Raw genomic sequence first — 72,089 nt, 5'->3', positions numbered from 1 at the left:
TTATTATTGGTTACTTTATTGCTTTATGCTTGTATCAAAGTATATGAACCATTGCTCTTTCAACAACACACTTATACCTTATTACTATCAACTGGATGATACTGTACAACTAAACTGGTGCAGCTACCCCACAACACACCCCAACTTAAGCAGCTTCATTTTTTGCCTTCAAACTAAGTACAAAAAGAACCTTTTTGCATCTTTTCACAAGCAGTTTAAGTGCTGTACTCAAGCAAACTGCTAGAATTCATCTCTTGTTTCAATGGCTCACATGGAGGTGTGCATTTAAAAACAGCTCCTGTAGCAAAATACTTTACAAAGAAGCTATCACAAGATGTCAAGTGTGTCAAGAATGTAGGGTGGAAAATAATACTCTTATGTTTTGTCCTTGTAGATTTTAACTGAAGAAAAGAATTTTCAACAACTTCAGGTATCAAAACTTGACATTATTTTTCTTTACGTCTCAGCTCTTATTACTTGTGACAAGCACAATTGGCAGACTGAAGCACTCACCTGCTGCGATCACTCAGCAGTCATTAGCAGCTGTGGTTTATATTAGACACTTATGGAGTGATTGCCTTAGTGTTTGTGGCAGTTCAATTAATGGAAATTTTCATTTTCACCTACACCCAAAACATAGATCAGACTGACATGCATTTAAATGTCTGTAAGATGACGGTGTGTGTTGCCAAACTTAATAGGAGGATAATAGCTTTAGTTCTTTCAGTTAAAAAAGTTTTAGACACCAATTGTTAAAAAAAAAAAAAAAAGAAGCAAAATACATGACTTATACATTACTCTGTTTGTATTCTCTCTGTACAGAGTAATAAACATCATGTTGAATTGTGTCTGCATGATGATGATCCATGTGTCAAATACATTTATCTCCCCCTTTCTTTATACCTGGTTTCCATGGTTAAGGTCAGGGTTTAAAGATCAGATCACAAAGTGTACAGAGATACCAAGTGGTTTTTGAACTATTATTTTGAAGTCAGAAATTTACATTAAGGACATCATTATCTTGACTTTCTGTATCCAAAGGCAACTACATGTGGACAGAAACAGGGGAAATGGGGAGGTGGTGATGGATGAGCTAATGCTAAACACTAGTTCACTGATATGGTAAAAGGGTGACTTCATCAAATATTTGAGGTATATCTGATGATCTTTGTTGCTGACAAGTTCACAGTTGATTGAAAGAGCACTGGCAGAACGATACAACTTGAAATACATTGATTTCAGCTCTGCTGATTATGTACTGCATTGCAGGGAAGGTGATGGCCTCCCAAAGGACCAAACCATAAATGAAGAGTACTATGCCAACTTGCTGAGGCAGCTATGAAAGGCTATAAAGACCAAACTCCCAAGAAAACTGACAAAGGAGCTATTGTTTAATCGAGACAATGTCCCAGCACACTAGTCCTTGTTGCAATAGCTGCTGTGTATGACTATAGTTTTGAACTGGTTGGTCACCTCAGTATTCTCCTGCCTTAACACCATCCGACTATCATCTGTTTCTCAACATAAAAAAACATGTGGCTGAGAGCCATGTCACACTGATGATCAGGTCATAGCTGCTGCTGGTGACCATCAGGATGAAAGCGTGTACTTATAGGGGGACCCAAGCACCGTAGCACAGTGGGAGGAGGTGTCTTACCCACAAGGGAGGCTATGCTGGAAAAATAAACCCATGTAGTTTCATTCCATAAAAGGATTATAGTCAGCCTATGAACTTTTATGACCCTAATAGGTATGTTTATATATTTTATTCTATAGACATTAGCTCAAAACGTCTGAATTTAAAGGCAAGCAAGCTCTAAATAAAAATCAAATCCAAACAAGTGGTGCTAGGCAGAAAAAACACCGCCCCTTGCACATATTGTAGCTTATTTTGGCATCGATCCAGCTGATGTCATCATGTCTATGCATGTGTTGATATAAGTATATCAATTGCCTCTATATATGTGTCACGTTTGAAGTAAATTGAAACAAAATTTATGTTTTTATGGACATGCGAAATTTTACCCATTATGACTAAATGGGAGAGGAAAAAAGGTTTTAAAAATTCATTAAAAAATCTGAACTTTGACCTACTTTTCCCAAAATGTAATGACATCTATTCTGGGTCACTGGCAATCTACAAACCCAATTTGGTGTGAATTCACCCTGTAGTTTTGCTGCTACAGACGTGAAATTTCACCCATCATAAGTAAATGGGGGAGAAAAAAAAAGATTTAAAAAATTAATTAAAAAAATCTTAATTTGACCTATTTTTCCCAAAATGTAATGACATCTACTCTGGGTCACTGACAATCTGTAAACTGAATTTGATATGAATTCAACTAATCGTTTTGCTGCAAAAGTGTTAACAAACAAATAAACATGCAAACTGAACCAAAAACAATACCCCTTGCCTCCCCTTTGGGGGGTGGGGTAATAAATTTATGGAGGCACAGATATCTCAGTTTAACACTTGTATTGGTGGATATGATGACCCATGCTGGCAAAATAAGATGATATTTCAATGATGGCAGTGGCTGATGCTCATTTATTGTGTAGCATAATATAATAATACTATGATTTAGGGCTAAATGATTTTAAAACAGTTCAACAGTTAATTTACTTTTATTATCAAGATTTATTTGTTGTCTTTGCACAAATAGAAAGTAACAGACAGCAACAGAAAGTCACAATTAAATCAAATTTTATTTATATATCCCCAAATCATAACAAAAGTTATCTCATGACACTTTACATTTAGAGTGAGTCTAAACAAGACTCTTAGTAAACCAATTCACAGACACACAACAGAAACCCCCAGGAGCAAACACTTGGCAACGGTGGCGAGGAAAAACTTCCTTTTAACAGGCAGAAACCTCGAGCAGACCCTCGCCTCTTGGAGGATGGTCATCTGCTTTGACCACTTGAGGTTAAAGAGAGAGGGAATAATTTACAGAAGCATCAACTGAATAGTTATTACATGGTCCAAATAAAGCAAATGAGATCAGAGTGAATTTTGGAAACAGATTTTTTCAGAGAGAATTTCAGTGAAGGTGTATAGGAGTGATGATTTTTTAATGCCAGCATCTAGTAGCCATCAGTCACTGTGTTGCCAAAAGTAAGGTAATATGTTGTATTTGTACAATACTTTTCTCTCTATTTCAGTGTTAAATTTAAAAAAAAAAAGCACAATAATTTGATTCCTTGTAATAATCAGTCCTGGCAATTCAAGGAAGCTGTTTTTTGTGATTTTGTATTTTGTCCTATTTTAGTCATTTCATGTTGCATGAACACAAAGAAGACAAAAAAAACATGCATTTTCTGGCATTATTTGTATTTGCAGTGAATTTTAATAAGTGAATTTTGCTCCATACTTTTTTGCTGAACTGCTAAAGCTCTGGTTGCATTATTATTATTATTATTATTATTATTATTATTATTATTATTATTATTATTATTATCCCAGCCCAGTTTGCTTCTTTGTTTGTGTCTTTCATTGTTTGTTAACACTCTAGCAGCAAAACTTTTGCTTGAATTCATACCAAATTGGGTTTATAGATTGCCAGTGACCCAGAATAGATGTGGTTACATTTAGGGAAAAGTTGGTCAAAGTTAAAAAAATGTTTATGATTTTTTTAAAAATTTTCTTCTCCCATTTACTTATAATGGGCAGTTTACTTCAAACTTGGCACATTTATAGAGGTAATTGATATGCTCACATCAGCACATGCATAGACATGATGACATCAGCTGGATCGATGCCAAAATAAGCTACAATATGTGCGAGGGGCGGGGTTTGTTGTGCCTGGTACCACTTGTTACTGGGTGTACAATATAACAAAAACATGAACCTTGATGGAACAGCAGTAAAAAGTCCAAAATTCCAAGAGTTACTCATCTTCTGAGGATCCTTTCATACCTACTTGCTTGGTCAGCGTTTGTGGACTTTTCAGTTTGATCAATTCAGATTTGCAGATGTGAAACCTTCCAAGGGAAACGGCATCGACCAAGCAGCCAGTCTTTGGTCCAACTAAAAGAGAAGGTCTTGGTGCTGATACAGACTTTCAAACAAGTCACAGGAAGTTGCATGAGCCTATCGTCATCAGTACAGTTCATTAAAGAACGAGAAAAATAAGCAGAAGATAAAAAAAAAAAAAAGTTCAAATGAACCATGATAGTGCAGTATCAAAGCGAAAGTTGCCAGGCCAAATGTATAGAGTGCAGCACTAAAAATTAATCCTCAGTTTAGACTTTCAGGCATGAGAAGGCCTTTATTCCATACCAATGTCCAGTTCATCTTGTTGTGTACTATGCCATCTCTGACTTTCCTTCAGGGACAGGCCTCCTGGTTTGAACACATATTTTCATGTTGTATCAGGGTCTTAAGTATTCTCATATTTTGGATAGGCTACCATATTACCACAGAGTGCATAGTCAGTGTCCACACACATATAGGCAAGAAGCAGTTTAATCGTTTTTATCAGTCTGCTTTTAATTTTCACCTCGCTGAGCAGATTTTTCCATTTTAAGACATGTTAAGTTACATACAAAGAAAAACCTATCATTCCAGCACAGACACACAAACACAACAAATCTGAATGCTTTCCCAAATACAAGTCAAGGATTCACAAGGAGAAATTGATACATGCTCCCTGACACAACATCCATTGCACACACACACCCACACACCCTCAATAACGAAGTACAGATTCTTGTAGACACAAACAGAGGGAGAGCAGGGGGAGACGCAGAAATGAATAGAAGCACACGCTGACGCTCGTCTCGCACACAGCGTGCCATTGGGGGTTTGATCGCCTCTCTATGTCAAATCAGTGCATTCCTTATTAACGACCGTTTCTTCTCTTCCCCTCCTGTCTTCTTTCTCCTCTTTTTTTCCTCTCTTCTCTTCCTCCCCATCCTTTGCTCTTCCTCTCCTCTACTCTCCCTCCCTCCCACTCCTCTGTCAGAGAGCAGATCTGCCTGAATAATTTCTTCCCCCTGGACCAGCTCTGCTCTTTAATTCATGAGCCAGAGTGCGAGAGAGAGAGAGAGAGAGAGAGAGAGAGAGAGAGAGAGAGAGAGAGAGAGTTTCTGTGTGTGTTTCAAGGAGTGGGATTGCGTTAGAGAACATGTGTGTGTTTGTGTGTCAGCAAGTGAGAGAGAGAGAGAAAAAAGAGTTAGTGACAGCAAGTGTGACACTGTCTGTGAACAAAAATGTACATATAGAAAATGTAACAGTGGCACTTTAAAATCCCTGCATTCTCACGTGTGTGTGTGTATGTGTGTGTGGGTGTGTGTGTGTGTGTGTTTAGGAGTGCATCCCAACATGCTTGCATCCATGCATGCATGTGTGTGATCTTCTTCAGCCACAGAAAATCTATTTTTAACTTGAGGATGAAACTGGCACAGAGGCATGTAAAACCGACTCCTCTGAATGAATCACTTGGTTCCATTCAACATTAAGCTCCTTCCACTTCTGCTCAGATGAATTATTTACTTCTTTGCTTCTCTCGGAATTAATCTTTAAGTGCTTTTTGAGCACTTCCAAATTAATTATTTGGTTTATTTCAGTTGTTCTTAATTGAGCCATTTAGCTGATTGCAAATCTTAACTGAAACACTCAGATCATTAAAAGCAAAACGCATTTAAACCAAACAAAATAGTTTTGAGTTGTGCTGCGCTCATACAAGACATGACTGGACTTCACAAGCAGATAAATCCTGTATTTATTCACAGTCATAATCCCAGTATGTGTGTGTAAATTAATTAGAAAACAAAAGAATATTAAAATACAGACATGCCTGCGAGGCTAAGACAAGCTGTGAATGACAGCAGGTGAAATGCTTTTCTCTATTGTTTTACTGGCAATAACCACAGCCTCAGTCATAGACCTGAAACTGATTTACAGGTTTCATTTCAAGCTGTAATAAATTTGTCTTCAATGTCTGAAATTCATCTGATAATATTTCAGAAACACAGTTTATTAAGTCCTTAAATTGTAACAATTTGCTGAGCAAACGTGACATGACTCTTAACTCAACTGAGCTTTACTGCCAGAAATCATCTGCTGGTAGGCGTGATATATATATATATATATATATATATATATATATATATATATATATATATATATATATATATATATATATATTTTTTTTTTTTTTTTTTTTTTTTTTTTTTTTTTTCCCAAGTAAAGGAGGTCTAATTTTGGAATGAAAGTGTTCATTTTTTAAGAGAAGAAGTCTGATTATCTAGTTTGCAATCTGTGAAAGCAGTTCTGTCAAATCTGGAACATGATCTGAAACAAAGAGAGACATTTTCCCTCAGATTATGTTTTTTCGAGTTATTGCAATGCTTTTTTTTTTTTTTTTTTTTAACTGCACGCTTACTTTGGTAAATCCATCTGCACAAGAGGTGCTCTGTAGTTTTTGGTTCATGATCTTTAACTTTATCTTTTGGCATTAATCATGAAGCAGGGCTGTGCTCAACAGTGAAACAACATATCCATTTTTAATGCAAAGACATTTAGTTCCCTGTCAAAAATCATCTAACCAAGAAGAGACTTTCACAACATGGAGACTTGACTGGTAAGAGGGGATTTCCCCATCCTTTCTTTACATTTATGCAATATTTTTAAGGACATGGATGATTTTCAGACAACCTGCATTATCTACCTTAACTCGCTTGATTACATTTGATTGAAGAAACAAGAAAAAGCACTAAATGTTGTACTTTGAGCCAGATGGAAATTCTCTCTGCAACATTTTGTTTCATCAAACACAACATGACAATCTGGCTTGAATACATGACTTGTGGTTCAAAAAACAAGATTAATACCAAGTGTACCAGTTGTAACATCTCCACCACCTGCTCAGCTTTCATTATGAGTTAATGGAAATTCTGTTACAGCTCCTGGCCTCAGTTTAAAGATGTTTCCTTACATGTGCCACAACAAATGATATACTGGCGAAGCTATATCACTCTCTGGCCTGTGTCAACACCAGGAACCAAACACAGACTGTATTAAAGCAAAGTCACAATGATGCCACAATGTTTAGGACAAGAAGGTTGAGGAGCCAAGACTTTTTGCTTATATTAAACACCACTAGGTTAACACAGTTCACACAGTTCACACCTAATCAGGAAGCAAAATTTGTTCCACACATCGGCAAAAATGTTACTTCCTGTCATCAGTATTTCCATCGTAGTGCAGATGCACTGTAATGACAATAAATATTAACTTTACCTTTAGTTTGAGTAGTTTTGACATGTAAAATTCAATGCATTTTTAATCAAATAACCTTCGTAGTGGGGTCAATATATAATTGAGGGACTTTTAAAGTCCATGGGATATATCTTGCATACACCTTTATTAAAAGTAAAAAAAAAAAAAAAAAAGGTGTTTTTGTGTTCATTATGATCATGTCTTTAAAAATTCCATAATTATTTAATCATTAATCACTTATTAATAAATTATTAATAAATAACTAATAAATTAGTAGATATACTAAAATGTCAACTAAATAACCATCCAAATTTAATAATACCCACCCTCTAATTAGCTAAACAATAATAAAATGAGCTTATTCAAAAATTGTTTTGATTGTGTTCTTTTTATTAAGTTGAAATAATCATGACAGATGTTTCTTTTTTGGAAATACATGAAATTTTACATGGAAAATAACAAATTGTATCTGTGTCTGAGAAATCGCTTTCAACTAAATTACCCATCAAAAAAACGCGTCTCAAGGAATTGTGTTAATTCCAAATCACATGACCTGCTCCACATGTTGTCATTTCCTCCTGAAGAAAAGACTGGCAAGACTCCAAGATATGTTCTTTCTCCTCTTTCTTTGTTATTTAATATAAAGTAGTGTGTAATTCAAGTGTGTATATATTCCATTCTTATGTGAACAGTGTTACTTCAGTATCTTTATAAATAACATTCAATTTCAATTTTACTCATCTGTATATATGATATTTAGAAGAATCTTTCTGTAAACATACCATGTGGTGTTATGGTTTTGTTGATTTTAGGCCTGAAAACAGCAAAAATGTTAACTATATCTGTCAACTATGTTACCCCAAGGGCGCTGCTACCAATTATGGGCCCCATGGAAGCATAATTGTTGTGGACCCTAAACTGACCATCTTCTCACTCTGGTGGACCGGGGTGTGTGTGTGTGTGTGTGTGGTGGTGGGGCAGTCCATAAACAACATCACTTACGATACCGTGAAAACAAAAACAAAACTTAACATTCATAGCTTTCAATGTTCGCCTCCTGACTTCAACACGTCTTACACAGAGGATCTTATGCGAAATTTTCACAACTTCTAATTCCACTGGGCCTCCTCCACTGCTCTATGGGCCCCCCCTCTAACACTGGGCCCCATGAATTTGCCATGTTTATACCCCCCCACCCCCACCCCGCCCCACCCCACTTCCCTTATCAGCACCCCAGTGTTACCCTGTCAAGGTAACTCAAAAAGTCCCTCAAATATATTGACCTGGTGTTGTGAAAAAGTTTTTACCCCCTTCCTGATTTTCTAGATTTTTGCATAACTGTCATATTTAAATCTTTCATATTATCAAATAAATAAATTAGAGAGTTAGACAATGGGGACCTGAGTAAAAAATGCAGTTTTGAAATGGTGATTTTATTTATTAAGGGAGAAAGATAGCTTAACATAGCATAAACTTTGTATGAAAAAGTAATTGCCCCCTGGCAGTAACAACTCCAATCAAGTGTTTACAACTGGTATTGAGTCTTACACATCACTGTTACCCCAAGCTTCTTTACAGAACTGTTTTAATTCAGCTAAATAGGATAGTTTTTGAGCATGAACAGTTTGTTTTAAGTTCAGGCCACAGCGTCTCAATCAGATTTAAGTCTGAACTTTGACTAGGCCATTCCAAAACCTTAATTCAGACATGGACTTGCTGGTGTGTCTCTGATTGTCCCGTTGTGTAACCCACATGCACTTGAGCTTCAGGTCATGAACTGATGGCCAGTCATTCTTCTTCAGGTAGATTATCTGGTAGAAAACAGAATTCACAGTGCAATCAATTACAGCCAGTCATCCATGTCCTGAAGCAGCAAAGCAGCCCCAGACCATCACACTACCACCATCATGTTTAACTGCTGGTACAATGTTCTTTTTATGAAATGCTGTGTTAGTTTTATGTCAGATGTAATGTGATGCACACTTCCAGAAAGTTTAGCTTTTGTCTCATCAGTCAACAGAATATTTTCCCAAAAGTCTTGTGGCTCATTAAGATGTGAGACAAGCCTTTATATGCTTTTTGGACAGCAATGGTTCTGACCTTTTAACTCACTCATGGATACCATTTTTTCCCCCAGTCTCTTTTTTATTTTTCAATCCTGGACCCTCACTTTAACTGTGGCAAGTGAGGCCTGTTGTCCTAGATTCTTTTGTGATTTCCTAGATGAGTAGTCAACATGCTCTTGGTGTAATTTTGGTAGGTTGGCCACTCCTGGGAAGGTTCACCACTGTTCCAAGTTTTCTCCATCTTTCTCATCTGTTGTTGAAGTTCTTTAGGTCATGGAATGATATGTTGCTTTATGAGACCTTGTAGCCTTCTTCACTTTAGCCCCTTCTACATAGCACTTCTGTTATGGGAATATTTTGCCATTATTCCGGAATGACGTCTGTGTAAACAAAATGGTTGGATCATTTGGTCCCACCTCTGTCATGGCTCTGTAACACCTCTAGAAATAGAGTTGAGATAAAGGTGGAATCATGATTCCGGAACACTATGTAAAAGGAACACCTCTCATGTGACATTTGATGACGTATTACATGTGCGACTTTTTAGAATTACACATTTGAAGAACATATACAAACCTAAGCATAATATAATTAGAATGCAATGTTATAACCATGATTTCTATGTTCTGTAATTGGAATGCAATATGTTATAGCTATGATTTCTGTATTTTGCTCATTTGCTCTAAGTTGTGTGATATATTGATATTAGAGACACAAGCTTCAAGGGGTAAAATGGGAAAACACAGACAGAGGGTCACAGGTGTGTTAGCTTGGTTTTTAGGAGTGTGGAATGTGTAGGTTTATGTAAAAAACTGCATTTTTGTTTACTCAGGGTATTATTGTCTAATATTAAAATTCCTTTGATTATCTGAAACATTTAAGTGCAACAAATATACAAAATTGTAAGAAATGCAAAGACATTTAGAAGGGGGCAAATACTTTTCCACAGCACTGTGCTATTTTTTTTTTTGTCAAATCAGTAAGCATAAACATTAGCCTGCATGGTAGCAGCCACAATTATCTATCAAGCTAAGTGCATCTAACATTAGAAGCTAACATTAGCAAGCAAATTAAAATTAGTTAACATCAGCATCAGTGAGGTAAGAGCAGCTAACATTACACAGTGAGCTACATTTGGCTAACATTAGCGATTGCCATCTAAACACATATTACTAGCCAGCAAGCTAACCAAAGCATGCCAGTTTAATTAGACTGAGGGGAAATTACAAAAAAGCTGCAGTTCATTTAAAAAATGTATAAAATTTAACTAATCTTCTCCTTGTCTGTGTAAGTTTTAATTTGTCCAGGTCATTGTTCGTCCTTGGTTGTTTTCTAAGTTCAAGTGGACTGATTTTTGTTCTTGAAAACATTTTGTTTTTCATCCAAGAATGTTTTCAAGAACAAAACCAGTTAAGTTGAACTTCAAAAACAATGAAGGATAATCTTCTCCTTCATTACCATCACTTATAATTACTCTTTGCAAAAGAAAAAAAAACATGTTTATTTATTTAATAGGAAATTATTTAAGTCTTCATTACCTGTAAAACCTATTATAACAGTAATTTAATTAAATCTAAAACTCAATTTATTTTGAATTACTGGTGAGAGTAATAGAGAAAGTGGAGTGGAGAGAGCAGTTTCTCACTTACACAGAATGAATTGGGTTTGCAGTAGGCTAATAACAGCATTAATGTCAACTTTCCATAATGTACCTATAAATACATTGGGTTGCAAAGTTTTGGTGCTTGGCTGGAGTGAGATTTTGAGGCTTAGTCATGCATATGCACACTTAATCATTCATTTCACCATCAAATCCAAATATACACAAAAAGTGTGTAGTTTACACATGTGGAGGAGGCAGGAGAAAGAGCTAAGGTCTGGGATTTAAGGATATAGCCTGACTGCACCACCCTGGGACTTCCCACATGGAAATACAAATTCACAATACTATCACACTGTGTCATACACTAAACCGATAAAGGGTACTATATGTTTATTTTATTCATTTTCAGACATTAGAAAGATCAAATAATGTTGCCTACATTATAGCTTGGTCGACTTTAGCTCCTCTTCTCATTTAAAATTGCATTAGAAGTCAATAGTTTTTCCAGGAGTGATGCTAGTTTTACTTTGTCCTTTTGAAATCTCAGTTCTCTTTTCCAAAGGATTTTATGGGAAATAGAAAACTATGATCCATTCTATGTGGAGCTTTAATTTGATTAACAGCTGGTTCAGTTGTTGACTTTTAGACCCCTTTTCCACCAAACTGGTTCCAGGGTTGGTTCGGAGCCAGTTTGCACCTAACCAAACCAGTTCCAAAGTGGTTCCAAACAGATTCCAGGCAAGCACCAACTTTAAGCTGGGCTAAACTAGGGCCAGACCAATGATGCAACCCCCTGTGTGGGGGTGGGCAGGGGTTACGGACCCAAGCAGGAACAGCAAAAGCTATGAACCACCATTTTTAAAACTACAACCAGTGGGTTTTTAGTTTAGTTTTTAAGAGAAAGTCATAGACGCCAAAAACAAGCAGCAGTGGACAGAGGAGGAGACCCAGTGCTTTCTGGCACTGTGGGCTTCATCCAAAGTCCACGACAAGTTGGAGGTAGCCTCTTGCACAAAGCCGGTGTTCGAAAAAATATAGAGAGATTACTATGACTAGACGGTGGGCCAGCTTCTAAACAAACTAAAGAAGTTAAAGAAGGACTACTGGGACCAGAAAAGACAGCCTGGACGCAGCAGCAGGCTGAAAAGAATCCCACATTTCGACCTGCTGGACTGGGTTTTAGAGGATTTTAGAGGACAGGCCTCTAAAAATCAGACTACCGGTGCACTGAGCTCGGCCACAGCAGCCACAGACTTGCGGCTTTCAATTGTGGACAAGTCCATTGTTCAAACAGTGGCATATGATACTGGTAAGTTTTGTTTCTCAAACACATGGTTAATGGCTCACAAAAAGTTGACGTTAATCAATCAAATTTTATTTATATAATCATAACAAAAGTTATCTCATGACACTTTACATATAGAGCCGGTCGAAACCAGACTCTCTCAGACTTTAGAGATTAAAGCAAGCTACAACTGTTACAGAGGTTAAAATGCTAGCCACTGGTATAATACTAGAACTGTTTTCTCGGTAGGTTCATAAAAGTCAGAACTGAACTAAGTAGTAAACTTAGCCATGTTCCAGTAGACAGAGCTATTGTCCACACTGGGGCGAACATGTCAAATTAAAGCATGGTTTCTTTGCTTTGTTCTTTACAGAGTTGTGACCCATGGATTAGGGGGCAGATTCACACAGCAACAGCACCTTGATTTTTCTTCCCTTTTGTACAGTTTTTAAAGAATTTTTTTTTTTAAATTTGAGGTTGTTGTTTTTTAACCTCAGTGTGAATAAACCCATTTAAAATGCAAAAAGTTCATTTTGTCCGTGTTTTCTTGTGCCTCATATAAACTTGGGTAACAATACTGCTCTGCTGACCTCACTAATTATCTGTTTACGAACTATCCTTGCATTATGTTTCTACGTATGTAATATAGAAACCCAGATATTTATGTTTATCATAAATGCCACAGAGTGAAGGTGCAGGTAAGCACCTGGTGCTTGTTAGGTGCTAGTGCTAGAACCAGTGCTTAACTGGTTCCAATCTGGTGCCTCCAAAGAACCAGTTTGGTTTTCCATAGGCCAAGAGTCAAGCAGAGCCAAGTCAGAACCATGTCATTACATCATCTTAAAACATGATCATGTGACTGAGTCTGGTGCACGAGAAGCAAGTGCTGCTCTTGTGTTTACAAGCCAATATTGCAATGCACAGGCAAAAAACACAAATATACACTCTGTGGCATGTGCCATAAACATAAATATCTGGGTACGTAGAAACAAAATGCAAGGATAGTGTGTGAACAGATAAGTAGTGAGGTCCGCAGGATTCAAATAAACTGAGTGTTTCAGCTGATCTGGGGCTTTCTGGGAGTTTGTTCCAAACATGTGGAGCATAGAAGCTGAATGCAGCTTCTCTGTGTCTGGTTCTGACTCTGGGAACTGACAAAAGACTGGATCTAGATAACCTGAGGTGTCTAGTAGGTTCATACTGGGTCAGGAGGTCACTGATGTATTTTGGTCCTAAACCATTCAGAGCTTTATAGACCAGCAACATAACTTTGAAGTCTATCCTCTGACGGACAGGCAGCCAGTGTAAGGACCTCAGAGTTGGACTAATGTGGTCCGCTTTTTTGGTCTTAGTGAGGACTCTAGCAGCAGAGTTCTGGATGAGCTGCAGATGGCTAATTGAATTTTTAGGAGACCTGTAAAGACGCTGTAACAGTAATCAAGCCAACTGAAGATGAATGCGCAGACTAGTTTTTCCAGGTCCAGCTGAGACATCAGATCTTTTATCCTTGAGATGACAGTAGGCTTATTTTGTGATTGCCTGAAGTTAATGTTTAACATTAGCCCAATTATACTTCCTTACACTTCCTTAGCTCTGGCCAGTTTCGGCCAAATTTAGTCACTAAAAAGATGGTGATAGCTCCTGGCTTCAGTATAGCAGAAAACTAACCTGGTATGACTGTTCAACATCCATATCGTTTATACATAGCTGTGATGGAAAATCAGGTCTCACAAAGCAACATAACATCAGCTTGAACATTTATCAGATCAACAGATAGATAAGCATCATGCACCAAAAATTTGGTAATATGTAACTATAACATGTTTAATTGTTAATGTCTGTTGATGTCAGTTTGTTTTGGTGTGTGAACTGTTTGGGCAGCATGAGAGCATGACACCAGATGTGAAAGCATGTGTCACATGTCAGTCACAAGAGAGGCGATAACCCTGTTATTTGCAGGCTACCTGACAGTGTCATGTCTGCTCCCAGACTGTGTCTGGATTTGTCTGTCTTTTCTGTTTTGTCTGTCATTTCCTGTTTTATTTTTGTTAAGTTTCCCTCATGTGTCATGTCTGGTGTCTTTACTTCCTTTCCCTGATTGCTCCACCTGTGCTGATTACCTGACTCCTCCCTGATTGTCTCCACCTGTGTCCAATTGTCTTCCCGCCCTCTTGTGTATTTAAACCCTGTGTCTTCCCCTGTTTGTTTGTCAGTTTGTGTTTTACAACTTGTTGTGCTCACTCACCAGCGTTTTTGGATCCTGTTAGTCTGTCTGCTGTTTTTGACCCGTTTTTGTCCCTTGACCACTGATTCTGCCTGTGCCTATCCTGCCTGCTCGTCAGCGACCTGGTTCGTGTACCCGACTCTGATTCTGCCTACTCCCTTTGTTACCTCAGCCTCCACCGTTTACCTGCGCTTCGACCATCTGCCTGGATTACTGACCGTGAGTTCTGCCTGTCCCCCATGTACCGTTGCTTGTTTGATTGCTTCCCCGTGTATGACCTGGCTTGTTTTTTGACCACCCTCTGTTTGTCCCTAGTGGGGATTCCGTTGGGGTTTTCCCGGCCCGGCCAAGCCGGTCGTCAGCCGTATCCACCCGCAGCCCAGACGTTTAGCCCCGGACTCAGTGGCATCACAGAATTAATATTATATCTGTGTTGTATAATTTTACCTGTTAAAGTGTTTAATAAAAACACTCAACTTTACTTGTATTTTGTGGTCTTGTTTTGGGTTCAGCCTTTGTAGTTAGCCCATCACAGACAGACCATAACTTGCAATACAGGACTAAACTTAACCTATTGCATCTAAGTTATGCTAAGAGTTTCTGGAATTAAAATAGTAGACTTCATTAAATATTTGCATTAAGAATCCCTTGACACTTCTGTAACACAACAACAATAGACTTGTCAGTTGGGGGAAAAAAATTGATTTGATAAACAAAAGCTTTAAAAGTCCAACTCAGCAGACACTGAAAGTACTCCCCTACCTGTCATTCAAAACAGCCATTCCATTAATTATGCTTAACGTTAGCCTTAACACAGTTTAGACAGGTGGGGTATAAAAAAATCCACTCCCTAAACGGTTGTCAGGTTCTAGGACCACAGGTTTTGGTCATGGATGATAAAGAAAAAAAGTTGTCAGAGCTATTGTAACTACACCCACTTTTTGTGGACCCTCTGTTTTAAATCCGAAAGTATGTGCTATTTATTAACATTTGGGGGGGAGGGGGTTGTAACCAGCAATACCTATAAAATGCTCCTGATCAAGTCATGGTCATAATTTTATAATGGTGAGCAAATACTGCTGATTTTTGGGTATACTAAATAGAATAGTCTTGCATGTCACTGTTTCTAGAGCATCACACTTTTCTGGACTACTTAAAAAAAAAAAAGGGGAAAATTGAGAGTATACCCACTTCTCCAGGGACCACTACACCACTGCTGCAGTTCACTGAACTGTTTAATATAGAACTAGATATTACATTACCATCTTTACCACAAACTCTGTGACTTTCTTGGCTTATAAAATTCTATTTTGAATTTACAAACATTATAGGTGTAAATGGTGACACTGTTCTAATGTTTCACATAAACTGTTTTTCTATGATCATCATTCATATATTATGTTCAACATTACACAGTGAAATGGGGTGGGACTTCTGCTCTTCTATAGTGAGCTAACGCTACATACCAAGTTACTGAAATACTTTAACTTCAGACATTTGCAAAATAATATGTTATTGTCTTGTTAGTGTAGCTCATAACTACATCCAAGCCGCAGCTCTTTTTTTTTTTTTTTTTTTTTTTTTTTAATAAACCAAAGCTTTCCAACTTTCATTGAACCAGACTTTTTAGTGATTCACACTCCCTCACAGCAACAAGGTTCTAGGTGTGAACCTGCCAGGCAGCTTAAGGCCTTTGTGGACCCTGCATGTGCACCCTGTTGCTGTGGGGACTGCTTCAGGATTTCGAGTTCATTCCACAGACACACAGTTGGGCTGAGTGGGAAATCTAAATTGCCCATAGGTGTTAATGGGATCATGAAGGTTTATTTGGCTCTGTTGGCCCAGTAATGGACTGGAAGCTGTCTAGTGTGCGCCACACTTATTGCATGTTGCCTAGACAAAGAATGACGGCTACAGTTAATAAATGTGCACTGTTTATTTTAGGTTCTGCCTGGCACCTTATAAGAAAGCTATACAAATATCGAGTTATAAACATATTACCTTCCTCATTAATGTACCTGTTTTCCCAGTTATCACCTAATATACCTTGTATCTCTATGAGTGCAAGTCATTCTAGCCTTTGTTTTCTCATGGGACAATTATAGTTTGCAGATGGGTTTAACGATAAATTGATGAAATAGAAATTGCCAATAAAAAAGCGTTGCAAGAATGCAATAAAGTATGGCAAGACAAGTACAATCACAAAAACCAACCAAGAGTTTTATGCCTCAAAGACAAACATGAGCTGATAAAAACCCTGCAGGGAGTCAATAGCTGAATACACTGCAATAAAAACGCCCTCCGTCATCAGTGCAGCTGGTGCTTCCACAGAAATGAAGCGGTGGTAGCACTTATGACTGACAGTAATAAGGTTTACAAACAGCGCTATTCAATTGTGAGAGGGAGCCCAGGCATTTTTTGCAGTGAATGAATAACAGGACAGCTAGTTAAAGGACAAATCCTCCTGAATACAGTTTAACATTATTTAAAAATAGCTACCGGGAAATATCTCACATTTCTTGGTCCATCTTTTTTGATTGGTGCTATTTATTCTCTGCGAGTAACTGGAATCAACACATTAATGAGATGTTTCCATTGCAGTTATATGGAGTAAACATGTAAAAAACCATGGAACAAATGAAGCACAAAATCGTTCAGTTATTTTAAACATCAACAGTAAGCTAAACATTCTGTTTCTGTGTCAGTCCCTCAGGATTATCGAGCAAAGCACTCTTTTCTAGACTCCTCATTTTGCACATACTTTCAACCGTCACATGGGGAGAAAGAGATCCACCAAGAGAGGAGGAACACACAACAATCTCTCCACCGACAGTAGCCTCAAGGGACCGGAGTACAATGCAGCTAGCAGACGAGTTGTGTTATCAGTAAAAGGATACGATTCTCCCCTTTTCTTGGATGAAAAAAATATGTTCTTTTGCCGTCAGTATAACTCCTGCTCCTGCTATCTCTTATTATCCCAACATAAAACACAGAGCTAAATGTGACAAATTCACACCTGTTCTCTTGGGGTTGTGAAGTAGATAAGACAAGGTGAAAGAAATGTAAAAAAAAAAAAAAAAAAAAAAAGATAAATAAAGAAGAAAATTACAACCATTTCAGTATTAAACTAGAAAAGCACTTAGAGATCGGAGACCTCCGCCAAGGCAGATCAGTGTCTCCCCCCCAATCACCACCAAAATTTAATCATTTGTTTCTTGTGCCAGTATCAACATTTCCTGAAATTTTCATCCAAATCCGTCCTTAACTTTTTGAGTTATTTTGCACATGGACAGACAGACAGACGAACAGAAAGACAAACCAACACCGGCAAAAACATAACCTCCTTGGCGGAGGTAATAAGTCCTGTGGCCCACTGCGCCAACTGTACATAAGTTCCCAAGAAGTTTTAGCAAATCTAATTGCACAAATTCAATATAGTCTCCATAATTGTGTTTTTATTGGTGTAAAAGCACTTGACAATGAAAGGTTTTGTTGTTAGCTAAAAATGAGCTGATCATATCTACATAGGGAGCGGATCACCTCCATGGAATCAGCCACTACTTTACATTCCAGTCTGTTTTATGGGGTGGCATCCAGCAAACAAGGGACATTATTGTCACCTACTATGATTGACTGGACCAGAGTTAATGTCCCCTCATAAACTCCACAACTGACAACCAAACACTGGCTCCGTTTAGGGCCTGTTGTGTTTTTTTTGCATTTTTGGCAGCCACTAAAGGGGAGGTTGAGGTGAGGGGCTATTTGTTTAAGTTGTAATGTGCAGTTACACCAATGTATGCATCACTAAATGATGAAGATTACAGACTGAACCTTTAAAATAAGGAGCAAAGTCCACAATAAACCAGTGATTCTCAACTAGTCTCACTCTGGGACCTGCATTTTTCCACAGTCATTAAAGCACTGTCATTAATATAATTCAAATCAAGCAAATCTATTTGCTAACAAAACAGGCTAAGACCCATACAATGCTGATGTGAGTGTTAAAAAAATGGAAACTGTTTTGGTTGAAGCAAAACTGGCCTATTCTGGGATTATTTATAAATTTTATATATTTTAGTTGAGGACAAAAAAAACAAAACAGTTTGAACTTGTGTAATATGTAGGTTCTGGTTTAGCCACATGTCAAACAAACAGTAGCAACAGCAAAGTCTGTAGAAAGGTTTATCTTTCCAGTGAGGTACCATACTCAACTTCGTCTTACAGTTCTTTCCTTCTGTTATAAGCTCATATAGTCGGGTATGAGGATAACTATGACCCAAGAAAGTCACAGTTTGTGGAAGAGATAGTAAAGAAACATCTAGTTTGGTGTGAAATACCTAAGTAGACATCTCCCTTCTCATGTCATGATTCATCACCAACACCAAAACAACATTATATCTGGATATCTTTACTGGCGTATCTAAAGGCATGGGAAAAAAAAAAAAAACTATTAAAAGAAGTGAAATCACTAGTCATGTCATGTTAAAGCTGCAGAGATGTCTTCAGAGACTCTGAACAGATGATTGAGGGAGACTGTTACAATGATGTCACCACCACAACATTCGAGTGGGTATTTACATATTTTAATTTGAACAATTTTACAAGAAACTGTAACATCCTTGACTAGTAAACTGACAAATATGTGCGAATGATGGCATAATTGAGGATGACGGTCACTCATCATTGAGTGCAATACTTTTTTTTTTTTTTCAAATTAAGTCTCGATGGGGTGCAACCACAAATGGGAGGACTTTGTCTCTCTCATAACTACACTCCCTAGCCTAACAACATTAACAGTACAAACAGTTCATGATGCATCGGTCATGTAAAAATTTTGTTTAATGCTATAATTGTATTAAGTTATTGAGTGTGTCTTATGCTTCCTTTTTATTGCTCAGTTCTAATCTCTGTGAGAAATGACACTTAAACTAAGTTACATTTCTACTTATGCATAGCAGCCCAGAACTGGATCGCCACAGAGACTGATGAGATCTCAGTGGAGTGCAGTGAAAAAGCTGCTGACGTGATGGGAGAAATGGCTCTTTATGCAGCTGTATGCTCTGTTTGTACCACGAGAGGAGTTTTTTTTTTTTTGTTTTTTTTAATCATTTTCCTTTTGAGCAGGTAAGTTACCTGGGTGGGCCTGGTTGGAAGCAATCTTTGCTGCCCTTTTTCTTTGCCCCTGGTGTTGTGTGGTTCCTTGATGGGCAGCAGCTGACAGCTGATGACCCGCTCAGCGGTCAGCTGTGCAGACAAGGTGCTGCAGTTTGTCCTTGAAAACAGGAGGAGGCCGAGACAGAATGAATTCCAAGATGCTTTGGATTATTACTTCAGAAAAATCCTAACGCGTACAGGTTGTGTGATGTCAGGTTTTCTTTAGATGCCACGAGCACAGATCGACTGATGCTGTGCTAATTAGTGAGGAAATGTTTTCTTTTTATCTGCAGGCACCAATGGATTCAAATGCATTATGTGTGTGTGCGTGTGTTTTTGCGTACATGACATACATGCCCTCTGCAGAAAAGATCGATGTTTATATGAATATGAAGAAGGTGGTTATAGGGAAAATGGTCTTGCGGCAGATATTGTGATTTATTAGACTGCTGCTTCTCACACGCAAAGACAAAAAGGGTATGGAAGTAAGAATACAGAAACACAAAGTGAACGTTAGCTTCAGGCAATATTACCCCCTCTGTTGTTTTAAAATTTAGCCCTTAGCCATGCAGTCAGCAGTTGTGTCAATATAGACTATTGTACACACACACACATGCATCCACCAGGTAACTCAGCTGTGAGGTGGAAGAGCACCACGCACGACAAATGTGTTATAAATAAATATCCCCGCATCAGATGAAATGGAAAAAAGTCAAAACCTTGCAGGCAAACTGTCAGCACAGAGGCTGCTAACACATGGCTTGGAAACACATTGGAAGCCAAAGATCCTGTTACTAGAGTAAATTCATTGTCTCACTGTGGGACTCATTAAAGCACACTACGAGTACTGTCATTATGTGAGTACCCAAACTGAGTAAATGTTGTCCCTTACCCTCGAAAAGCAAAGCTCATTAAAACTCATGAGAGCTCAAAAGGAGCAGGCGTATGTGTGTGTGTGTGTGTGTGTGTGTGTGTGTGTGTGTGTGTGACCCATTTTGGCTCAACTACTGCAATGTAGTTTGCTGTATCACACACACACACACACACGCACACACACACACACGCACACACACACACACACACACACACACATATACACTGAACTTCCCGTCTTAACTGAGCCAGGACATGGAAAAAGGCCACACATGTCAAATGTGCCAAATGAAATTCCATTAGTAACTTAAGTGAAATCTAATTAAATCAAGTTGAATCAGCAGCTGAAGCGGTAAAACCCCTGCTGGTTGGCTCTCTGCCCCACAGTCATGACACAATCTCACGCTTCTGGACACAAGGAGTTTTCGTCTCATTACTGAGCCCCGTTTTCTCATTGAGGCCCTTGATGATGTTGCTTTTCTTCTACTTCTGCCTTCCCCTAATTCCCCACAAAATTACTTAGAGCTCAGTTCAACCAAACCCCATCCAACAGGCAGTAAAGGACACACCAGAGCCAGTGATCTATATTAATAAAGCTGTTAAATGAAGGAAAAATGTTAATAAAACAGTCGTGTCCAGTGGCCAGATGGCGGCAGTTTAACAACCTTTTTTTAATGTCCATGCAAATTAACTGTGAACTACCTATCGAACAGAACTCATTTTGTTCCTCAAGGTTTCCTGATCCTAGCTGAAACAACAATACCGCAACATCAATTTCAGCCTTACAAGATTTTGCATAATATTGAATTTGTACATAGTGTTTGTGTAAACTGCTCTAAAGGCATTGATCCAAATCAGGCCCAGAATGACTGAAACTGCTCTGTGGCTTGTTTGTTTTCATCATTTCTAGCTCCATGTCAGTCTTTTCTATCAAGCATCAGCACAAAATGAGCTATGAAATATGATATCATCTCAGTGCAACTTGAATATTATCTTATGTTAAACTTGATTATTCCTTGACTGACAAAATGTCTTATTTTACGTAATTGTCTCAGTAATGCTGTACTTTTGACTACATTTTTTTCTGAATCCAGCCACTTAAAAAAAGAAAAACAAAATGAATTGAAATGTTTTCAATTTTGAATAAGAGAATAGTTCTTTGCGTTTCAGTCAGTTACTGCTCATGCAGTTACTATCTCCAGCTTATAAAAAATATATATGATTTTCATACATTATTAAAATTATATGTTTCAAGTTTAACTTTAACTTGAAAAATTATATTTTAAGATTAACTCTACACTGCCATTACCACCTCTGTAGTCTCAACTCAACTTGCAGACGTTGCAACACTGACATCTGGCGGTATAAGACTGAAACTAATGAAACTTCACTGTACAAAGTTTGACAAATATACTGTAAATTAAATAAAGAGCTTTTGAAGTAATTATTACACAATCTAACATTTTTTCGTAAACATTTATACCTTTATTTTACCTTCTGAGTTTCTTGTTTTCACAATCAGCCACATACCTTCCATTTACGTGTTACTTATAAAGAAAAACAGGTGTTGTCAACACAACTTAAATACACAGGTAATTTCTTTATTAAATTTGTTAACATGTCATGTGTGAATTGTCAGATTGTTGCTTCATACACATACGAGTGAATTTGAGAATTGATAACTTTTCACCATCTTCTCAAGGCTATGTCGAAGACTAGCTGTACTTGTTCACTTAGCTATGGCAACAACAATTATAGTCTTAATCTCAAAAATATGTCGAGGTTAAGGCCTCTGAAACAGATATGAGGAAAGTGGGGAAACCTTTACAAATAATACAAGAAGAGTCGATGTAAGTCAATCCAACAATAAAGAAATGAGTAGGGTATATTTTATGTGGTACTGTTGAGTGTATTTCCTTTTTGAGAAGGGATACTTGTGCGGTAAAATCGTGGACTACAGTACCCATCACGCACCTGATACGCGATGACGCCATAGGACATCAACAACTCACATGTGGCCTAAAGCGCCGTCGCTGTGCTAGCAACAACTGGGTAATGTGGAGCTGACTTCCCAGCTGAAACACCTTATTAAAACACATTTTACACCGATACACGCGCTTTGAGTACAGCTAAACCTGAGCCAGCATGCCTCCAAAGAAGCCCGCCCCGGTCGCGGGAAATAAAAAAACGCAAGAGAAGAAAAAGGAAAAGATAATTGAGGTAAAAGGAAAAATCGCACGAGTTAGCATGTTGGTTTTAGCCTTAGGTGACCAGATAACGTAACACTGCTGACTGAAGCTAACAGAAGTAAGCTTTAGCTAAAGTTACGTTGCTAGTGTCTATCAAACGTCCACTTCTCTTTGTAGTAAATTGTCTTGTATACAAGCTATATAGTATTGTCTGTAACCTAGTCTGTATGAATATTATTACTTGTTCTGAAGCATCTTATTCATTTTTACCTTATGTAGCTAACGGATGCGGTCAGGGTGCTAGCAGGGCCGGGCCGTCGATCGAATTGGCTACACTTATTATTATAAGAGTGGTGTCCACCCCCAAAACTGTCCATTTTACGAGCTGTGTTATACAACGATCGTAAATCAGCGTTATTTATGGTTACCGGTGTTATCCGTGAGAGAGTAAGCGGGATAAAGGTAGTGTTGTAGCGGGCCCGCATCTGACGGGCCCCGTTGCGTAGACCGGAGTTGAATCTGTTTCTGTTAAGAAGATCGGGAAATTGATCACTTTTAAGATGAATGTACATGTCAATGGGATTTAGAGTACTGTTAATGTCAATTATTATTATTATTATTAATTTAATGTTTATTACATGTCCTTCTTCGGTGTAGCGACACCGACAAGCCGGTGTCGGTGTTAGCCGCCTTTAGCTGTCCTATCATAGACACAGATTGTACTGGAAGCTGTACAATGTGTTATTACTACTGAAGATTCTGGAGAAAGTCAGAGAATATGGGAGCACTTCTAGTGACACCAAGTGCCGCAGCTTACTAAAACTCATTGTGTTGCTTTCGTTAATGTAAGAAGTGGAACGTACTTGTTCTGATTTACAACGCACACAGTTGTTAAGTTGACAAGTTGATTACGAACGTGTGTGACATTTATTACCTGGTGGATTCTGTGTGTTTGTTATTGTTGACAAGTGCTAACACAGAAACCATCAATTATCATCAAATCTATCTTTTAACAAGTTTCCCATTGAGGTCTGTTATGGTCTGCAAAACTGTTACGAATAGCGATATAGAAGACAACGCACACGATCAGTAGGCTGCGAATCCATTAACAGCTTTTAATACCAGCAATAAAACCAATACTTTGGTCACAGTGCTGATTCCCCAACAATTCTTTTATCAATGACATTTTTCAGATGAAGATTAATGTAAAATTGAACAAATTATTTCTCAGCTTATGGTTTTTATACTCTTGAACTAGAGCAGGGTACTAAGTTATATTAAGCTATTTCAAGTTTTTACTTGGGTATGACTGAAGTTTCTTTAGTCATACCTTAGCACTATTGATTGATTTAATTTTTTTTTCTAAAAAATGTAACAATGCATAGTGGCATACTCACAATTGCTTCTTTTTATTAGTTTTTTGTAGTTGCCTATTGATATTATACACATACTATACTTTTATTACTGAAAACTACTTTTGAATCATGTTTTATGTGGAGTTCATGTCCACAGTAGAAAACTCATCAAATGTGGTAAGATCCATGTAAGGGGAAGAAAAAAAAATGAAAGAAAAAAAAAAAATCAACACATCTACTGGAAATCAATCACATTTTCCAGGCATATTAGCCAACCCTATCTCTCACCAGTTTTACAACATAAAAACTGAATTGAGTTCAGCATTGGTTATAAGATATAGGTGTCTACCATCTAATGATGCCATCTAATGTTGATCATTTGAAGTAAGAAATGGATGATGTTAATGTTTTGTTTTTATTCTAGGACAAGACCTTTGGCTTGAAAAACAAAAAGGGGGCCAAACAGCAGAAGTTCATCAAGAATGTTACTCAGCAGGTCAAATATGGACAACAAAGTGCCAGACAGGTTAGCAAACTCTTCTTCTCAGTGTCTTTTTTTCCTTTATTTCTTAGACTGTATCTTTTCAGTCAGGTGTCTTAATGTCTCAGCTTCTCAGTGTACTGAGAATAATTCTGTTGGGTTTCTGTAAATTGGCCGTAGAGTTTGGTTTTGTCCAACTCTATATGTAAAGTATCATGAGATAACTTTTGTTATGATTTGGCCTTTTATAGATCAAAATTGATTGATTGATATTGTATTCCTCTCCTTTTAATACACAGTTTATACACAGTTTCTTGACTGAAATTTATGTGAAATTGCAACAGCGAAGTGAAACTACTTGCTTTGGGTTGCATCACTGTTATGTTTTTTTTTTTTTTTTTTTTTTGTGATTTTTTTAATGTTTTTGTGCAGATTGCCCAGGCCGAGGCAGATAAGACCAGCAAGAAAAATGATAAGAAGAAAGAGATGGACGAACTTAATGAGCTGTTTAAACCTGTAGTCACTGCCCAGAAAGTCAGCAAAGGTAACAGACTCATGCAGATCAGCAAACATAATGTTTTATGTGAGGTCCTTACTGAAGACAGTTCATAAACATCTATTGTTCTGTTGGCATTAAGAGCTTCTTTTTATTTTCATTAAAACATTAACTGTACATAAGGAAGTGAGTTATTTAACCACAGTGCACTATTAGATATTAGGATATTTTGTATATAATTGGCAAATTATTTGTTTATGTTTTTTATGCCAGTTCTTTTCTTGAGCTGATGGGCACTGAATATCCCCCTGAGGATTAATACATTTAATCTGTATCTATATATCCAATGTGGACATTTGTCATTTGTCTGTGACAAATGCAGAAGATTAGATGATGATGACTTGTGGTTATTATTAGTTGCTCTTGTGATGTAAATTCTCCTGAGTGTTAGTTCCATGTTATGTAATCTTGTACTTCTGTGCCACATAAAAACTAGCATAGCATTGCTCTTGTCTGACTCCAGTTTTACCTCCTCCATCTCTCTGAGTATTGAGTAGTTTAATCAAAAGACTAATTGATTATTGACTCTTCTCTCTCTTTCTGTAGGTGTTGACCCAAAGTCGGTGCTGTGTGCATTCTTTAAGCAGGGCCAATGCACAAAGGGCGATAAATGCAAGTTCAGTCATGACCTATCAATGGAGAGGAAATGCGAGAAGAAGAACATGTATGTGGATGAAAGAGACGAAGACCTGGAGAAAGGTCAGTCTGTTATTTAGGTCATGTGCATATTATTGTGTAATAGAGCAGTTCAGTGTCATCTTAACAGTGCTATACAAGCTGAGTTTGAGTACGCTCATGATGAACAACAGTTTAACAAATTGTAATTTCTGTGATATGTATTTACATGGAGTTTGTGTTTTTTTGCTGTTTAGACACTATGGAGAACTGGGACGAGAAGAAACTGGAGGAGGTGGTCAACAAAAAACACGGAGAGGCTGAGAAGAAGAAAGCCAAAACACAAATTGTAAGTCTGTTGATATTAAATTGTAAAAGTAGAGGGGGGTTAAATGAACATTTCATGATTAAATAACTCTTCCGGGCTCATTAGTTGGATATACATGAGTACAAACCAGACCAGGTTGGTCTTTGGGAAGCAGCTGAGTCAGAGAAAGCTAAGATGATGGTGGTTTAAAATGAGGGCAGAGTGAATTGGTATCATGGATCAACTTATCAAGTTATCAAGTAAACTAGACAGGTTGCTGTTGATTTTGACATGTATTTTTTTCCAGCTGAAACTCAAAAACTGTAAATGTTCCTTTATCCTCATTTTGAGCCTAACCACACACACTGCCTAAGCTTCACTGCCTAAACAGACACTGATGAATCATTTATTTATTATTAGTGTAAATATTGAACAGACTGCTCACGAACAGTCACATTCATGTGTCTTATTTAATTAAACTGCAGCCTTTTGTGATTATATGATATTGCAGTGGCTGACAATTAAATTAATCATGCAGCTCTATTTCACATCTGTGAAGGTTTTATTACATTGGTTATATTAATAATGGCCATGTAGCCCCAATTGATAATAAACATGTCAGAGGATGCAGTTTAAGTAAGTGATTTCTTGTGCTAATCTACCTCCTCTACTAAATAAATAAAGGAATAATGAATAATGCAGCAGTAACAGGGTGATACTGGATGTTTTCTCTGTGTGACGTTCCCTAATCTATTCTCTGCAGGTGTGTAAGTATTTCCTGGAGGCCATTGAGAATAATAAGTATGGCTGGTTCTGGGTGTGTCCAGCGGGGGGCGACACATGCATGTACCGGCATGCTCTGCCACCCGGCTTTGTCCTGAAGAAAGACAAGAAGAAGGAAGAGAAAGAGGACGAGGTCTCGCTGGAGGAGCTGATAGAGAATGAGGTCAGGACACATGGAGGGAAACATAGCTTTTCCTTGACTGTAAAAGGATTAATAAAAACAATCTACTGTCAGCTCTATGTGGTGTGGAGGTGAAAAGGAGGGTGAGGAAGGATGCCGTCATTTTGTCAATGATGTGGAAAACATCTTTAATCTGTAGTGTGGCTTTAATATAAGCATGACCATTTCATTTATTTCCAGAAAGAAACTAAATGGCCTCCATGGTGGGATCCTAACTCCCAAAAATAAGTAAAATAAGCATTTCTAACGTCTTGTAATGAATTTGTAGCATCTGAAATTAACTTTCCAATTTGTCGGCCATAAGGACAGGAACTTAGCAGACCTTTTGAGAATGTTTTTTATAGAGCAATTTGTATGCATATTGTCTACAACAGTAGTATTTAATTATTAAACATGCTGAGACAAGGGGGGACAGAATGAAGTGGAGTTTTCTGAAAACAAACAAAACAGCTTGTCAGTGTTGAAATGAATCAGAAATACTGTGGTGCTGTAGTGAAAGAACATGACAGGAATGAATAGTGCATGACTAGTGTGGATTTAAATAAAGGAAAACAAGACACCGATATAAAATGTCCTGATTTAAAAACCCTTCATGGCCATCTGTGAATAGATTTCAGACTTTACAAGGTGCCCCTGTACACAGCGTGCCCCTGTGTGTCAGTCATTCTAACACAGACAGAAAGGATAGAAATAAATCACCACTAAATGACATATAACAAGGAGACAAATTTTTATTCCATCATCATGCTGTATCTACAAACCATTACCCTCAGGTGCAGCAGAAAATCTTCAGGATTTAGTCATCAAACTGATAATCTACCCTCCTTTGGCGTTTGGCAGATGTTAATCTCAGACTACCTACATATTATAGAGTTATTATACTTTATGCTGCCAGTTGGAGACCCGGTAAAAACAGTTGTGTGACCTTAAGTTTGTAGAAGGCAGTTTTATGTGAGAACTAGCAACTGTCAGTGTCAGTTTGTTACAGTAAAACCGATACTGTTGTGGATGAAGAGCATAGACACATTTACATAGTTCTGTCTGAGTATTGTACAAGAATAGAAAAACAATTTGATGGTGTGTTCAGCAAACCAGTTATATATAAGTGAGATGACAGAGGAGGATTTCTGCTGGGCTGTGGAAGAGTTTTAATTCCTCATGTCCTGATGTTTTCTCATCCAGCGTGCAGCTCTGGGCCCAAATGTGACTCGCATCACCCTCGAGACTTTCCTGGCTTGGAAGAAGAGGAAAAGGCAGGAGAAGGTCAGAATGTGATCATTAGCAGTTTTCTGTTTGTCCATCCTTAAGAGTATTTGTTCCATAACTTTAGAGGAAAAATGTGGCCTCATCTGGCCTTAATATGTGTAACTGTCTGCTGCTGAACAGGTGGACAAGGCAAGAGAGGAGATGGAGAAGAAGAAGGCGGACTTCAAGGCTGGAAAATCGCTAGTGGTGAGTTTGGAAAGAACAGTTGTGTATGTTTCTGTGCCTAGTCATTGGACACTGTGTGCCTCTACCCTTTCATAACTCTGATTAAATTAACTTAATCATGGTCTCTGTAGGTGAGCGGCCGCGAGGTGTTCGAGTTCCGTCCAGAGCTGGTTGACGATGACGATGACGAAGCCGATGACACACGATATCAGAATGAGGATGATGATGAATATGAACATGAGGAAGAGGTAGCTATTTGTTTATGAGTTTGAAAGCAACTTGTGGGATGATGATTATGTCCTCCTGTTGTCACATTGCAGGATTTCATACCAGTTTGTGTTGTGCAGTCCTCACATAAAACTAAAGTGTACATCAGAGTAATATCAAATCCATACAATACTTCAACACCCCTCTCAAACATTCTGAACATGCACTGAAAAGCAGCTCCATATGGTAAATTCCTGGTTCCCCCTTCTCTGGCACCAAAATGTTGCATAAAACCAAATTGCAATTAAATATATTCTTAATTTTAGAAAATTATTTTATAGATTACATTAAGAGGTTTTTTTACACAGCAACATAATGTGACTGATGCACAAACTGATTTGAGTGATTGGAAACCCATACCTATGCCTCTCTCTATGCATTACCTGAACCACTGCCTTATGGGACCTTTTTCATTTCAGATTGATGTCACAGAGATCCAGGACATAGATTTATCCCGTTTCGTTCCACAAGAGGTTGACAACACAGGCATTACTGTAGCATCCACAGACCGTTTCGCCTCCAGAAATAAGACTGAGCCAACAGAAACAGGTAAGAACACAGAAAAAAAAAAATTAAATTTCATTTGAGGGAAAAAAGATCTAATTTTGGCAACATGTTAGTTAGGTTAGTTTGGATTGCATACTGAAGAACAAAAGAAACACAGAGTATGCTGACAGACTTAAGAGATGAACCCCCTAATATTTTTATTCAGGGGATGTAAAGCTCACCGACTGTGGAGGAGTGTGTAATGTGTCACTGTAATATTTTATAAACATTCTGTCAGAAAAGGTCTCATTAACACATTTCATTCCACAAATCACACCAGAAATAAATGAGCATCGAGTATATGTTTTCTCCAACATATGTCTGAGCAAGTATGACCCCTGTTAGCATTAATCTGAACAGACAGTAGTGTCTGATTTGGGTCTGAGCTATGGCTTCACATTTTTCTGGCTGACCAGGTTATCCAGTCACCGATTGGTCAGTAACAATTGTATTTTAGTGTTGTTGAAAACACACAAGAGTGGACTGACAGCTGATCAGACTGAAGCAGACTAATGGCCACGCTCCTTTCTGCAGGCATTAGCCACGGAATCTTTCTTGACAGTAATGTGGATGGTATTTTGTGACTTTTTTAATCAGAGACCAGATGCTACTTAGGGATGGTCAGGCAGGATTGTGATGATGAGTCTCAAGTTTCAGGTCAGATGTCCAACTGTACCGAACTAGAACAGACCCGATAGTTTGCCGTTTTACAGGTTTTCATTTAGGCTCCCTGTAGAATACATTTGGTGCTTTTTTGTTTTCTTTGAGTATATAGTAAAAATTTGAGCAGGAGTCAAAAAGTTCTCAAGACAAATGTAATAAAGTTTATCAAAATAACAAAATTATTTTTCTATATAAGCTCTATTACAGTCTAAACACTTTTGCAATATGTGTTTCCATCGGTAGATTACTTTGTAGAATTGCTGGGGCTGTGCGTTGAGCATTTTGACATTATATAACGTGTCTGAGAATGTTTTCACTCTCCCTCGTATATCAGTGGGAAATCATTCAGCAGTCATATGAGTTGCAAGGCTTCCTAAATCATGAGTTTACACTAATTAGATGCATATTGATGGGTATTATGAGAGTACATGTGAAGACTAAGAGTATTGTTTCTGTGATGTAAACAGTTGGGAGTGGTGCTTTTGTTTGAGTGGGTGGGGCCTGTTAAAGCCAATTACATGTGAACTGGAATACATTTTCAACATGCCATCCCTTACAGAAAATGATCCCAAAGAAGCCACTGGCATCTAATCGAGATAATTCCCTGACACAGGAAGAAATTTTACACTGTACACCTACTTGCTCATCTTCTGTTCTGTATAACAGTGAGACATGAATTTCCACTAGTCATCTCTGATTTGGTTTACGTGTTGAACTCCAACGCCAAGTCACTTCCTGCCATGTCTTGTGTTTGTTCATGCCTGCAGAGGAGCAGGTGAACGGAGCATGCGGCGGCACCGAGGCCAACGGACTATCAGGAGCCGAGGGAGGCGGGGAGGAAGGAGGAGGGGAGGACGACGGGGAAGAGGAAGTGCCGGTGGACGAAAACCTGTTCACAGGAGAAGACCTGGAGGAACTCGACGAAGAACTCAACACACTGGTGCTGGAAGATTGAGCGGGGGAGTTGTTTGGGAGATAAGGATGGACGGACTAAATGACAAAGGGATGGACTGACGGATGCATGGAGCTAAACAACAGTTTGATGAATGATTGAAAACAAGATGTTTGAATGATTTTAAATTTCAGAGACTCCAGTAATAAAGCCTGATTGTGTCATGACATCACTGCCCCCCCCCCCTTTTTCTGAATTGCCCCTCACTCCATGTCTCACATCTCCCAGCATCCTTGGCTTTCTGTCTGTCAGCTGTCCACATTTCCACAGCGGGGCAAGTTGGCATCGGGTTCAGCAGGGACAACTCCACATGAATGTTGGTGCATTTACATCAGAAGAGAAACAGGCTGCCGTGGTGGTGCACTTTTTGTTGCTCAGTGAGTTTGCTAGTACAGAAATAAGTTGAAATTAGGCTCTTTAAATGTGTTTCTACTTCAGTTAAAAGTTATGAAATGATTTGCAGACAAGGGCTTCACAATGAAAGCGCTTGAGAAATTTCAGATTATCGAAGGCTGTTGTGCAAATTGTTTCACGTAGTGGGAAATGAACAGAAACGATTCTGTTGTAAGAAACTGAATCTGTTCTGAGCTTCAGTTGCTCTCCTATCAAAGTAAACAGGTGTTAGCACTTTCACTAAGTTCCAGTGGAGATTGCTTCCCCTCAGAAGATCCTTTATTTCATTTAGCTCAAATTAAAGCCGTGATCAGCGTTCTATATGTAGAATCCAGTGTACACTTTGATTGACACGGTCAGGCTGCCCCTTCCACAGTGTTGACATGTTCTGGAGACCTGATTAGTGCTACAATTACAAGGAAACCAAATGATCCCGTTGCCAGCCCAGTATTGTAAATAATGCTCTCATAAGTTGCCTCCTTAAGAAATAAAGAGTACCATACGTCTCCTGTGTGTGTTTGTGAATAACACCAGTTAACTAACACTCAGATTTTAGAGAATCGTGTATTAAGTTGTATGTATGAACATGTATTAATTTGCAGCTGCAATGAACAAAAAAAAATCTAGTTACCTTTCACCATGTAAGTGAAGTTGTGTTGTAAATCTGTCATTATGTCATCCTAGTGCAGTTATTTGAAATTATAGTAATTTAAATCAGAATTTTATTTTAATAGTGCTAAATCCTAACAAAAGTTATCTCATGACACTTTACATATAGAGCTAGTCGAAACCAGACTCGGATGAACAATGGCGAAATTTGTCTATACCCCTGTATTACAGCTGGTGGATGAGACTTAGCACAGTCTGTATTTGCACATGCTTTTCTTTTAGGTGTTCTCAGGTGGACTGGGGGTGTTAAGTACATGTCAGACATGACTTGTTCTGCTGTTTTTATGTACCATATACCAGGAATTCAGTCCGTCTGAGAGTTTTGTCCAACCGATTTCTCGACTATTCACCCGATTCTTTTCAAATTTGGTACATTTTCTTTACTGCCAGGCAGTGGCCATTTCTCAGACTGCAAGGGAAGCCCGGCTTCCCCTAAAATTACGAAAATCAAATGGTTAAATATGTACGGCTGTGTTGACATTTTATTGACTACAGATGTGTTAGAACACGTTCATCTCAAAGATGAGTTCGTTCAGAATCAGCTTTATCACAAATCAACGGACACGATGTTGTTCACTTCTCATACATTCCTGTTGCGCTGTTTTCTCATTCGATCTCTGCTGTGCATTTCCCCTTAGACGCCGGGTGTCTCTGGGCTTCAATGGGACTGAGTGGAACAGTTTTTTTTCATTGCCTCAAAACTGGACGGTAATTGGATAAATGCCACGATGTTGTCCCGCCCCCGGACGCCGGGCGTCTCTGGGGGTGAATGGAGGTGTGGGAGGAGCTCGGCCGGGCTGGACGCCAGAATCCCACGTGCTCACTGGAGGATCAGTCGAAAGGCTGAATCCTGTTTGATTGACAGCTGTTTTCAGATCTCCTTCACTGACACAGTTCAGTTTAAAACCGTCACACATTCTGCTGTGAAAGAGAGAAACCACTATGAAATTACTCGTTCATTTCTTGCACTGTAAATAAAATACACTTACTGTACTTCCTTGTTTCAATTTAAGATAATTTCAGCGTTTTCTTGTTTCCGTTACACAATTAAATCATTTCTTGTTCGAATTTAATATCGTTTTGTAGATAGTTAAATCAATCAAACTGTCGGCTAGGTCGGAGTGAAAGGAGCATCTCTAGTTTAAAAAGGCTGAAGTCTTACACCCACAACACAATGGGCCAAGGCAATCTGAGCAGCCCAGCTCTGCTGGACATTCAGAGGACACTGGTCCAGTCCCTGGAAAAGACGCCTACATGGTACGATAAGGTCACTGACCATTTTCTTAAAAAGGAACGGAGGGCCGAATGTATGTTTAAATAACTTGACTTTTTTTTTTTTTTGATGTAAGCCAACGATGAGCTTCCCCTGTCTGAAAGACAAGCAGCCGCCACTGCTGCCAGGAGAGGTGCAATGCACAGTTTGATGGCTGAATCTCAGTTTTTGTATAGATTTTTTAAAATTTTTTATGAATTTTAGAAAATAAAGTTTGATTTTTCCAAGGCCACTATTAGAGATGCAGTGTGCACAGTATAATGTTTTTAATTAATTATTATATATTTTAAATTATTTTTTAGCTTTTTGGCCTACCCTTTCTTTTTCTTACTTAAAAATTGGCCAACTGGTTATGCCAGTCGTAAAGGACAGATGGTTATATACTATAACAGTTTATCGTTTAACCTGTCCATCCAACCATCTGTCCAGATGCTCATATTGGTGAGCAGGAGGGTCAAAGTGTTGAGCACATGGTGGGGGTGTTGGTGAGCTCTGCTTATTCAGACATGGTGGGGGTGTTGGTGAGCTCTGCTTATTTTTCGCTTGTTCTGTTCAGTCTTTTGATCTGGACCACAAGGACAGAGCAGAAGAAGGAAGAGTATGGTGTTTAGATGAGGCCAGATTATATTGTAAACATACCTGAAGTGCTGTAAGTGCAAGTCAAGTTTTGTAAACCAAAAATATAGATTTCTTTTTTAAAAATGCACCTACAAAATTTATTTTTGCTCCTACAAACCCGTTTTTTACTTTTACAAAACACTTTGTGTTTGCAAACTTTGAATTTACAAAACTGAGGTTACAAACCATTATGGCCTCTTTTTGACATGGGGGTGTGGTTGAGAGGCGTGTCCAGACCTTGACGTCACCACCACCGGGACCCTGCCCCGGTCACCATATTGAGGGTCAAACAGCACCTGCTGCTTATCTGCTGACCTATATCTGAATTATATACAGAGTAAATCCCTTGATGGTCAGGCCTCACCTGAAATCATGTAGATCCCACTGAGCCCAGAAAATAATTACAACAATTTCGACAGATTGAATAGCAGATTTTATTTTATTCCATACAAAATCTTGGATTATAAAATTAAATGTCAGTTAATAAGAAAGCAGAAATAGATTGATATTTCTGAGAAATTAAATAAAATTAAACTGTTGCATTCACAGTACTTTTCTTACACTACTGTAACTCAAAAGGCTTTATTAGAGCCAATCGGAATTCAGACCTCCATCCCCTATGTTGTAAGCACATTACCTAACCTTTACACCATACAAATCGATTTCAGCATGATTTCAATATAGTTTAATCAATAAGGCATTGAATAACACGTAAAAATTAAAGCATTTGGTTTGATTGAAAAGCCATGTTTTACTCTGCAAAACCTCGTTGATAAAACCAGAGCACTAAAATGAAGACTCAAACAATGCAAATGTGACTAGTTTCCTTTTATTTAGGTGAATTTTTGTGCAGTATCACAGTTCCGCCCTCATTCAATGCATGCACGCTCCCACAGCCAGGGGAAACAATTCTGAGCGGGAATACGTGCCTTGGCACAAGACCGGCAGCACCGTCCACATGAGTTGGAGCTGATGGAGAACCTTACTCGGCACTGGATCCCAGGTGCTGTGCGGGACACGATGCAGTGAGGCCAGGGCTTGGAGCTTGGTGCCTGGCTTGGTTCAGTTCTGTAAACAAAACTGGTTCCGTTTACAGCTCTCGGAACTGGTTTCAAGAACGAAACCAACTTCACTCTGCCGGATAATGATAAGTGGTGTTATTCCTTGTGTGCTTGCATACAATGCAAGGCACAGGGGACTATTGTTAGTAATATTTATTATGACTTATTATTACGACTTATTAGGGGCTCAGGCATTGATACGAGCCACCTATTGTTCTTCCGTGCGTTTCTTCACCTTCCAGGCAAAGTTTCGCTGCGCTACTCCTCCTAGGGCTTTGTGAAAATCCCTGCAAATTATTCATCAAAATGTGTAGGTTCAACAGGAATGGTGTGCTATGACTTTTATTAGAGATTTGTGAATTTTTCACAGAGCTATTTGCTAAAAACTGCAAAAAAAAATTCCCATAGGAAATGAATGGGGAGGGGAAAAAAATCCACCAGAAAAGCCACTTGTTTCCGGCCGCTACTATTTTGCCATACTTTGACCTACAGACTTCATTTAGACTTTAAAATGCAGGCATTTTTGTCCTCTCCGGAGGAATGTATTTGGTATGAGGATGGGGTTTACAGTTTTCAATAGACAAGTCTTAAAATACCCGAGTTGAGTGAAAATTGTCAAAATGTCCTCTGTTAGTGTGCGTGATGTCGTAACGCTAGAGTGGAGGAGCAGCGGAAATTCAACTGAAAATTTTCTGGATAACTCACCCTCCCAGCCAAATGATACATAAGAGGTGAATGATCTTTTCCAAAAATTTATCCACAGTTCCTGGGATTCATATGAACCCATGTTTGAAGACCTAGCTCTTTTTGAAATGAAATAGCAGGTAGCAATTTAGGAGGAAATCCCTTCTTTTCTCCCATAGGAGCCAATGTTGAAAACTGAATTTTTTTTCTCCTCGTGAAATGAGTGTTAACACTGCCGTAATTTGGTCATTTCTCACAGTACAGGAAAAAAAAAAAAAACATCTGTGTGTTCCCCAGGTCTCACAATCATTTTAGTTTTCAGCTATCATTTACAGTTTTCCTGTAATTAGCAGCTGTTCAGGAACTGTTTCAGAGGGTTTTCTGAGCGAGAAATGAGCCTTGTCTCTGTCAGTCTATGTGCAGGAGTGCACGTTGCCATTGTAACAGCAAATGTGCTCTGTGTCACAGCTGTACACAATAAAACTAATTAAGGCTCCACAAAGAAACAGCCATACAATTGACAGGAAAACCACCATATAACGCCAAAAAAAAGCTGAAAAACACAGCTAAACTAAAATTAAAAATAAATAAATTGAAACAATAACTAATGAATACAATTACAAAAATAAATATTAAAAAAATATAATGAAGCTCAAAACCTTCACAGAAATTCTCTATATGAAAAGAATGAGCTCACTTGGGATCACATACACATGGAGCTATTCAGTTAAAGGAGCCTATTTAAACCCTGCTTTAACTGGACTGACACAGACTGTGGGAGGGGCTTCTCATCTGAATGCAATTCTACAGAAAGTCTGTGGTGATGTCAGTCAACAAACACTGTCACACAGATTCCCCATATGAAGTGAATGGACACTGTTTCTTGCTTATACATTGCACCTAGCCACAAGTCCAACAATCCTGCAAGAGGCAAGCACACAGGTTACATTTCCTTCAGGAAATGTATGAAAGTCTAGTTTAAGGTGAAATAGACACATTCCGGTGGTACTTCGCAATTGCTCTATTGTAGTGAATGGGGCGATGTCTGGGGCGATTTTATGGACTGTTGTCCTTTTTAAAATACTGCTTGTTGGGAAAAAAAAGTTGCAACCAGTATTATTGATTGTACTTTTTACACCATAGCCATGCTTCAGACATAAAAATATAGCTCGAGTTTGATGCCAAAAATTCTGTCTAAAAAATGTGAACATTTATTCAATCAATTGATTATATAGATGATTAAGTTTCAAGTATTAGATTTTCATTACTGTGTGAATAATATTGATATTTATGAGTTTGAACATTTGTGAGTTGCTTAAAAGGCCCTGTCCACGTGTTAGTATTAAATACATTGAATAAAGCATTGTGATTATACCTGGCTTGTTTTAAAAAATAACTCAACATTTTAGGTGATGCATACAATGGTAGAGTAAATGGTAAAGTCGTCCATGTGTTACTATGGCAGCCTGTCCATGTGTTACAACATTCTCATGTCAATAAAACAGAGACTTTTCAATATTTTACTCTAAAATTTATTTTCAGCATAGCTGAAAAGAACATCTAAAGGGTTTTGTCCTACTTGATATCAATTTGTGTCAACAACCACATTTTGAATGTTTGAGTAAAGCTTAAAAAATTAATGTCCATTTCTACGTGTTACTGAGCAGTAATTTTCTGATATTTTTCACCCAAAAATTTTATCTCCCCAAATTTTGTTATACATAATGTTAAAGTGCTTATAAATACCTACTCAAATCCTACTATAATGGACGTTTCTGTGTCCAGTGCGTTTGTCCGACCGATGTCCCAATGTTGCAGCATGGGCATAAGGGTGCAATGCCGCTGTTGCACCACGGGAGGGCGCTATCATACAATGGCACCATGGGTACAATGCCGCTAGTATGTATAATACGTATATAAGTTACTCTGCTTACATGAGACTGTTGAACACCAAATGTGTCCACGTGTTACTGCTTGATTGGACTCAGATGCAGACAAAGTTTTGTACATGCAGAAAGCGTTTTGTAAAAGAAAAAAACTGGTTTGTAGGAGCAAAGTAAGTTTTGTAGGGGCATTTTTAAAAGAAATCTATATTTTTGTTTTACAATACTTCACGTACATTTACAAGGTTATCTGGCCTCATCTTGACACCATAGAAGAGGTTTATATTCTCCCCTGATTTCTGTTCCTGTGGCATCAATGAACCATCTTTATTTTTTAAAACTATATTTCAGAACAACTACAAAAAGAGTAGGCAGACCTGATAATAGCCAATTTAACAGAAAATCTATTGTAAGGCACCATCCTGACTATTAATTACTCTATCTATCTATCTATCTATCTATCTATCTATCTATCTATCTATCTATCTATCTATCTCTATATATATTTATTATTCCATACAAACAAGCTTCACAAATACCTTTTTTACATATAATTCATCATTTGCATATATGTTATTCTGTTATTATCAAGCTTTCAAGAACTTAACTTCTTGTGGTTGGATGCATCTGCTAACCGGTCACGTCACAGGTCACATCCATCTTTGTCTAGACTAATAAAGGGTGTCTGCAAAGTCTCTTTACAATATAAAAAATGTATTACAAAAGTAACTGATATGTTTGTCAGATTTGTTCTCTGTACTCAGTGGTTATTGAAGTTTTTAATCACAATGTGGGATCATGTGCAATCACTGGTCCATGATTTTTCTTAAATGACAAATCAATTACTACAAATGTTGACCTTGACCTTCTGACTGAATATGTGACCACAACCGGATGACCTTTAACCATCCATCATTTTCCAGGTAGATGGTGCACCACCACATAGGAGACTGCATGTTGGTAGGTTCCTAAATCAAACATTTCCAGACCAGTGGATTGGAAGGGATGGCCCGATTCCCTGGACACCTAGTTCACCAGGTCCCACTCCCCTGGATTTCTTTCTATGGGGTTATGTTAAAGTGTATCGAACAAAGATACAGAATATCAACAACCTGAATCAAAACATCACTGATGCCATTGCCACCAACCCTGGAAAAAAATTGTAGGCTATGCTACAGCAAAGAAATTGAGAACTTTCTCGGTGACCATACACAGGTGTTTTAAATGAGGCAAAAAAACTAAAATAGCTACTTTTCTTGGTAATAATTTCCAGAGATTTGTCAATTCATTTGTTTTTGTAATAAATGCGTTGAATTGTAAAGAGACTTTACGGACACCCTGTACATTCAGGCTTTTCCCAACTATCATTAGTTCGGTATTTCACCCAGATCTAGTGTTGTAGTTGGACTTGTGGTAGACTTCTTAAGCAACTTGAGTTTTAAGCTACTCAAAGATACATTAATAGCACTGATCCTAAAAGACATGAGGTTTCATTTTCTTGTGAGGACCCCTAGATCCTTATCTGTGTGCCCAAGTCCCCTACCATCAATGATAATGTGTGAACACTGACAAAATATCAAGTGTATTTTATGGTGAAACAGAACATGTCTTTACATTGAACATGCATTGACTTATAGACTGTTTATACATAAGCGTAATTGAATAATGGATAGAAAAGTTTTAATGCAACGTCATGACATTAAATATCTATTTAAATATAAAATGTCATTTTTATGACTTATGGCCCAAAACCTGTTGTGTAAAGTTAGATTTTACTGGTCAAAAATTAAGATCTCTGATTGCTTAATCTTAAGAGTTGGAATGTTTGTGCCAAATCTCAAGTTCTGTCTAGCTGTTCCTCATGACACTGCATTGATGACAATTGAATTTTCAAGTGGACACAATCCCTTTGACTCTGGCTAAAGTGGCTTTAAAAGGATTTGGAGAAGACCTTCATAGTTTTCACAGTTATAAACAAGACAAAATAATAAATTGGTAAGGAATGACTTGAACTTGTGATTTAAAATGATCAAATTCACACATTTTAGAATAACTGTCCATTTATTCATCATGCAGCCAAAAGAACAAACAAAACCATCTGAAAGTTGTGCTGAATCTGTTTATTTAGACAAATGTTCACAGTCCAACATGAGCTCTCAAGGCATACTGTAAAAAGACAGAACACATCTGAACTACAAAAATTGATCTAGCTCCAAGAGTTTTCTATTCAGACACTAAAGCTACAAACTGAACTTAGCAACTCTATGCAAACGTGTTAGCTAAACTTAAAAAATAAGGTGGTTTCATGTACTACCATTGGTTACCAGAGAGAACAAAGTGTGAGAATATTAATGTTCAGAATGACCGACACTGTGAGCACAAACACTGCACATTACAGTACAAACTGTTTAGACCAGGACCAGGTGTAGAAGCACGCGTTAGATCAGTGGGTCACAGGTCAGTGACCAAAAGTAAGGTCAAAGGTCGTGTCAGAGGTTGGGAGAGGGTCTCGATGTTGGTTGGTCGGTCGGGTCAGGTCAGGTGTCACTGTGTCAAGATCAGTCGCCTAGGGAACAAAAAGCTGCAGAGTTAGCTGCTTTGGCATATGATAACCTACTGATCTCATTCATGCATGATTCCAAAAGAAGATGCAACAGTACAATATGTAACATGAACAAGATACACCAAGTGTATGCCCACCATAATTATATGGAGACTGGGTTTGATTAGGACTTTTTCAGCTTAAAACAACAGTTCATTTGTCCTCATATTATATATAGAAAATAAATAAAAGCCACATCAGTCATTTAGCCCATATAGTACCACTGCTTTTTCTGAATATTGGAATCAACTGTCCTACTGGTGTTGGTGGATTACAGTCCTTTACTTTGGTCAGTCAGCCATGAACAATTTGACACCATCATTGGCTATGTATTGAAAAAAATCTGACTTGGGCAATTATGCTATGAGGCTAACGATTTGTAGCACTTTATATTAAGGCCCCTATGAGATGCCTACTAACAATATGTGTTAAAACAGCAGGATGGGTGTTACCATTGTGGCTTTGTATACACATTAACTGTTACAGTATTAAAAACACCTTTAATGAGTTTAATTAACTTGCATAATTTGTTTACCAAGTGCTTTTCAGGATTCCCACACTACATGAACTTGATTTTACATGAACAGAAATGGACTATTATTGCAAAAATATTAAATGGAAAACTTTGTATTCTCCAATTGTTGGTTATTTTCATATTTGCCTCAAAAATGAAACAATTGTTGTGAAATATTTTAACTATCTAGAAATTGTATATTTGTCTTGAATATGATCAAAATCAGACTGGTTGCGTTCTCTTGTTCTGTGAATTTTTTTTACAGACAAAACTCAAAGGAGTAAAATTTGATGAATGATATTTCCCCAGCGTTTTTGTGTAATTATAAGCTGTTAAGTGTTTACTTGCAGTAAAATTTGGCATCAGGGTAAGGAAAAGCCCACTTTAGGATTAAGAATTTCACTAATGCTTACTACTGATAATCTATTGTTTTAATTTGCACTAAATTTCCCATTATTTTATTAAAGACATTCTGAAGCCTTAAGGTAAGGAGAAGCACTTGCTGTGGGTTTCATTTGGTTACCTATCATTGTCATCATGTCATATTTATGAATAAAGTATAAATATTTAATGCTACTTGGACCTTAAAATGACATATTGTGAATCTGCATTACTTGTCATGATGTAAATGAAACTGTAAACTATTCTGTCAGTAAAATGCTCTGACTGAATGCTAATAACAGAAACAGTGATATGCCAGTAGAAGAATATAACCTGTGCACTTAATACAATTAATAAATACATTATAGAGGACTTAAAGAGGCCTTATTGATTAACTAAGGCTGATTAAAAAGGACCTTAATACAAAATGCTGCCTTATAACTTTAACAGTTTCTAATCTAAAATCAAGAAAAATCTCTATCTCTACACAATGCTTCACACAAGCTCTAAATTTACACAATGTTACCAAAATACTTCAGGTACCAAATGCTGAGTTATTCATACTTACTGGTCTTTTGGTGTCACATGGTCTTAGTAGGTACGTGGGCGTTTATGAGACTCCTCTCGTGGAGGATCAGCCAGCAACACTTTCATCTTCACTCCGTTGACAATCCGACCGTGAAGTGCTGCCATGGCATCATCTGCACACTGGGAGACAAATGTACATACAGAGGAGAGGATGGGATTGGTTGAAGGGTAAACACTTGGTTTATCATGAATCTATTTTAAAAGCTGATGCAAAAGCTTCCAACATCATCTTCTGACTTAACTGACTTCTTTTCAGCGTCTTTTATTAGAGTCTCACCTGTTTTTCTGCGTATTTCATGTATCCAACCTTCCTCCCTGGAACCAAATGGACCTCGATAAGAGAACCAAACCGGCTAAAGAAAGACAGAGGCAAAAAAAAAAAAAAATCATTTAACTGTAAGAACATGGAGACTGTCTGGATTCTCTTTTTAACCCTTAAAGACCTACAACTACTTTTGTTATGACCTCTGAGTGAATGTAATTTTCTAAGTGATTTATCACCATTTATTAAAATATTTCCCATTGCATTTTTCAGTGAACAGCAGTTTTTTGCTATATTAAATTTGCTGATTGTGTAGATGTTCATAAAAACTCAAAACAGAGAAAAGTGAAGGAAAAACTAGTTTTTCAGCAAAATGTATCATTAACTGAACATAGCAAGCATTAACAACTACTAACATTTGTCAAATTGCATGGATTTTATTGGTGGATTAATGTTGCAGATGATAGAGTTTCCATGTTCACTATGATCCTCAGAATCTCCATGTGGTTTACATCTGATGACAATGAAAAGCTGTATTTGACCTGAATTATTTACACGTATTAATAGGAATAGTGGTTCAAAAGTTAAATATTTTAGATCAGTAGATAAACTTAGTCGTAAGCAGCTGTACATCTTTGAGAGTTAAAACTGAAATTATACTGAAAGTACTTATTCACAGCAGTTTGTACTGACTCAGCTAACATTGTCATCAACTTTTGACCTTCTGGCTAATGGACAGTTATTTTGACTATTCACTGAATTCATCAAATGTCAGCACATATTTCCAAAGATAGAATTAAGCAAACCTATGTGTCAAGATGTGAGACACTTACCAGAATACGTCCTCCAGTATATCTTGTGGAAGCGGAGATGGACTGAACACTACAAACAAGCGCTCCTTTGTTTTGCTTTCTGGTGGAGCAAGTTTCTTCAGTGGGGGCAGGCTAACATCTGTCTGTACGCGGGACATAGGGGAGACACCAGAGAAAGCCTGGAGGACAGAAACAAGACCAGAGTTTACATTAGGGTTGGGTCAGTGTGAAAATGTTCAACTCCATTTGATATGAAACCCAACACTGGACCAAACCAGTGTGCACAATGTTACCACAAGGTGTCGCACTTAATTAGACTGTCAGTTTACAAGAGTGTAGTGACTGTACACTTTATTACATATGTTTTTATGTTATTACTTTCACTTTTATTGTCCCCGTAGAGAAATTCAAAAATTGCATTTATATGATTCTAAAACACACAAACTCACAACCAACAATATCTGTCGGAACCTTGGTTATGGCACAGACAGGAGAATTAACCTAGCATAGATGTTTTTAAAAATGGGGGAAATTGAAGGACCTGGAAGAAACCCACAGGGTATGGCGAGAACATAAAAATCTGACATCTGTCAAAGTACACCAAATAATAAGCAGTAGCAACATCGGTCTAACATGGAAACATATGTAAGTGGGGTTTTGACTTGCTCCTAAGACATACTTGTCGGGAAATGCTGAGCACAGGATGCTGCAACAGTGAATTTGCAAAATAGTGTCGGAAAAGAAGTTTTTGTGGACCATGTCCACACAAGGAAGTATCTCATGGTATTAAAATAACAACATAAAACAACACCATAAGAACACGTCACATAGAAATCATGTGTCTTTGTCAAATTTTGCCATGTTTGAGGTTTAGCTGGAGCTCAGAGCTTATTGTTCTTTCACATAGGGAGTGGCACTTTACCAGCGACAAACAAACCAGGCTACAACTTTCTATTGACCAAAACAACCTGCACTATGTACATCTTCCCCCTCTCTCAACTGAAATGTGAACTTGACGTTTCAGCGCTAAGCTGTTCACAGATTGTTACTCTCACTAATAAGACTGCAAGTCTATTTATATCAAAAATAATTCAACAATAATAATAATAATAATAGTTGGCACAGACTGCTAATGTAGAAATGTCTTTAAATGTGATTTGAATTTAATTTAACTTGTCAAAATGGCTAATGATGGTTGGACTTGTTGACATGAACTCATTTAAACTCTTACTCTGGACTAGACAAACTGTAAATTGATTCATTTATATCTTGCATACATGTGTGATGTGTGGGAAAATACAGACTGTGGGTTACAACATTTTGCACATGTTTCTATGTCAGTTTCCCTGCTACCCAGTCACTCACCATTGGTTGTTTCATTCCTTGACTGGTGGAGGGTCCGTTCCAAACTGAAGACATCATCTGGGATGCAACAAACTGCATGGCCATCCTGCCTACAGGACTACAAACAAATGTGCACACACACTGCTTTAAAATACTGTCAGTGATTCACATTATCCTTTACATACAGCCTAAAATGTGAGCCAATATGTATTGTAGGTTATTTACATGCACCATACATTATTTAGATCCAGATCAGCTTGATTTTCAAAAGATGTTTAATGCTTACAAAGGTTTTTTTTAGAAAGATAAACATTTGCAACTGAAGCCCACATGGGAACAATGAATATTAGATAAGTAAATCAAATGTGACGATTGAAAATTGTAGAAAACTGCTATTGAAATTTCTTCACAAATTTTAAATTACGAGATACTTGTGTAAACACTTCATATGCAAACATGCTTAACATTCCAATTAGATACAGACTTGTCTTATGCTAACATTTGTGTACAGTATATACACACATACCTGCTGCGATCCTCTCCATCATCAACAAAATTTACAGCAAGTCTGTTGCCAGGTGGATATTCAAAGCCATTCAGCTTTTCTTTTGCATAAACTGCTGATCCCAAATTACTGTAGCGAATCAAAGCATGACCTGAAGACACATGAACACACAGACTTTAAAAAAGGGACACCAGTCATAGAGGTTTACACCACAGGCACAAATCATTAAAAAACCCTTCAATTATATTCCCAAGAGCTAAATCTTCTCTTGTTTGATTACAAAGTATCCAAATGAATTAAGTCAGTAGTTTGTGTTTATTAACCTTTGCTCATGCCATAAGCATCTCTCTGGAGCTCACAATACTCCATGCCAGGAATGAGGTCGAACAAAGCAAAGATCTGCTCCTGAGTTAAGGCCGCTCGTGTTGACATCATCAGGCATCGGGTGATGTCACTGGAGCGGTAATCCATGAGGGAGTAGTTGCCACTGGGGTCCGCTGGAGACAAACAAATGGGTGAAGAAAGGTCCAATTCACTCATCTGAGTTTCCTGACAGTTTTCCTTAATTAGTATATCTTCACAGATTACATTTTAACCACAATCAACAACACATTCCTTTTTTGGCATCTTGCTATTAAACTGTAAACAGAAGACAAAGTCGGGTCTGACCTACAGTTGAAATATGGTGGCCTGTGCAGAGGTGACTTGCCCCATCACCTGGGGCATTTTTCTATGCGATTGATTAATATCTCAATACTTTTTAATGTATTGGGCACCAACCAATCATTTGTGTGAAATAGACATCATGTAAATGGCAATGATTAGAGCTGGGTCACTAATGTCTGGCATACCTTAAGTGATGTACTGCAGAGCTGAAGCCAATAACACCAAGGTGGATCATAATTACCCACAGGGAGGGGGAAGATGAGCACATAGCATGTTGTCTTTTGGCACCACATGAAAGGTGACATGAGAGACTGAAACTGCACTTATATGGTAACGTGGCTATTTTGAAACTCATGTTAACACATCAGGAAAAAAAAAGTTCTGGTTAACCCAATCACTGTACTGCTTTAGTCTCACATAGCACATCCTACCTCGACAGTACTGAAAATGGTGCTGCTTTGCTCCTGCTTCTTCTTATTTAGTGTTTATTGACAGTTGGCAACCCAGCTTGAAGGAGCATTACCACTATCAAATGGATAGGAAACACTACACTCTGTCATGAGCTGATTTCCTCTTTCCTGTTGGAAGCAGGGCTGGGCGATATGGCCTCTATCTATTTTATATACATATATATATATATATATATATATATATATATATATATATATATATATATATATATATATATGTAAATAAATGTACTATTTAGCACTGTGTAAGTTTTGAATTCAACCCTTTAATGCATGACAATGTCACCTATTAGAATTTTTTTGTTCAATATGTGCATGCTAAAAATGAAAATGACATTTAAATTATTTAAAATTACTTTGGTTCAAGTGTCTGAGATTCTTGAATCCTGGCTTCTCCACAACGCTAACAGGGACCACATCTTTGACCATGTATTTTGTTACTACGGCTGTAATCACATCTATATTTCAAACTTTTGTCATCCTGTGGGATTGATTTGGTAAATGACAAAGGCAGTCATTAGCTTAGGAGCTAGTTCCAATAAAGTTTTGACTGGTGTGGGTTAAAACAATAATGAAGATAATGAAGTGAAGGACAACATGTGACACACCACTGACAAACAACTAGACTATCAGGATAGCGAGGACTTTATGGAATATATATGTCATATGAGTCATACAGTTTACACTGTGTCTCTCCTGTGGATACTGGAAATAGACCCAAAGAGCCAGAAAACACTGATCAGACAAATAGCCTGCAGGCGAGACTCCAGGAGAAGTTGAGCAAAGGGAAGTGTCATTAAATACTGATGTCAAACAGCAGCATACCCATAGGGTAAGAGTACTGGTTCATGGAGTCAGCACCACTCATGTAGTCTCCTCCTCTGTTGCCACCGCCGCCCCCTCCTCCTCCTCCTCCAGAATATTCATCTGCTGTTGATACTTTGCTACGAGGTTCGGCAAGGATGGCCCTGTAAGCTAATGACATCAAGTGTTAACAACTTACATCTAAGAGGAAGAAATTAGTGTTGTAAACATCCTAAACCCTCTTTTAAAGCTTTGTTCCATTAAAAGAGAATCAAAACATGGATGTTCGCCTGCTGTTGCCTACAATTCTACTAAAGACACACTACAAAGAATGACTTTTTAGCTGTATTTTTACAGACTTACTTTTGTCACAGTTCTCTATAGCAAGAGCAGCTTGGGAAGGTTTGTAGTACCTTACGTAGCCCAAACCTTTACTTTCTCCAGTGAACTTATTCTTGATAATCACGCAATACTCAATATCTCCATATTCCTGAAGAAGAGGCAACAAAGAGAAACAACTTTACATCTTTTCTATGGCAGCTATGATACAAAAGGATGCAGATATAATAAACCAGCGTAAAAAAAATAAATAAATAGTCTAAGGTTACCTTGAATGTGTTTTGCAGATCTTCCTCGGTGAAGGTTTTGGGGATCATGACAAATATCCTGGTAAGCTCCTCATCCTCAACGTCTCTGTGTCTTGTTGAGGACCGTGACTGGGCAATAAAGACCTTACCGACGGAACAGAAAGAAACTAAAGGTTACAAATAACACTACAATTGCAGCGCGATGAAGCACCCAGCCCTTTTGAGCTAGCTAATCCTGTTGATACCGCCTCTTTCATTTGCAACTAGTACTCTTTCTACAAAAATGCTCTTGTTCAGTCGAATCAAAACCAATCTTTAAAACCACTTTAACTTGGTATTGTTTCTTAAATTGAACGTCTTGATGTATTTTGTTGTATTTTAGTGGCAACAGAGGTAACTAATAGCAAACAATATGGCACCAGTTTGTGCTTCTCGCGTCGTCCTTTTACTTGCTAGCATGCTAACACTAGCCTAGCCTATGCTATGTTAGCATGTCAGATGGCGAACGACCAGACAATAGCGTCATCATTCAAACACATTGGAGGTATTCAGTGAAAATTAAGTCATGTCAACTAGCTCAGCTGCTAAAGTATTACCTTGATGGGCTTGGTCTCGTCTACCACAACTTTGCCGTGCATTTCCTCCATGGCCAGGCAGGCCTGCGAGGACTTGGCGAACTTCACATAGGAGACGCCTTTAGACTCCTTTGTCTGCTTGTCTTTCAGGACCCAAATGCCCTGAATTTCCCCAAAGGGCGAGAAACTTTCCCGGAGATCCTCTTCAGTGATTGAGCGACTCGTGACCACGAACAGCCTGCTGTTTGGGGGGTCTTCGACATTTTCTGGTATTTGTTTAGAGGAATTCTCGTCCATGTTGGCTTTTCTTGTCGGTGCCAGATACTGCTTGCATCCGCTCGCGACGACTTCGTGTGCTTCTCGAAACTTCCTGTTGCAAAAAAGAACACCTACTGACGTGAACGCGCCTCTTCCTGAAGCGTTAATATCATGGTAATTGGTTGAGAGTTGGATTACTATTTACAAACATTTGTATGAGCCATACAGCATATTGTGTTATTATGTTCTAATCAGATCCCTAGCATGGCTGCTTTACTGTTACTTCCACAATTCTAAAATTCCCACAGTCAAGAAAGCGTTAGTTGAGCTTATTTAATGACAGTAAATTTCTGCCATCTAATGGAAAGAACCTGTAAATGCAATACTGCGATGCAGGGATGCGGCAGATTGCTTTTGTAACGGAGGGTGTACCCCTTTGTGTAAGACTGCACCATGCTTTTATCCTAAAGCCCACGTCCCAGATATTAAGAAAATGTAAGACATTATCAGATTTCTCTCCAAATGTATCACACATTTTTACCAAATTTAGACAAAAAACAGCAAGAGAAAACTGAATCTGAGTTTGTTTCCATCCATTACTCTTATATGAATAGTAGGAGCTGGGTCAAGGAGTAATTCATAGTGTCATATTTTCACTGTATTTGAGTGAAAAATCCTGGGTCAAGAATGAAACAATATAAAACAGTCATAAAGCTACTACCCTGTTATATTTTACTTATACTATCTTCTCCTGTATTTCTTCCAAATATAAATCTTTTTGTGTGATATATCCAAGATTTTAGAGTTTGGGCCAAATGCTGCATTGGGAAATGTCCCTCCCTGGATATTTCCAGCTCCTATTATGGATTTTAAGCTGGTGGGAAAGAAACAAGAATGGAACAATTATCACTTAAAAAACAGCAACATGGGTGTCTGTTTTAATAACACAAGTAAAACATGTAGGTTCTATCATATTAACTCATGTTTAGTGGTTAAACATTTTTAAATCATGTACTTTCAACATGACATGCAAAATCCTTAAAACTACAAGATTCTTTTCAGTCAACACAACCTAATGGGTTCAGGTAGGAATCCCATCTGCAATACCCCTCCAGAGCAGAGCGTGGCATAATAATAATAAATTTTATTTGTAATGCACTTTACATTTTTATCTAAAAACCCCAAAGTGCTACAGGCAGGGTACAATAAATATGATTAAAAGGGAAGTCAGAGAATAAAAATAGAAAGTAAGTAAGACAGATAAAAACAGTTAACAAAAGACAGTTAAAAGAGGTGAAGCATGCACAGATGTGGAGAGATCATGGATATGCTTTCCTGAATAAAAAGGTCTTCAGACCTTTTTTAAAAGTGTCCTCAGTCTGTGAGGCCTGTAGGTGGTCAGGCAGGGTGTTCCACAGACGGGGAGCAGCAGCCGCAAAAGCCCTGTCACCCATGGTTTTGAGCTTTGTCTTGGGGGGGTACAGACAGTGTGATTGGCCTGACTGGATTCTGGAGGTGGTGTGGGGTGTAAGGAGTTCAGTGAGCTAAGTGGGGTCTTCACCGTGGAGACAGTGATGGGTGTGAAGGAGGATCTTATATTCAATGCGGGGGTGAACAGTGTAGTGAGTGAAGGGCAGGAGTGATGTGCTCATCTTTACGCACCCTCATCAGGATCCTGGCAGCACTGTTTTGGATGTGCTGGAGCCTCTGGAGGCTCCTGCTGGGATCCCGATGAGAAGTGTGTTACAGTAGTCCAACCTGGAGGAGACAAAGGCGTGGACAAGCTTCTCTGCAGCAGGGAGGGAGCATCATTTAGTCTAGCCCTTACCCTACCCTTGCCCTTGCCCTAACCCTAAGTCTTAGGCGTATGGGCATCATTTAGTGTAGCTCGGATCTAACCTTAACTTTAATCCTAAACCTTAAAGCACCAATGTAATGTAGATCTGTTAGAGAATAATCAAGTGAATACTTAATTAGGATTCCCACACCCGAATGAGTAAGGCTACATTTACTCATGATGTTTCAAAATGGCCGCTTCAAGAACAGGTGTTCTGGCTGATTACGCCTTCAACCACATTGGTGGAAGATCTTAAGCACACCTGTGGAGCCTGATTGCTCTGGAAAACTTAAAGTGAGAAACCATAAAAAAAGTAAGGAACAAAGAGGAAGGGTTGAGAATCTCTAAGGATCGAAGAAAAATGATATTATCTAATGATTGAACTTACATATTGTTCAGTCAATTAGTGCCATTGCACCACTTATAAATGTCGCCATACCTACCCTGTCAAAATAAGTTATACATAATCACTATATAGGTTAATGTGACCAAAAATATTTAAGTCTTATCCTTCCTTAGTAAATATGTTGAAACAACTTTTCAAATTACCGTAAGTAGGACCCATACATTGGAAATAAGTAATTGTAACGCCAATACTTTATGGTCACTCAACATACTTACAATTAGTTGGTTCAACAAAATTGTGTCTTGCTAAATGAAAGTATTTTAATTAGGTGGAAATCCTTTCCATAATTTTATTATGTTCATCCAGCAAAATGTTTTTTGAGTGAAGAGTGGTGTGAAAAATGTTGGAAGTAAAGTAACTGAATATTTGCACCATGAAATTTATAACTTTGTTCCAGTGTTTACAGCTGGATCTAAGGAGCCTGGGAATGGCCATGTGGGAACAGGTGTGATTATCCCTGAGTTTGAATAATGATTTGTCAGTGTTCACGGCAGAACTGACAACAATCATTCTGGGGATGCAGAGGAAGTGAGGCCTGAGAGAGCTGTCATTTGCTCTGACTCAACTGCAGCCCCTAAAAGCCTAAAATCAAAAAAAAGTGCTAGAGAGGACTTGCAGACAGAAATAAATATGTTATTGAGGCTCCGAAGATTAGGAATCACTGTAAAATACTGTTGGGTTCCAGCTCATGTGGGGAAAGACAGCAATGAGAGAGCAGATGAGGCAGCTTAAAGAGCCTTAAAGCTAAAGGAGGATAATGTATTGAAAATGTCATTTGGCAAAGGTGAGGCCAAATCATTAATTTAAAAAAGCAGTGGAGGATGTATGGCAGAAACAATGGGACACAAATAAAAGAGGCAGGCACTATTACAACGTCCGAAAATCAGTTGGTGTAAAATTTTTTCAAGCCAAGAACAGAAGAGAGGAAGTGGCAGTAGGAAGATTCAGATCAACAATGTTTTTAATGGCCAAGTGCGTTTCTGATAGATGTAATGTATGTAATGATGTTGAAAATGTTGAGCATGTTATTGTGAAGTGTAGCAAGTGCAGTGCAATGAGGGAGGACTTGCATGAGAAGATATATAAACTAGAGCGGAGATGGAGTTTTATAAGGAATACTAGGAAGAAGTGATAAAATGGGAGAGTGCTTTTTCTAAGGGAAACAGGAATAATAGATAAGATATAAATTCTAATATATTTAGTGTTATGTCGATACTGATGGTATTTATTTAGTACAGCTCTACCTCTGTAATTATTTATTAATTTATGAAATGTAGATTGTAACCTGAAGTAATCAACCCTGATGTTGCACACTCTGATAGAGTAAATGACGGTATGCACCTTTTAACGCTGGTTGCAGTCCACCAATAAAATGAGAGAAGAAGAATAAGAAGAAGATTTTCTCAAATGTTCTGCATTTGAACTGATTTTGTTGATGTGCAAAAACAACTGGAAATGCTTATACTTCTGTATTCGTTTATTATAGAAGCTGAGGAAGTTGCAACTATCTGTTATATCCAAAACATGCTGAAATCCTACTACTACTACTACTAATAATAATAATAATAATAATAGTATTAAGAATGAATAATAACAACAACCATCATCATATACACTGGCATTGACAAATAATGCAAGCCACTACATGTGAAAGCATTAGCTTGTGAGGATTTTTGTTTTAGGCAACAGTCTTAAGGGGGAGGTCTTTGTATGTTTATATATAGTACCATCAAGTGGTTGTCCCCCATGGTGAACAGGTGTAAACAATCTTTGTTGTGCAAGGGTTAGACTACAACAACTTTATTGTGGTTGTGAGACTGAAATAGACTTCATCGTTGAGCAGAGCAGTTGTAAAACACGTCTTAACCACTGTAATTCTATCCCAGCCAGTGATTAGGCTTATGAGTTTGTGGGTCCAAAGCTGATCAAGACCAAACTAAACTGACCAGTATTTATGAAGTTATGTTGTCTTCTTTTAAGAGTTAGGGTTTTTATTACTTTTCTCTCATGTTTTTTCTGTCAAGCTGAAATTTTATTGTGAAGACTATTGGAGTCTGTAAAAAAGTAAATAACAATTCACCAAGCTTACAGGAGGACTGAAGGAGAAAAAGGAGAAAATGGTCATATCTTGATCAAACTTAATACATAACACACACACACACACACACACATATATATATATATATATATATATATATATATATACCTTATAAGGCTATTATAACAAGTGCTTTTCGCTACGTAGTGGAAGCCGAGGAATGATGTGAGATATAAGGGTGCCACCAAAAGACAAATTTCGCTCCCTTAAATAAGTCCTTGTCTTCCTAACTACGGCACTGATATCATATCTGCAGTTTGCTGTGCGCTGTTTTCATAAAAATTAGGTTGTTCATTGTGCATTTATATTTTTTTTCCATGTAAGTGAACACATTACGGGTTAGCATTAAGTTGAGACCTTGAGCGAGGAAAGACAATTTTGCAGAAATGAGATTATGCCGTAGTGAATGAGCAGGACATGAGGACACGTCAGGTCAGCGTAAGAAATCACTCAGCACGTGATGAATGACGTCAAAAGCCGGTGCCTCTAAAGTGTAGTGACCTTCTTTGCGACCGCCAGAAGGAAACAGCTCTACGGTCTCGGAAGGCAACACACAGCCACATCGGAGTCTTTTCAAGCGTATTTTAGCAAAGAGGTGAGGATTTCTTTCAATTCTCGTAGAGTATTAAAGCAAAGAGAGTTGGATATTTAATAGCAAAAAATGATTTAAAGGGAAATCTGTGAGGTTGTGTTAACGGTCCTTTCTCCGGTACTGCCGTTATCCAGCTAGCTCCCCTTGGATAGTTAGCTCGCTTACTCTGTTGAAAAGATTCAAGGAAGTCTGTAATAACTTGATTGTCATGTATGCATCTGTTACTTCTCACAGAGGTTAAGACGTTTCCTTAAAGTAGTTGATATGTTGATAGCCATTGTGACTCATCGTCATTGAAGCATCCTTGACAATCTAGGAGGGTAACATTCTGTGCTTGCTGGCTAGCCAGGTAAAGCTAGCTAAACTAGTCACGGGTTCACGCTGACTGAGTTACACCCTTAAAAACTGAAAACTTGTGCTTAAATGCAACATTCTCAGTTGTACTTGATGGATACGTTGGGTAACTGCAAGTCGTTGTCCAAGTGTGCTGAATGCCCTTGATGCTCAGTCAAAGGATGCAAGTCAGCCGGCTCAACCAGTCCGCCATGTTGGAGGCTGAATGGGATGCCATAATTCTGCTCTTTTATCATAGTTAAAATGTATGATTTCCAGTCTCTCTTTCCACCTATTATCATTAAATCGTGGGATGTGAGATTAACAGGCGGGTACAATTTTAAAATTTGCACACTGGTTCTTCCCCCAAAAATGAGCTTAGCTGAGTACTACGATCAAGTAGTGCTTTTGTAATGTACACCACAGTAGTTATCGCTACACCAGACATGGCTTTTGTAAATGTTGGTAGATGTGATATGTAACAAGTAGTGGTGTGTTTAAATTCTTATTGTTACAAGCTTACACTGCCGTCATGTAATGGGTATAAGTGTGACTACGACTATGACATTTCTAACACATTAACATCGCAGTGCTACAGCCTAATTTTTTAGATGTAATGTTGGCTTCCCGCGTTTTTAAGCTACATATTAAAGCTGTTCTCATACCAGGGGCTATTAATACCACATTTACTTTACAAACCTAGCACTGTTTCCAGAATAGTAACCTGAGCTAACCTCAGTCAGTCTGCCAGTTACAGGGAACTAATGGACGCTAAGCTAACCGGGTCTGTTCCGGTTGCATTCTGGTGTTATTTCCTTGCAAATGACCTCGGCAGGGTGCCAGTACATTGGGGAATGTCATAACTTGTTTTCAGTATAGAGAAGTCAGCGGTGGTACACGTTTATATAAACACTATCACCTTAAACGACCTTCACAAGATGGCGTCGGTCAGAGTATGAAGTTATGAGATCCCTCTAAGAATAGAAGATGGGCTTATTTATGAGAGCAGATTCACACGTGTATCTGTTATGAGTTTTACTTAAGACTTTTTTATATCTGTGTCCCTCACTTACTTTCCTTTTTTCTCTTTCCATCTTGTCTTTCTCCAGTTGACAATGGGAGACATTGACAAAGGGAAGAAAACTTTTGTGCAGAAGTGTGCCCAGTGCCACACAGTCGAGGAAGGGGGCAAGCACAAGGTGGGCCCAAACCTGTGGGGTCTGTTCGGACGCAAGACTGGACAGGCAGAGGGCTATTCCTACACGGACGCCAACAAGAGCAAAGGTCAGTCAGCTGCCTGGGCATTGCAGCTGAGTTGGGCTACAACCACCTAGGGAAAATTACTTTAAGTGAAATGAAAGCTATAGAAATACACAAGCCACCACAAACTAAATAATGGCTCAGGGTGTACAAGAATGCTATAGATTATGAACTGTAGTCTTGGAAAGTATATATGATGTAATTTCTAGTTTAATCGTACCCTTTTCAGCTTGTATAAAGAGGTTTTCCTCATATTTGAAAACACTACACTAAGAAACTAATCAGTTCCCTAAAATAAACCTAAAGTGATGCCAGAAGCCAAGTTTTAGGACTTAATTTAAAAATACAAACTAATACAAATGTCTTAACTATAATATATCTGGTTCACTTCTTATTTTAGCAGGATTTTCAATGACGCTTGATATGCATCAATAGTTAACAGTGTATTCATTACTTAATATTATATTATCTTAAATTCTCTGTGTCTTTTAACATCCTGGAATATCTCAGTGTCACAAGAATAAAGCAAATGCAGAAAGATGGATACATGCACTTTTAATTTTAATGGCGTTTGCTTAGTCTGTTACCCATTGTGGAGAATAAATGTCCCCAGCCAGCAAATATTGGCATACACAAAGCCAAAAACTAGTACTGATCACGCCACTGGATTTCTTCCAAAAGGGTCCATGATCACTTAAAAGGCAATTTCTCAAACCCAAGCTGCTTTTATTTGACATCTATAAGTCTATATCAGGTTTAAATGAATCGCTGGGATCTTGAGATTACAGTAGCTTTTCTTTCACCAGATGTTTTCAGTACAATAAGATCAGCCTTTTCTCCCCTTACTGCCTGCAGGTATCGTGTGGAATGATGACACCCTGATGGTGTATCTCGAGAACCCCAAGAAGTACATTCCTGGAACCAAAATGATTTTCGCTGGCATTAAAAAGAAGGGAGAGCGCCAGGATCTCGTGGCATACCTTAAGTCAGCAACATCATGAAGAACGCATCAAATCTGAAAATATTTAATATTATTTTATTGTCTTTTTTTTTCTTCTTTCTTTTTAAGGCTTGCACAAGATCCAATCATAGTCTTATGTTTAGTCATTTATAGAGCAGAATTAGAAAAGTGGTCACAATGTGTCACTTCTATCATGGGTTGAGTAGTCTGTCAAATGGCCAAACATAAAACTCCTTTTGTGAATCTGTACTTCTGCTAATCACGTTACTTAACAGTGCTTGCAATGATGGGTTGCCTGTCCTGTTGTACATTTATTGTGTTCCATGATGACATGCTGTGGTACTTTCTGCGGGAGCAGAGCCATCCGCCATCAACCTCATCAACACAACTCATCAGTCCGTTACATCAAAGTGGTACAGGGTGGACAGAATTTCAGTGGTTCCCTGGTGCTAAAATGAAATGGTCTCCCAGATTTGACACCCACTGGAGATTCTGACTTCTATGAAGGATCTACATGGACACTGTGTGAATGTTCAGTACCCTTTGCTGCGGACCAGGACTCCTGACAGGGCCTGCTCTCCTAGGTTATCAAAGTAGCCCTCTAACTTTGTTTTAACTCCTCATCAGACTCAGGATGAGATTCTTTTAGGTCGACACACTGCCTGCCTTCTTGCAGCTATGAATTTTGGAGGATAAATATGTATCTATGTATGTATATGCCTTCAAAGATAATACCATAAATGACATACAAATGACCATGCCTGACTGTAATGTGGCTACTGTATCTGTAATGCTATCAGTGATACCATCTGGAGCAGAAATGTTGATAATTTACCTGGTTTCACAGGCGTGAAGAGACTATGTTTAACTTATTTTACTGTAATCTGACTGAAGCTGTAAAGTATCTGACTGGGCTGCACCCTGTCAGTGTGGGTACGCAGCGATTATACTGTATGCACATAAAGGATGTTCAAATGTGGTAGCTATGTTGTGTGGTTGTGGACAGGATGGTTGAAGGATCAATTAAAGGAAAACGTCCAGTAATATAAATGCTTTTAGTGTCTTTTGTGTCTCTATATTGCAAAATTGCGGGGTGGGAGTGGGGATCTGCATTGTACCAATGGGAAAAGAAATCATTGCAGCTTCCTGCATTTGTTGGTGACTGAACTTAATGGTTTACTACAGAGCTGGTATTAGTTACATGTTTAAATATTTATTACACAATGGTCTGACTACACTATCAATACAAGATGATGAGAAAATAAATTCATGGACAGAAATGTGACAATCATTTCATCACAAAAAAAAATAAATTTGGATCATTTTTGACTAAATTACGTGCATAATAGTGATGCAAGAAAAAAAGATTTGTAGAAACTGTCAAAAGTAAGAAAGGACAAAAGAGAAATGAGGATTTGGTGTGACAAAAATAATGTAATCAAAGAATGCTTCAGTAGGAAATACTGACTACTACTGATGGATTATTTAATTGGACTGGTCCATTAGTTGTGTATCAAGGAATTAATCAAAAAAATAACTAAGTATCAAATAAATGTAGCAGAAAACTACAAATACAATTGTTGTCTCTGAAATCTAAAGTATAATCTAGAGTTGAATGGAAATACTCAAAGGTCAAACAATGTCAGAGTTGTAGAAGTACCACATCAAATTCCATCAATGATATGAATGACACCTGTTAAAAGTGATTTTTATCTGTCTTCTGTCCCGTGGTAATCCAATCAGTGTGACATGATTTCATCATGTCCCATTAAGTGGACTATGCCAGAGTTTACAGGCCACACCTGCTCATGTGCTACTGTTACATAACCCACATCTAACCCTTCTGTGGACTTTCTAGGAACTGAGTCATCACCGTACACGTCACATTTCTACTCGATCAAAGCTCAATTAACAGCAGCGACGTGACCGGATGAGTCTAGATCTGTCTTCAAACACTCCACCTGCACACTGCCTGGCTGAAGACACATCTGTAAACTGTAAACCCATATTATATGGCAGGAGAATTGAATGAAAACTAAGATAAGCAGCTGTTCAGGCATATATTGGCCCATATCTAATTAGATCCTGGCTGCTTTTTATTCACCAACAGTTATTATTTAACATGTTGTCCTATGATAGAAAGAGTAAATATAGTTAAACCTGATTTTTCAGAACCTTATTTACTACCTTATTTGTTAAGTCTGTGGTTTCAGATTCCAAGTACATGTCAGTGAGTATTTAGTGACACCTGCTGGTCAAACTGAGTATTGCAACTTGGAATGTCTCCACTGAGGAACTTTCTTACTTTGTGATGAAAGACGAGGACATACAGGTAGAATTTAGATACCGTAAAAAAACAGAAAAAAAGAAAAAGAAAACCAACTCTGGTGAAGGTAGACTGACTCAATTTAAGTAATCCAGTAAAAGTGGAAAAGAAGAGACTTAAGGACTAAAAATATAAAAGTAAATACTATGTTGTGTAACTGAATCTCACAGAAAATGACTCCCTTTACTGTCTATCAATCACAATCAGAATACTTATTGTTGTGTCTTATTATTGTGAAATTATAGTGTGTTACAGTTGCTCCACTCTAGTATAATAAAAAAAAATTGCAGGAAAGAAATGATCAAAAATAAATAAAGAAATAAATAAACACTCACCGATACATTCTCACCGAATATACACACGAAACATTCTAACATTCTATCAAAACACAATTAGAACAGCCATTTGTACAATATGTAGTAGAAAACACATCATCAATATGATAATGAAAAAAATTCCATAAATATGTGTGCAAAATATTGTTGTATTATTTAAAATTATACGGTTATAATGAGAAAACTGATATAATCTTTTACATTGATTTTGTGCTAAGACGTTTTATGTCACTCTAAGTAATACAAGTACAATCCGAGGCCTTAATAAATAATGATAAAATGAATTAAACAAGCATTAACTCACTGAATCAAACACTACAGCCAGATCTTGTTCCATCTTTTCTGTGACTTTTTCCTTTTTCTGTCATTTATGTCTTGTTATGTTTGCTTTGTTGCAAATAATGTTTTTTTTTAATTGCCCTATTTATGTTTTATGCCACTCTGGTCTTGTATTGTAAAGTGCTTTGTGGTATTACTTGTGAAAAGTAATGTGGAAATAAAGTGATCTTCATGTTGTGAAGGTGTCCAATGATGCAAATTAAAAATGATCCACCATTCCCCTTAAAAACTAGCAAAACTGTTTGAAAGTATTTGTATTAAAATGTTGGGAGCAACGGGAAAAAGTTATCAGAAACGTAAATAGCAATGTACAGATACCTGAAATTTTCTTACACTGTGTAAAAGACACTAGAAAACAGGTGTGAAGCTAATAAGTGGTAACATTTATAGGCAGCTATAGAACCAGAAAAGCACAGAAACATCCTGCTGTAAACCAGGCTCTGGCTTCAGAGATATAAATATAGGTGACATAGAAAGTTATAAATGACTAGCAGGTGTGACTTCATGATGACTGTAATTAAATGACTTGGTTTACATGAGGACATAAACAAAATAACTGTCTCTACAGAGAAGTGCTAGAACTGGAGGGGACAATAAACAGACCCATATTGTGTATTCATTAAGTCATGTTGGATTTGACTTGGACTTGGATGTGCTGTACTTGCTCTGGGAACAGTGATGGAATCTATTGCCAGCATCGCACTCATCACAAAAAAGGGCTGATTAGTTAGCACATTTGGAAACTATGCTTTAAAGGAGTGATATTTTGCTTTTTTAAATGGAATTATGCATTTTAAAACATTTCCCTGTGGTCTGCATAAACTGTAACTGCTATGCTTGGGTCTGAATTCATTAATTAAACTCCACAGGTCCATCTTCAACCCTATTTCTGAGTAATGACATGAGAAAGGTCGCTTTGAGCGCTGGCCCTTTAAATGCACATGAGCCATGTGTTGTAGCTATCCACTCGATTTTTGCCAAAATGAATATAAAGATAGCTTTGCAGCACCTGGAGAGGTTCAAATGCAAACTTTTGGAACTATTAGGATCCCCAAATACACAAATAAATGGACCAAAGACTAACAAAAGTGGGTTTAGCAAAATATGACCCCTTTAAGGTTCAATATAGATTATTTGTGTGTGCTGGAATTTTTAATATAGTATCCTATCTCTTGATATTAATGCTTTGCACTTTTTAATTTGCATTTTCCATACCATCCCAAGTTCCTGTTATTCAAGGTTGTACCTGATTGATGATGAACGTGCAGCAGACTCTCCTATTTCAGGCTGCTGCCTCTGTAAAAAGGTAATAGTACACGCAGCCTAATTTACTGAGAGAGAAACTCAGGTGGTGCGGCAGTGCTGTGGTTAGCACTGTCGCCTCACACCAAAAAGTGGTATTTGGCCAGTGTCAGAATCAGAATGCTTTTATTGTCATTTAAACCAGTTATAAAGACATGGAGGAACCAAAAGTGTCTCCTAGGACCAGTGTAGTAATAAATACCTAATAGATAATCTAATCTAAAAGCAATACTTAAAAATGTATGTGTTAATTTAGAGTGGTGCCCTCTGATGGATTGATTAACAAACGCTCAATCAATCCCCCAATTTTCAGACCTGGGACAGCAGGGTTAACCTGCTGTTCGCAGAGAAGCTGTTAACAACTGGTTGAGCTTCTAGGATTCTTTGAGTCCCTGGGTGCGCAAGTAGCGATTTACGCTCATGACGAGACAAGTAACCCCAGGAATGATGGTTTCCCTGGAGTGGAGCATCATTTCTGCACTTTCCTTTTGTTCAGTGTTTTATTTTGCTATTGTCCTATGTAATTTTATGTGTTTCTATACCTTTGAAAAGCACTTTTGAATTGCCTTGTGTATGAAAGGTGCTATTAAGGTTTTGCACATACGTCACATGATCACGTGGTTTTCTGTTTACGACGGCATATTGGTAGGCAAGCTTTTAATGGACCGTTTTAGAGTTAACATATCGGCTCATTCACAAGTTCCGGGGGAGAGCCTGGAGGTGTACGCGGCTGATGTGAGCCAGCTGGTAGCTGGTACTCGCGTTTTTACCTCCGAGTTGCGCGTGCATCACTGTTGTTAGCAAACATTGAAACTCATCTATGGTGCCTTTATCACAAGCAGACATACTCACAAATAACAAAACACACAAACACGAGTCCAAAGAAAAACACAATATAAAGCAACAGTTCTGACTTTCTGGATCCGGATAGCGTGCCTACCAATATGGCAGTGTAAACAACAATCACATGACCAGTGAAGTCAGCTGCAAGTCCTCAATACAAATAAATTTGCCCCCAGTTTGCATTCCAATGCAATCAATGCAGTTTAGTATGGGGGCAGTGACACTTGACACAATTTGAAACATACATACCTATTAACGCTGGTGAAGTGAGTATGAATGAACATATATATACTCGTATGCCCATTCATGCTCACTGCATATATAGTACCTTCACGTCCTATCGGAAAGATGATCCTTTCGACTTGTGAATTTAACATTACGGGTGTGTTGTGTTCAAGTGCTTTTGTTGTCGTAGTGAAATGAAAAATGGCTGACATATCATTTATCATGACCTGCTACTTGGGTAAAACAGTTTTGGATGAGTTCTCTTCTCATGTATAGCGCTGCTATACATTTTTTGTTATGTTTTTGCAAATTGTGTATGCTATAAATGTGCAAAAATCATCAGGCAACTATAGCAGAAAGTTAATAAAAACATTGTTTATCATTTGTGATGAACTGTTGCTCTCCACCATGTTGAAATTTTCAAAGGTTATTTTCATCTCAGCAGCTCGTGTATTAGAATTTTTTTTCCCCAGTTCTCCAGTTGAAAATATGATGTGAAGGGGCATTCATGTGCAATTTTTGAGTTGGTAACCAGTCTTTACCATAATTTCCATAAGACATGAAGGCAGGATAAGTGGTTTGGAAAATGAATGAATGCATAAAAAAAGAACAGACTCCGCTGCGAGAGAGAACTCTTTCCTCATAACAAAGTTTGCATGTTGATGACATCAATGTGCTTTGTCCTTGAACATTAGCTAACTTGGGATGTTGGGATGGGATATGCATGCAAGAGTACGATCAAAGAAATTAAATACATTTAGAGGGTAAACTATTCATTATTTTTTGGGGGTTGCAATGTCATCAGTTTCCCAAAAGAGACATGCAAGTGTTTTACCACAGCCTCAAAGAGTGGAAGAGGCTCAGTGGACCAAGGTGAGACCCAGTTGGATGTGGGTTTCCTCCTTCTTCTTGCTCGGGTTAAGGAAGTGGCAAGTTCTCCATCAGGTTTGTTTTTCTTCTCTGGGACCCCTTCCTCTGTCACCATTCCAAACCTCACTGTCACCATGTCCTCCTCCACCTCTGCCCACGTGGTTTGTCTGCCCATCTCCCCGTTGGACTTTCATCTTCAGCCCAACAAAATCCTCTTGGGGTCTGTACTTCAACTTCCAACTCGTTGAGGGGCTGTGGAGTTATGGGGGTTTGAGGGTGTCAGTGCAGTCTGTCTGTCACACCCACTCATTCTCCTCACTCATCACTCCAATCTTCACTCACCTGTCGTTCATACCATCACACACCTGTCCTCAATGTCGTTCACTATTTAAGCTCACTCTCCTCTACTCTCCCTTTCATTTTTTCCCCCTTGCCAACCAGCACTTTTCTCAGTGCCTCTCCTATGCCTGCTCCCAGTCCACCAGGTATTTTCCAGCCACACCTTAGGGCAGTGTTTTTCAGTCTTGGGGTCTGGACCCCACATGGGGTCGCCTAGAATTCAAATTCGGTTACCTGAAATTTCTAGTAATTGATAAAAATAAAAACTTACCAATGAAATATATTTGATGAGTTGAGAGAGACAATCACAATACATAAAAGACATGATAAACTGTGAAGCTGATGAAGCCAGGATAAATTTAACACACAATTTCAAATGCAATTTTGTGGGGACTTTATGTTCTTTCTGCTACTGTGTAGTGTTCTACAAATTGTTGTCTTCAAATTTCCCCAAAAAGAACGATCTGACAAAATGTCATTAAACGGGGCTGTTTCAGTCCATAAAACACATCAAACATGAATGACAACTTGACCCAAATGCAGAATACTTTCAGTGTAAATATTGTACAAAAATACAGCAGTGGCACACTTCTATGGATAGAAAACAAAACAATAATCACCATAATGCCACAATGACATTCCTTTACAAAATACACTAAATAAAATTTAGCAGCAATTTCAGTTCACAAACTGTGCTTAATACATTTTACCAACAGAAATACATTTATACATTTTACCAACAGAAATACATTACTGCTGACAACAATATTCAAGAGAAATAATTATCCAATTTTTTTATTCCGAATTCAGACAACAAACGGTCCTCTGTATGCTAGGTTTCTGATCCACAAACATCACAGCATTACATGCTTAAACAAGAAGGAGCTGGCCCGTCTACAGTTTGTCCAGAACTCTGCTGCCAGGCTCCTGACCCGCACAAACAGGAGAACCCACATCACTCCCATCCTTAAATCTCTCCACTGGCTCCCTGTTCTATATCGTCTTCATTTCAAAATTCTTGTGCTAACTTTCCGGGCCCTACATGGCCAGGCCCCTGCATACATTGCTTCCCTGATCCAGCCCTACAGCTCGACTCGTAGCTTGAGGTCTTCAGGACAGTACCTGCTGATGGTTCCACGGACCTGTTTTAGCACACGCGGTGACAGGTCTTTTAAAGCTGTGGCACCACGTCTATGGAATGACCTGCCTCTACACCTACGGTCCATGGACTCTGTAGAGAGCTTTAAGAAACACCTCAAAACCCTCCTGTTCAAAAAGGCTTTTTAGTCTCCCACCTGACCCAGGACCACCACAGACTGATTACACTCTATGTATTCATCATAACGTACTCCATGTGTCATCCCCCCCCCCAGTCTCTCTATATCTCTATCGCTCTCTCTTTTCTCCTCCTTTACTCTCTCTCTCTCTCTTTAACCCCAACTGGTCAAGGCAGACAGCCATCCTTCAGGAGTTTGGGTCTGCTCGAGGTTTCTGCCCGTTAAAGGGAAGTTTTTCCTCGCCACTGTCACCAATCACAAGTGTTTGCCCCTGAAGGATTCTGTTGGGTCTCTGTAAACTTAATTTGATTCTGATTTGAATTGATAAAGCACTTTGTGACTCTGTCTGTGAAAAGTGCTCTATAAATAAAATTTACTTTACTTACTTTACTTTACATCGGCAATCCGTGCAAACAACAGGCTATCTACAGTGGGAAAGACTGCATTAAGCTGGCTACTTCCTGAACTTTCCCATAATTCAGCATGCGGCACAGTGCAATGGTATACATATGGCCTCTGCCAACCAAAAATAGAATTGCAGTTACATTGCCATAACTGACAATTCAAACCATATGGATCTACTATCCTGTAGATATACTTATTTTACCACCTGATTACACTGAAACTGAAGCACTGTGGTGCTGTTTATCTTTCAAATGTTCATTGTGGTCAGTTTAAGATGCTGCAGATCTTTCACAATTCATAGTTTGAGTTATTTTGAGTTTTTTCAGCATTAATTTGCAGCCTTGTAAATGCAAGCTTGACTGACATATCCTGACCTTGGAAAATAAAATTCTCACTTTGTGCAGTAATCTCATCCTGGCTTTTCTGCATCTGTCCATAATAATATCGATTATATAGACTAAATGTCGTTTAAAATTAACATTTATGTGCAACATTGTATAGTAAACTATTACATGACCAAAAACAAATTTTTAGCAAAAAAAATGTCTCTGTTTTGAACGTCTGGGGTCACCAGAAATTTGTGGTGTTAAAATGGGGTCACGAACCAAAAAAGATTGGGAACCACTGCCTTAGGGTGTCTGAACCTCAGTTTGAACTTGCGTGTTTCCCCACGCATCTGATTTTTGTTGCATTTACTGGAGCTCAATAAAGAGTCTTTCTGTTTTCACCTTTGAGTCCACTTGTGAGTTCTTCTCCTGCATGACACTGTTCCTGATGTCCTCCATCTATGAGACCAGGCCGTGAGAGACTGCATCTCTATCAGTCTTTATTTCTCTTATGAGTACCTGAGGTTTTGCAGTCTGTGCAGTTTAAGCTTTCACCTTCAGCTTTAAACGCTGCTGGAGGGTTTCCTCATTTTTTCACTGCCTTCATTTCTAATAGCAGCCATAATAACTGCTGAAGTGAAGGTATGAATCACAGTGCCTTGTGTTCAGCCTCTCTCTGTTGCAGTAACAGCTGATGGCTCTCCAGCTGTCACGTAACTCCTCATATCTGATGTTCAAGAGCGCTTCTCTGGGTTTTTTCTTTAAAATGCCTTTGACTTTGATTTCTCATTTCTTTACAGCCCTACATCATACAGATTTGTTTGGACAGATACTCCACCTGGTCCCAGAGTGTTTTGTTCTTGTTCCTCTTGAACTTCTGAGTGTCTGAGAGTCTGTGATTCTGGTCCTTGACAATTTCATGCATGAATTATGAGAATCTTAGTCAAGATTTTTTTTCCTGAGTGCCTTTATTCCTTTTTAGGCTTGAAAAAAAAATGCGATTGATATTATTTTTTTTAAATTAGTTTTATTTTTTATGAACATGGTGATGCAAAAATGTCCACTCAGCTGTACATTATGTGTTTAACTTTTGAAGCAAAGACATATTTAACAAACCAATATCAGAAAATGGTATACAGGGTGGGGAAGCAAAATTTACAATATTTTGAGGCAGGGATTGAAAGACAGTGTATGACCAATTAGTTTATTGAAAATCATGAGAATTTATTTGCCACAAGAAAATTTACATAATAGAAAATGTTTTTATTCTATGTGTCCTCCTTCTTTCTCAATAACTGCCTTCACACGCTTCCTGAAACTTGCGCAAGTGTTCCTCAAATATTCGGGTGACAACTTCTCCCATTCTTCTTTAATAGTATCTTCCAGACTTTCTCGTAATAGTTTTGCTCATAGTCATTCTCTTGTTTATGTTATAAACAGTCTTTATGGACACTCCAACTATTTTTGAAATCTCCTTTGGTGTGACGAGCGCATTCAGCAAATCACACACTCTTTGACGTTTGCTTTCCTGATTACTCATATGGGCAAAAGTTTCTAAAAAGGTATGGATAATAGTGTTAGGTATGATTATGACATCAATATATGTTTGGTTTCAAAACAATTGACATAGTGCCTGCTGAGAAAAAAAAACTAAATGTTCATTGTAAATTTTGCTTCCCCACCCTGTACTGTGTGTAAACTATGAAATAAAAACATTTTTAATGCCACTAATCTGATGTTTTCAATTACCATTTACAAACTTTACCATTTGTAAAGTTTATCAAGAACAGCAAAGGTACAGTAATGGTATGAATTGCAGCTGAAATACAGCCAGTGAGACATGGCATCCAATTTAATGGACATGTGATTAATTGCAAAGTTGTTCCAGTATAATATAAATATGTAGATTTAAAACAAACAAAAAATATATTAATCCTTAGATGTTACTTGATGCAAGCATATTTTTTCTACCTCCAGGGGTGTCCTGTTATAGATGGCCAGCATTTCTGTCTTCCTGTTGAAATTCTTGGTTATGAGTTTAAAAAAAAAAAAAAAAAGCACTTCCCACAACTGGTCAATAGGTGGCAGTGTATAGAATGATGCACAAGCGTCCACTGTGTTGGATGATGTGCAACTAAAACAACCAATCCCATGCACGCACAAGAGAACAGTTTTTAAATAGCTGTCCACTATAGTCACCACTATGCATGAAAGGGTTGTTGAACAAGTTAATGCTGCATTTTAACAGCTATTTCAACCTGATCTCAGTGCTTTTTTTCAGGGAAACATACACAGTGTTTGTTTTTTGTTTTTTATTCAAGTTTATTCTGTTTGCATGTTAGAATAGATAATGCATTATTTTGTATCATTCTTTTCTTGCTACATTAGACAGTGTTTCAATGCTAACATTAGTAGTAGAAGGGTATGTCATTCATGCAGAAGTTGGGCTGCAGGCTCTCGAAGGTGCAGTCAGATGTGTCCATGGCACAGCGGCCGCAGTGGCAGCTCAAAGCCACAGGGTAGGTGACAATAGGGTCGATGCCAGGGAGACAGTCAGGAATCTCAAACGTCCTGTAGTAAAAGTCTCCATACGTGCACACGTGCTGGTACACGTTTTTGAATGGGGTCTTTATCACAGGGTCCTGAAGTGAGAGAAAATCAACAGGTTTACATCTCTCCTTGAACACTATTTAGTTGTCCCTATGGACACTGAAACAGGTTTTATTTGGAATAATTTGATTTGGTGATGTATGATAAAGTCTATAGATGTATTTAAATGTCTAAAAGGCTTTATTTCTGAGCATCCTGTGGTGTATGTGATGAATGAGCTTAATCTCCCCTGTTTAATTTTTTCTTTGGGCTATTCAACAGAGTGAATTATAAAAACTGAGAATGGTTCAAATAAATGCTTTTAACTATCAAAGGCCTAAACTGTCTCTGCATCTTAAAATGTTTAATAACTTTTTAACTGTTAATCCTTTCATGGTGCTTAATTCATTCAGGTAAAATGCACTTTCTCAGCTTTTTAGCAGTCTCATTTGGTTGCTCGGAGCCTCTGCGGTCAATGTGAAAACACTGATAGTTTAAGAAATGGTGTTGCTGGTACATGTTTGTTTTTTAATGTTCAGATAATGTCACATTTTAGTCTCTTTGGAAAGGTTAGATGTGGTGAAAAAGTAATTTGGCTGAGACAGAATTTTTAATACACCATATTTACATGGTGGCCATTTTCCTCTGATCACACACTCAAGATGGGGATGGGGATGGGGATTACGAGCAAAATGATAATGTTATATTTGTCATTTCACCACTTCTTAAACAACATTTCAATGACATTAACTGTGCTTTGAGCATTACTTATAAATAAGCATGAGAGGCACAAATTTCGTAAAAATCTCCATAAATGCACCACACTTGACCTTTATATATTACATGAATTACGGGCAGGGGCAAAACCTATGGGAAGCAGCCATTGCTGGACGTAAGGGATGTGATGATTGATTCTGAATGATCAAGTATGAGTAAACAAGCAGCAGTCAGTGAGTGAGACTGAGTGGAAAGCGCTTATTACCTCTGCCAAGGAGGTTATGTTTTTGCCAGGGTTTGTTTGTTTGTCTGTCTGTTTGTTTGTCTGTCCGTTAGTGTGCAACATAACTCAAAAAGTTATGGACAGATTTGGATAAAATTTTCAGGGTTTGTTGGAAATGGGATAAGGAAGAAATGATTAAATTTTGGTGGTGATCTGGGGGGGGGGACCCCAGGGGGGGGGGGGGGGGGGGGGGGGGGGCACTGATCGTTAGTGTGCAACATAACTCAAAAAGTTATGGACAGATTTGGATGAAATTTTCAGGGTTTGTTGGAAATGGGATAAGGAAGAAATGATTAAATTTTGGTTGTGATCGGGGGTGGGGGGGCCCACGGGGGGGGCCACTGATCAGCCTTGGCGGAGGTCTGCGCTCTCTGAGTGCTTCTAGTTGTTGGTGCAGCCATAAGCTTTGCACTCCTCCATTGTCCTAGGAACTTGACCCAGCACTGACTGACAATGTGTCATCCTAGACTGGCGTCTGCTGCACAGGGTCAGTGACCTGTTCATCACAGCCCTGCTAATCGGACAAATCAATGCATCTACATCACTACTGGTGCTGGAACAGCCCATGAAGGAGGCAACATGTCGCTGACCACGCCTGACTGACGGAGCAGTGACTTAGTACTCACGCATACTTGATGAGCTATATCGTAATTTAACTGACAGAATTGATAGTATTATATGCGATCTTTTGAAATAGCTAGAAATGAAAATTCATGACAGGTACCCTTTAAAGAGTAAATATCCCTGTCCTGGTTAAGTCACTGATATGATAGTTTAATGAATAAACCAGGGGTTCCAGATTTGCTCATACAGTGATTTTTACCCACAATACCTTGGTGATGCAGTGCCCACTGCAGATGGTTGTTTCCACTGGGTGGCAGCGGGGACAGCCCTCCTTCTCCACAGACACGGTCTGGTTGATGAGCTGGCACGGCGGCAGCAGGAAGGCAGCTGAATGATAGAGGAGAATGTAATTTGTTAAAAAGTCTCAAAAGAGTCCCATTAGTCTAGAAAATATGTTGTTAACATTGTTACTTTACTTCAGAATGAAAAAAATAGCTTACAAATACTGTATAATGCAAGTCAAAATATAACATTTGACATATGTGAAGAAAACTTGTGAAATATATGCAAAACGAAAAAACACTTTTAATGCTTTAACAGTAAAACAGTGTCGTAGTCTACCTGCGGGACCCAAGGGCCAAATGGAAACAGAGACCCCCAAAAATAAACTCAACATGAGGGAAGACATGGTCCTGCAACTCAATATGTCCATCACCTGCAGGAAAGAGAGAAGTTATCTTTTATCTCCTCTGAAGTATCAAATGAAAGCAGAAGTGCCACAGTGTAGAAATAAAATGTCATGCATTCATGATTTTAAGTATGAAAATATATAAAAAAGTAATTTGTACAACAACATAGAATATAATATTACACATATAACCATGGATGTACTTGCACATTTCAGCCACTATTGGTGGATAAAATTTAATTTAATTTAATTTAATCTAATTTAATTTATATATGGCTTTGTCAATAGGAATACCTCAAAATTTAGTGGGGGATTGTTTTTGCTTTTAATAATTTATGTATAAACTAAAGTAAAGTTCAGTATTTGTCAAAAAATTTACAAAGTAATATTCATCGAAATACTCAAAACACAAGTTTTGGACTTGGACATAAGTAAAAAATGAAGATTTTCATACAATAAATCACGAAGTCGATAATAAACGCACCTACTTAGTTACTTTCTAGTAGTTTTTTTTTTTAATGACTTTTGATTTTTTTAATAAAAAGGAAAAAAAATGGAGTCAAAACAAACATTGTCAATATTTAATACTTACAAGTTCAACATGGAAGATAGCTTACATATATTTGTTTTGTTGTAGGGTCTATTTTGTATGATAAATTGGCTAGTTTCTGATGTTAAAAATGAAAACCCAAGTCAACTGTAGAAATCATTGCATTGTGTTTCCATGAATTTTGCCACCTAGACAGCTGTTAGTTTACAAATGGAGCTAGTTATTGTTAAAAATAAATATAGAAATAAAAAATACCTTCTCTATGTACAAAACCAATTTCACATAACTGAAATGCAAGTGAACATTTAAGTGAACATAAACATTTAAGTTTCTTTAATAAATAGATTAATAAATGAATGAACTCCCTGTACCTTATAATACATGCTCTAACAATTAGGATACATTTCCTACAGAATTATTCCTCATGAATAAATGCAAACAGAGTAAACAGGTGGCTGTTGAAGTCTGACTTACCTGTGTCGTACGCAGCTGGCGTGTTAAAGCTACTGTCCTGGTCAGTATTTATACAACACCCAGGAGTCTGGTATCCAGGATGGAAGTGGCTCATGCTGGATGTCATCCTGTTTCCTTTCTGGTTATCTGTTGATGATAAAACACTGAAAATAAAGCAATTTTTTTTTACTCATTTTAGAGCTCATTCACAATAGTCAGGTGTATTGGATAGTGTTCAAGAAATTCAGACCTTGAAGGACCCATTTTTATTGGATCACTAATTTGCACAGTAAAATACATCACAGTGAAATGATATATGAATGTACACTGATCAAAAATATAAACACCCCATGTGATATTTTAAACTTTTAATAGCATTAGGTGTTGCACAATATATTAAACCACACACAGTTTATTTCGTTAGAACATGGTAGTGGCGTCTGGCATTCAGGGACATTCATGTGGACATGGTGGAGGCTGGTTTATAGACATCGCCACTCAATATCTTGTGTGTCCACCATTGGCTTCCCGTACAGCAGTGGTTCTCAAATCGGGTACTCGAGGACCAGTATCCTGCATGTTTTAGATATTTCCTTTTCCAGCACACCTGGTTCAATTGATGTTCATCTCATCACCAAACTCTGCAGAAGCCTGATAACGATGTAATGGCTTCCAGGTATGCTGGAAGAGGGAAATATCTTATAAATATAATGCAGGATACTGGTCCTCAAGGACCGGATTTGAGAACCACTGCTGTAGAGAGACACATCGTCTTATCGAGTTGAAAAAGTTGTGAACTGCGGCCCATGGAATGTTGTTCCACTCCTCTTCGAGGGCTACATGGAGCTGTGGGATATTGTCCGGAACCATTCCTGCATGATTTGCGACATCTGTGGCATGGTGACATCTGATAAAATTTGACATTTAGAGGTGGCCTGTCATTGTCCCTAGTATAATGCATGCCTGAGTATTGTCAACACTGTTTGAGCAGCGTCTGGACATGCAACACCTGTATTGTGGGTGGAATCACTGGATTACTGAGAAAGTGCTCACTCAAAGAGATGGACACAAAGTGTTTACAAATCAAGAGAATTAACCATGTTTTAGCAATTATAAGACAACATGAGCTCATTTTGGGCCATGCATCTTGTGTTACACAAATTCTGTACATGGGGCATTTATATTTTTGCTCAGCGTATTTGGAAGATCCTGATTCACCAAAAACATGTGAAATGTAGTGGAGAGACTTCCACAATAAGACAAGCATTAACTATAGAGATGTAAAAGACATAATGAGAAAGAAGAGATCCCCCAAGATGAAAATAACAAAGGAATGATTTCTATATACAGCTCTAGAAAAAAATAAGAGACCACTGCAAAATGATCAGTTTCTCTGATTTTACCATTAAAAGGTATGTGTTGAGTAAAATGAACATTTGTTTTATTCTCAAAATTACTGACAACATTTCTCCCAAATTTCAAATAAAAATATTGTAAGTTAGAGCATGTACCTGCAGAACATGACACATGGTCAAAATAACAAAAAAATGCAGATGTTTTCAGACCTCAAATTATGCAAAGAAAACCACTTCATATACATTTCTAACCAACACAGTACTAATGTTGTAACTTGGAAAAAGTTCAGACATCAATATTTGGTGGAATAACCCTGAATTTCAATGACAGATTTCAAGTTTCTTGGCTCTCCACTAGTCATCCAACAGCAATCTGTTGGATGACTTTATGCAGCTCCTGGCATAGAAATTCAAGAAGCTCAGCAATGTTCGATGGCTTGTGACCATCCATCTTCCTCCAGAAGTTTTAAAAGAGGGTTCAGGTCTCGAGATTGGGCTGGCTATGACAGGGTCTTCATCTGGTGGTCCGTCATCCACACCTTTACTGACCTAGCTGAGGGAAGGAGCATTGTCCTAACAGAAGAACCAGTCCTCTGTGTGATAGGCTAAGTACAAAGGCTGAACCCAAAAGCAAGACCACAAAAATCCAGTAAGGTTTAGTGTTTTTATTAAACACTTTAACAGGGGTAAGTATACAACACAGAGATAATACAACTTCTGTGAGGCCACCGGATCCGGGGAAAAACGTCTGGGCTGCGGGTGGATACGGCAGACGACCAGCTTGGCCGAGCCGGGAAAACCCCAACGGAATCCCAACTAGGGACAAACAGAGGGTGGTCAAAAAACAAGCCAGGTCAAACACGGAAAAGCAGTCACACAAGCAACGGTACATGGGGGACAGGCAAACTCACGGTAGTAATCCAGGCGAAGGTCGAAGCACAGGTAATCGGTGGAGGCTGAGGTGATAAAGGGAGTAGGCAGAGACAGAGTCGGGTAACGAATCAGGTCGATAAGGAGCAGGCAGGATAGGAACAGGCTGAATCAGTGGTCGAAGGATGAAAACGGGTCAAAAACGGCAGACAAACGAACAGGATCCAAAACACTGGTTAGT

General features: G+C 38.2%; 4 protein-coding genes across 7 annotated transcripts; 2 read left to right on the top strand and 2 right to left on the bottom strand.

Moving 5' to 3' along the window:
- The first annotated feature begins 22,453 nt into the window (after positions 1–22,453).
- On the top strand, positions 22,454–31,655 carry zc3h15 (zinc finger CCCH-type containing 15). The gene is made up of 11 exons (XM_030156152.1): positions 22,454–22,650; positions 24,399–24,500; positions 24,888–24,999; positions 25,558–25,710; positions 25,884–25,975; positions 26,697–26,879; positions 28,080–28,160; positions 28,284–28,349; positions 28,460–28,576; positions 29,015–29,144; positions 30,572–31,655. The coding sequence occupies exons 1-11, from the start codon at positions 22,576–22,578 to the stop codon at positions 30,757–30,759; spliced, it is 1,299 nt and encodes a 432-aa protein (XP_030012012.1). The 5' UTR covers positions 22,454–22,575; the 3' UTR covers positions 30,760–31,655.
- A 7,785-nt stretch (positions 31,656–39,440) lies between these two features.
- On the bottom strand, positions 39,441–47,953 carry rbm45 (RNA binding motif protein 45). 3 transcript variants are annotated; one of them, XM_030155350.1, is made up of 11 exons: positions 47,469–47,950; positions 46,894–47,016; positions 46,649–46,775; positions 46,307–46,456; positions 44,669–44,842; positions 44,367–44,496; positions 43,862–43,958; positions 42,518–42,675; positions 41,700–41,775; positions 41,403–41,542; positions 39,441–39,903 (listed from the first exon to the last, which is right to left on the bottom strand). In XM_030155350.1, the coding sequence occupies exons 1-10, from the start codon at positions 47,742–47,744 to the stop codon at positions 41,426–41,428; spliced, it is 1,428 nt and encodes a 475-aa protein (XP_030011210.1). In that variant the 5' UTR covers positions 47,745–47,950; the 3' UTR covers positions 39,441–39,903; positions 41,403–41,425. The 3 variants fall into 3 exon arrangements, with proteins under 3 accessions (XP_030011210.1, XP_030011211.1, XP_030011208.1); XM_030155351.1 differs by having other exon boundaries at positions 39,441–41,542; positions 44,669–44,839; positions 47,469–47,953; XM_030155348.1 differs by having other exon boundaries at positions 39,441–41,542; positions 47,469–47,951.
- Positions 47,954–52,496: 4,543 nt separating this feature from the next.
- LOC115433818 (cytochrome c) lies at positions 52,497–56,246 on the top strand. Of its 2 annotated transcripts, none has more exons than XM_030155353.1 (3): positions 52,497–52,641; positions 54,081–54,255; positions 55,087–56,246. In XM_030155353.1, exons 2-3 carry the CDS (start codon positions 54,087–54,089, stop codon positions 55,230–55,232), a joined length of 315 nt encoding a protein of 104 aa, XP_030011213.1. In that variant the 5' UTR covers positions 52,497–52,641; positions 54,081–54,086; the 3' UTR covers positions 55,233–56,246. The 2 variants fall into 2 exon arrangements, with proteins under 2 accessions (XP_030011213.1, XP_030011214.1); XM_030155354.1 differs by having other exon boundaries at positions 52,548–52,641; positions 54,059–54,255.
- Positions 56,247–66,187: 9,941 nt separating this feature from the next.
- On the bottom strand, positions 66,188–68,644 carry LOC115433817 (gonadotropin subunit beta-2). The gene is made up of 3 exons (XM_030155352.1): positions 68,554–68,644; positions 68,201–68,319; positions 66,188–66,421 (listed from the first exon to the last, which is right to left on the bottom strand). The coding sequence occupies exons 1-3, from the start codon at positions 68,642–68,644 to the stop codon at positions 66,188–66,190; spliced, it is 444 nt and encodes a 147-aa protein (XP_030011212.1).
- Between the last annotated feature and the right edge of the window lie 3,445 nt (positions 68,645–72,089).

The sequence above is a fragment of the Sphaeramia orbicularis genome, chromosome 15 (assembly GCF_902148855.1).
Source record: "Sphaeramia orbicularis chromosome 15, fSphaOr1.1, whole genome shotgun sequence".
Taxonomy (NCBI): domain Eukaryota; kingdom Metazoa; phylum Chordata; class Actinopteri; order Kurtiformes; family Apogonidae; genus Sphaeramia; species Sphaeramia orbicularis.
This window is presented reverse-complemented; position numbering and strand designations above follow the sequence as displayed.

Bases quoted from the DNA above. Each gene is read 5' to 3' on its own strand.
- zc3h15 (XM_030156152.1), top strand. From the start codon at position 22,576: ATGCCTCCAAAGAAGCCCGCCCCGGTCGCGGGAAATAAAAAAACGCAA. The intron at 22,651-24,398 runs GTAAAAGGAAAA...TTTTTATTCTAG, and splicing joins AAAAGGAAAAGATAATTGAG to GACAAGACCTTTGGCTTGAA. The intron at 26,880-28,079 runs GTCAGGACACAT...TTTCTCATCCAG, and splicing joins AGGAGCTGATAGAGAATGAG to CGTGCAGCTCTGGGCCCAAA.
- rbm45 (XM_030155348.1), bottom strand. From the start codon at position 47,744: ATGGACGAGAATTCCTCTAAACAAATACCAGAAAATGTCGAAGACCCC. The intron at 46,776-46,893 runs GTAACCTTAGAC...CCTCTTCTTCAG, and splicing joins ATCTGCAAAACACATTCAAG to GAATATGGAGATATTGAGTA. The intron at 46,457-46,648 runs GTAAGTCTGTAA...TGATGTCATTAG, and splicing joins TATAGAGAACTGTGACAAAA to CTTACAGGGCCATCCTTGCC.
- LOC115433818 (XM_030155353.1), top strand. From the start codon at position 54,087: ATGGGAGACATTGACAAAGGGAAGAAAACTTTTGTGCAGAAGTGTGCC. The intron at 54,256-55,086 runs GTCAGTCAGCTG...TACTGCCTGCAG, and splicing joins GGACGCCAACAAGAGCAAAG to GTATCGTGTGGAATGATGAC.
- LOC115433817 (XM_030155352.1), bottom strand. From the start codon at position 68,644: ATGGACATATTGAGTTGCAGGACCATGTCTTCCCTCATGTTGAGTTTA. The intron at 68,320-68,553 runs GTAGACTACGAC...TCTATCATTCAG, and splicing joins TTGGCCCTTGGGTCCCGCAG to CTGCCTTCCTGCTGCCGCCG. The intron at 66,422-68,200 runs GTATTGTGGGTA...CTCTCACTTCAG, and splicing joins GTGGGCACTGCATCACCAAG to GACCCTGTGATAAAGACCCC.